Raw genomic sequence first — 72089 nt, 5'->3', positions numbered from 1 at the left:
TGAATCACACAAGGTTTAAGTCCTCTTTTAGCGCGGACGGAGGTCCTTAAACTCATTTGGAGTCAACATTGACTTACCTATTTTATTTCACCAATCCTAAACTATGTTTTGACTTGATTCCCATACCTTGGGACACGTAGGCAGCTTAAGGCACTCTTTAAGTTTAGTTATGTCCCTCATTACAGTGATCATTCCTCTACGGGGACTATCACTCATCATTCAATCTCCATCTCACCATATATCATCTCCATCACCACCTTCCACACAATGACTAAAAACCTGCAAACATGTACCCCCTATTTGATCATTGCACAATCTTATAAATGCAAATGGAATTTAACACAGAATATATGTAACTATACTTGGTGCGGGCACCTTGGGGTTCCTAACACCTTCCTCAAGCAAAAATAAACCCCTGAATCCCATCTTTAGTGAAGCTGGCCGCGAGTCATCTAAAACCCCAAATTCAATCCAAATTCTTCCCAATCTTTGGTGTCCTAACACACCAAAACTCAATGTTAGGTTGCGACTCCTCAAAATCTCTGAATTTAGCTATATCAATTCAATTCATATTCTAAATCACATCCATTACAGATAAATGCCAGCACACGACAGCTAACCTCCAACCTGGGGGATGAGCTCGAGTAGGTTTTTCTCCTTATACCCCTTAGAAAGGGGCCAAGAGGGAAAAATTGGATCACGATAATGTGTTAGGAGAGCAGGAAAGTAAGGAAAAGGACAAACATGGACAAAATAAGAGGGGAGAAGGATTACTGAGATGATGTATAGCACCTGGCTTAATATAATGATGTCGCAAGGAACCATCTAAAGCAGTGGAGAAGTATACTTGCCAGCTAAGATGATTCAAATTGAGGGATCAAAATCCTCTCTGGCACAACATTGTATCTGTTGTAGTTGGTGAGTTTTGTTTGGGATACATATTACCAAAATGTTGGGATGTTGGCCTTACATCCCAACATTTTCCTAATGTACATCCCAACTTTCTCCTAACATGCATCCCAACACTTTCCTAGTATATATCCCAACACTTCTCTAACATGTATCCCAATTTTTTCCTAATATGTGTTCCAAAAAAACTCACCTGTTGCAACTGATTCACTATTGCACCGAAGTGGATTTAGTTCCCAAATTGAGTAGTCCTGATAAACGTGCGGCAGCCCAAAAATAGGACACTTGTAGAAGATGATGTCATGAAAAGAAGCGTATCAAATACGCCTCTTGTGATACCTTTCGATTATAAAGTCACGGGTGATCAAGTTCGAGCACAGATCCGAGGGATACCAGATAATTAATATATAAACAAACAGGATTACAAAAAGAATTAAGAAATAAATAATAAAGACTGAAAAGAATTCTAATTATTAAATCCTCAAAATTTATAAATTAATATGATCCAAACTTTCCAAAACCTCAAATACGTATAACTCGGAGGTAAAATCTAAATAGAAAGTAAAGAACTGAAATGAAATCCGAAGCTAAAAACATGGAAGGAAATCCTATGTAGTTGGACGAGTGAGTGATTGTCTCTGCTCAGTACGATCAAGCTCTATGCCTGGAACTGACGAACACCTGAAAAATAAAAGTGGGTTAGACCCACGAGCAAGTTGTACTCTACTACAATCCATACAGAAACCCAATACGCAGATACATCCTAGATAACTCAGCAATAACTAAAATAGTCCATATATGTATAAGAACACACTGTAGGACGTTCACTAGCCCATAGATCTGTCTCAACCTAAGTAGAGATAACATACAAATCGCATATAACGTGGGCATGTATAGCTAGACCTACCAGGAGCAGGTGTCTATGTCCAGTCATCCATCCTAGGCGATATACGCACCCTAACCATAATCCTGAGACTCAAGCTCATATTACGGTACCATAATCATATGTATACAAAGTCCATAAAAGCCTAATATAAAAATATCATCTATCTAATATAGTAGGCTGACATATACATAAAAATCCATCCAAAAATCAGAGTATGTCATTCAATTGTTTGTTGGCCTGACATGAGTATAAGTATGACTTAACGTTTATAGTTAATCCATTCCTTATTCCAAAATAGATAGGACTTAGTGTTTTGAACTACTCCATCCTTAGTATGCCACCGTCCCATACCGGTGCATACAATCTACCAAACTGTCCAAATAATTGATGCAGTAAATAATAAATTAAACATCAATTAATCCAATCTAAGCATAATAATTTTTAGATAATCAACTATGCTTAATACACTACTAAAACATGATTAACACTATCAAATCATGCAGAGAAACAAAATTGCTAAATACAGTGAGCAATTTAAATTAACTATTCAACACTCAACATGCAGGTTTACTGTTTAACTTTATGTTGTTACATTCCTTAGCATATTAATGTAATCATGCTTCCCAGTATTTTATATGCCCATAATAGTTATTTACATCATTTACAGTAAATGAAACAACTTAGAAAATACCCCAACTGGCCAAACCAAACCCAAACCACGAAAAATAGAACAAAAGAAGAAGAAGCCGCCTCCTTAAACAAGGGAGCCGGCTCTCCCCTTAATGGAGCCGTCTCTACCCCTTATGGAGCCGGCTCTCCCCTTGTGAGAGCCGGCTCTCTCATCCCTAGAGTTAGCTCCCTCCTTTGGAGAGCCGGCTCTCTCCCTCCAAGAGCCGTAAATCAATTTTGTTCATCTTCTTCGCCTCCGACGATGTGCAGAATCCTCTGTACTGTTTTATTAAGATTCCTAAGGTTTAATCTATGTCCCAAATTAATTATAAGAAGTTATCATGCATCACCGACATGAATTAAAACAAGTTTATAATTAACGAAAACAAGATTTAATCAAGAACATCTATCAACCATAAAACAGTTTAATTCAACGTAGTTAAATTCAATTCAAGCATACTTAATAGATCAATTTTAACGTCAATTTAAATCCTAGATACTACATAGGCATGCCCAGAACATAGGTCTAAGGGAAGGAGTTAGAATATAAACTTGCCTTCGGTTTCAGTTTTGAAACCTTAAACCGTCTTCTCTAGTAATTCCGACTACCTTAGTTGTTTTCACCAACCTCTATTGCTCCTGGTTCAACCCACAAGCAAGCTTCAATTACCCCTCCTTGGTTTAGCCCTTGTCCCTAGCCAAACCCTAACTTTCCTCTCTCTGTTCGTGAAACTGAATAGGGTTTTCTTAACCCTAGGTAGACTTATACAATTATATTTATATGCTAATTAACTTTACCCTAATTCTAATCTTATGAGGAGACGGAACCGAAAACTGAAATAAAAAATAACAGTCGACAATTTTATATATATAAAACCCTAAATAAAACATTTAATTCAACCCTTACGATAAACAAATAAAACAATTTAATCCCACAAAACACTTAATTGAATTTCTACATAAGCACACGTTAATGAAAACAAATAAAACAATTAAATAATTAAACAAAACAATTACCCAAATAAGCACATAATGCAATTAAATAATTAAACCATTAAACAAATAAACACATAAACAAATAATCAAATAAAAATGCAATAAAACAGTTACCCAAATAAGCACATAAGGCAATTAAATAATTAAACCATTAAACAAATAATCAAATAAAAATGCAATAAACAGTTAATTAAAATACCTAGACTATCATTTTAAAGTTAGGGATATTACATTCTTCCCTCCTAACAAAAGGAATTCCGTCCTCAGAATTCGCTCTTACCTTTTTCTAATATTTCAGGAAATTACGAGCGAATGACATCCTCCCGTTCCCAAGTAGACTCAGCGTCATTGTGGTGACTCCAATGAACACGCACTAAAGGGATAACCTTATTATGAAGATTTTAATCCCGACGGTCGACAATACGACACGGTGGCTCCAGATATGTTGCATCTGGCTGTAACTCAATCTCCCCAACATTGATATGTTGATACCGATCCTCATCTCGCAGAAATTTTCTTAACATGGAAATATGGAATACATTGTGCACGCGATCCAAATGATCCAGAAGTGCCAACCGATAAGTTACAGCGCCAACTTGATTCGTAATCATGAATGGACCGTCAAACCGTGATAACAACTTCCCTTTCTTCCCAAAGCACATTACTCCTTTCATAGGAGACACTTTGAGTAGAACTTGATCTCCAACCTGAAACTCTAATGCACGAGTACGACGATCAGCATAACTCTTCTGCCTACTCTGGGCAGTACGCATGTGATCCCTAATAAGAGCAATCTTTTTAGAAGTATCTATAATGAACTCAAGACCCAAAAACCTGCTCTCTCCAACCTCCATCCAATAAATAGGAGATCGACATGGTCGGCCATATAATGCCACAAACGATGCTATAACAATAGTCTTCTGGAAGCTATTATTGTACACAAACCCCACAAGTGGCAAATAATCCTCCTAATGGCCATTGAAGTCAAGAACACAAGAATGGAGCATATCCTCCATTATTTGATTAACCTTCTCGATCTAACCATCTGTCTGAGGATGATAAGCAGTACTAAGATGCAATTTTGGTACCCAAAGCCTGCTGAAAACTCTTCTAAAATCCTGACATAAAGCTCGAATCCCTGTCCGATGTAATAGATAACTAAATGCCATGTAACTTTACAATCTCTGTAATGTAAAGTCATGTTAACTGCTTCGAAGTGAAATCAATGCGAATAGGCAATAAATGAGCTGATTTAGTCAACCTATCCACGGTGACCCAAATGGAATTGTGATCCTTAAATGAATTAGGCAATCCCTCCACAAAATCCATAGAAATGCTCTCCTATTTCCACTCTGGTATAGGTAGTAGCTGTAGAGCTCCTGGTGGCCGCTAATGATCAATCTTGACCATCTGAAAAGTACTACACAGAGAAACAAAAATAACAATGTCCTTTTTTATACCTACCCACCAAAATTGTCTCTTCATATCCTTATAAATCTTGTCTCCTCCTGGATGAACAGAAAACTCAGAGTGATGAGTCTTAGTCATCACATCCTTCCTCAAATTATCTGCAGAAGGTACTACTAAACGTCCCTTGTACCTCAAACCTCCATCAGTCCCAACATAATAAAATGGAACCTCTCCAAAAGCTATCTCTGCAACTTTGTCAATGCATTACTGATCCATGAGTTGGGCAGTCAAAACTTTATGAATGATAGAATGTGTAACTACCATGCAAGCCATAAAAGCATCAGACAATTCATCAATTGTCTTTAAAACATTCCATTCAGTGGTGAATAAAGTAGAAAGACTCGTATAGGGTCGACGACTGAGTGCATCTACCACTACATTCGCTTACCCTAGATAATACAGTATAGAGAAATGATAGTCCTTCATAAACTCCAACCATCGACGCTGTCTCATATTCAGCTCCCGTTGAGTGAACAAATACTGCAGACTCTTGTGATCACTAAATAATCTAAAAGACTCTCCCAACAGATAATGCCTCCAAATGCATAAGACAAAGACCACAACTGCCAACTCCAAATCATGTGTTGGATAACTAAGCTCATGAGACTTAAGCTTACAAGATCCATACGAAATTGGTCATTCCTCCTACATCAAAACACACCCAAGACCTTGCAAAAAAGCATCTGTGTAGACAAGATACTCTATCACACTTTGTGGAGTAAATAGAACCGATGTAGAAGTCAACTTGCTCTTTAGTTCCTCAAAAGCTTTCTGATAGTGTTCATCCCATACGAACTGTACACCCTTTTTAGACAAATGAATGAGTGGTCCTACTATCTTCAAGAACCCTTGTATGAACCTACGATAATATCCTGCCAATCCGAGGAAACTCTAAATCTCGGTAGGTGATGTAGGTTATCCCCACTCGACCATTGCTGAAACCTAGGCTAGATCTACCGCTATTCCCCTTTCTGACACTACATGCCCCAGAAATTTCACTTCCAGCTGCCAAAATTCACACTCCTCGAACTTGGCATACAATTGATGTTCACGAAGTGTCTGCAACACTATACGAAGATGTCTAGCATGATCGTGCTCCAACTTGAATAAATTAAAATATTATCTATAAAAACGAAGACAAATTGATCTAAGTAAGCCCTGAAGACTTTGCTCATTAAATCCATGAAGACTGCTGATGCGTTAGTCAATCCGAAAGGCATGACACGAAACTTATAAGAACCATATCTAGTGAGAAACGCTGCCCTAGGAACATCCTACTCCCTAACCCGAAGTTGATGATATCCAGAACGAAGATCAATCTTAGAGAAGTATGTAGCTCCCTTCAACTGATCAAAAAGATCATCAATTATGGGCAAAGGGTACTTGTTCTGAATAGTCACCTTATTCAACTCTCTGTAATCTATACACAGGCGAAGTAAACCATCATTCTTCTTTACAAACAAAACCGGTGCTCCTCAGGGTAAAGTACTCTTAGGAATAAAACCCTAGCTGAGTAATTGCTAAATCTGATCCCTAAGCTCTCGCATTTCCACTGGTGCCATTGATAAGCGCCGAATATTGCATATTCAAGCGCCCTTAGTTGCATTAGTTAAGTCTATTATTTGATTATTTTATGTAGATTATCTTCATTTGCATGTTTTTATTTATTTTCAGGTTCATTAGCCAAAAAGGAGCAAAAATGATGTTTTGTTCAATCTTTGAATAACAATGTGCCCAAGGCTAAAGTTCTGGCAGCAGTGGAGTTTTACTTTGCTCGCCAGACCTAACAAACTTGAGAACTGGACTTCCGTTAAAACATGGCGTGTTTATAGCTTTAAATTAGCTTTCCAAATCTTTAAATGGTTCATCATTTGGAGTTCGGAGCAGAAAGTTATGGCTATTTTACCAAAGTAGTGCAAAGTAGGTCAAGAGAAAGGAGCAAGCTGATGGAACTTCGAGCGCTCGAACTTTGGGCAGAATGCTCTCCGGGATCCATCACTTCAGCCCACTTGCTCCTTGATTCCCTCATTTCTGATTTCCATCTTTATGGGTTGGTTGGAGATGTCTTTTGGTGGGAGTTGAGCCTTATTTGGTAGGGTTTGGTAGAGAGGATGTCTATAAAGGAGGGGGAACCACACATATCATAAATCATATCTCATCTTGTAAGATTTCTAGAGAGAGAAGGAGGAGGAAAAGATTAAGTTCTTGAAGCTACAACAAAGGAGCTGGAAAATGGAGGGATCTTCCAAGCTTCTTCCTTCTTCTAAGGCTCCCATGGGTAACTAAACCTCCATCTAGGGAGGTGATGAGGCCCCTCCCTTATAAGCATGTTCTAATTTAGGCTATATTTTGGGGATTACAATGTATATTCTATGGTCTTTTCATAACCAAGAGCACTTCAATTGTTGTAATGAATGTTGATATATGTATGGATGATTTCTGTAAGTTTATTATCTTGTTTTAGATGATGTCTTATTTTAATCATATTACTTGAGTTTTCATGGTGAGAATGGAGACAAGGTTATGAAATTGTTTAATGGCATGTTGATAAGTACTTTGATAAATCATTACTTAGGTGAAACCTTTGATGGTTTATGCTTATTTCTTACCTTCATGTGCTTCATCATTTTATCTAGGGCTTGATAATCTTTCATTCAAGTAAATATGGTTAAGCTACACCTTAGTTAGGTAGTCTAAACATGTTAACCCTTGATGGATCATGCTTGCTTGAGATTTAATGTGCATCTTGTTGATTATATGGCAACTATGTGTTACTATATATTCCTTGACCATCATATATTGTTTTCCCCCAATTTAGCTCTAATCTAGCATGTGTATAGGGATGGAGGCGGATTCACTTCCCTAGTCCTCTTTACTTGTATTTCATCTCCTTTAAACTCTTGCAAACTTTTATTTTATGCACCTTAATTTCATAGCTTAAGTGACAACCAACAAATCCTCTATGAACACCCCGTATCATTCTAAAAGGACTCTAGACACTTAGGTTGCCATAGATTAGCGCAGTCCCAGTGGTTTGACTTACCCGACCAATAGCCCTATTTTACAATGATTCGTGCTATTGCGAAGGTTGATTTATTATAGATCGAATTCTCAACCGATCAATTATTGGCGCCGTTGCTGGGGACTGCAAAGGGTTTAGCAACCGAAGTTTTAGGGTTAATTTTAGTTTAATTGTTAATAACGTGAATTTTAAATATTTCTTGTGTAGTTTGACCATCTTGTGTTGTAAGTGAGATTCTAGGGACTCGTAGCTTGCCGAGGGAAAGCTAGCTAATTTGTAAGTCTAGAGGACCCCAGGTAAGTCTTTTGACCTTCTAGTTTCAAATTTGTAATATATCGTGCATGTGTTAAATTTAGTGATAGTTAAATTGTGAGCCCTTGTCGATGCTAATTTATTGTATATTTTCAATTGCAAGCATCGGTCCTTGTTGTGGCCAATTTTATTTCTATCTTGATAATTGAGGAAAAAGGGAACATCGTATGTGGAGTTGTGGAAGATGAATTGTTGTGATGATTGTGTTGCGAATTGTTGATGTTTGGCCGTAGATCACTTTCCCTACCCACAATTGACTCGCCAATTGATATAAATTCACTTGAAAGAACTCTTAGACGAAACCTTAGGGAATCCTCTCATATAAGAGAACTTGAAACTGAATTTAACACACTGGCGAATAATGAAGAAAATCTTGGGAATCAAGGGGTTAATAATGATAGGGCCGAAATTCCAAATGTAAAGCCAATGACTCTCAGAAACCATTTCATCCCTACTACCTATGCTTCACCTTAATGCATAGTGATGCCAAACATCGATGCGGGTCAATATGAGATCAAATCAAGTACCATTCAAATGCTTCCATCTTTCCATGGCCTTGATAATGAAGATCTGTATAAGCATCTTGATGAATTCCTTGAAATCTGTTCAACCATCTGGTTGAGTGGTTTCCCTGAGAATGCACTCCATCTGCATCTTTTCCCATTTTCTTTAAAAGATAGGTCAAAGTATTGGTTGAACTCACTCACTCCAAATTCCATCACTTTTTGGGCTCAATTACAGCAAGAATTCCTTAAGAAGTATTATTCGGTGAGTAAAACCAACCAAATGAGGCATTCCATTCTTAGCTTTTCTCAAACGGATGGAGAATAACTCTACGAGATTTGGTAAAGGTTACAAGATCTTCTTAGAAAATGTCCGTATCATTTGATTCCAAAATGGCAATTAGTGTAAGCTTTCTATGCTGGCTTGACCGAACCCCATAGATTCATGGTTGACTCTTCTTGTGGTGGGATGTTCATGTCCAAGAATGCGGATGAGGCTTGGACCCTACTAGAGAATTTAAGCGAAAATTCACTTCAACATAATTCTCGTAGGGCTCCGACCTCAACCAATGCAAAGAACACCAACCATTGTCAACCAAAATCAATAAGGGAGGAACCATCTCAAGTGGATGCTATAGCTCATAAATTCTATCAAATGATGGCACCATATCTCTTTCTTTCATTATCTCAAAATTCGGCAAGTTCGGTATACTCATTATGTACTAGTCCATTCCATCTCATGGAAGATTGCCCCACACTGGAGCAATTTCCCAATCCAAATCCAGAGCAAGCGAATGCCATGTTCTCAAGGCCCGGGAATAATCCATATTCCAACACTTATAATCCGGGTTGGAGAGATCATCCGAATTTTTCGTGACAGCAACAAGCCCCACAAAATTCCCAATTCCAAAATCAAGGGCATCAAAATCAGCCCCCTCCTCAATTTTAAAATAGGCAATTTCCAACCTCTTCAAGCTACCGTCCTTCGTATAATCCAAATGTCTCTAATCAACCTCCGATGTACCCAACTGATGAAATTGTGGCTGCAAAGAAGCAAATGATGGAGTTATTAAACAAGCATATTATGGATTCCAACAAGCAACTCTTGACATCTTTGCAGCCTACTCTTCAAATGGTTCACTCTCATACTCAATCCATAGCTAAGCTCGAAAATCAAGTAGGTTAAATAGCTAACTCTGTGAACCAATTGCTTCAAAAGGACAAAGGTAAGCTTCCCGCTCAACCATTTAAAAATCCCAGAGGGATGCATGCGATTGATGAAACCCCTCCATCGAGTGGGCCGAGTCATGAGCATGTTCAAGCAATCACCACCCTTAGGAGTGGTAGAGTGGTTGACAACAAGGTTGATGGAGACAAAAATGAAAAAGGACCTCCTTTGAAAAATCCAAATTCAAGCTCTTCCAATCAAATTCCAAGCTCTTCTTGTCCAAATACCATTCACGGAAATCCCACACATGTTAACCCAAATGTGGAAATTACTTATGAGCCAAAAGCTCCGTTTCCTCAACGTCTTCAAGAGTCAACACATATTGGGAACAAGAATTATAAAATTCAAGACATGTGGGAAGTTTTCAAGCAAGTGAAGATTAACTTGCCCCTTTTAGATGCTATCAAGCAAATCCTTCCCTATGTAAAATTTCTCAAAGACTTGTGCACTCAAAAGCGCACTTCTAAAAATCATTTGCCAAAGAAAGTGAGTTTAACTGAAAATGTTAGTGCTATCATTCAGCACAGCACTCCTCCAAAGTATAAGGATCCGGGTGCCCCCACAATCTCTTGTGTCATTGGTGACAACAAAATCAAGAGGGCCCTCCTTGACTTAGGAGCTAGTGTGAATTTAATTCCATACTCAGTTTACTTACAGCTTGGCCTTGGAGATTTAAAGCCGACTTCCGTGGTTTTGCAACTTGCCGATAGATCGGTCAAGCATCCACGAGGCATTCTTGAGGATGTTATCATCCAAGTGGACAAATTCTACTTCTCGATAGACTTTGTGGTTCTTGACGCGGAACCAGTCCACGATCCAAAAAAGCACATTCCCGTGATCCTTGGTAGGCCATTCTTAGCTACGGCTAATGCATCAATTAATTGCCGAACCGGGTGATGGACATTGCTTTTGGAAACTTGCAAGTCAAACTCCATATCTTTCATGCAACTCAACATCCTTCCAATAAGGATGATTGTTTCCTTGTTGATGTCATTGATGAAGTGGTCGAAGAATCTCTCCCCTTCATTCTAAGTAAGGACCCTCTTGAAACTTGCATGTCTCATTTCAACTTCTCAAACTTTGACATTGATCAATCTATCCAAAAAGTTAATTCTCTGCTTGATGTTGCTGCTATCATGGACATTCCCCCTTGGAAAATTCCAAAAGAGCCATTTCCTCAGCTCTCCACCACTCCTCCAATTTCATCTCTGAAATCTCCACCACTACTTGAGCTTAAGCCGCTCCCGGCCCATCTCAAGTATGTATTCCTTGGTTCAAATCAAACTCTCCCGGTCATCATTGCATCGGACCTTCTAAAGAACCAAGAAACCAACCTTTTAGTGGTGCTACAAGAGCACAAAGAAGCTATTGGTTGGGCAGTGGCTGACTTGAAAGGAATTGACCCCTCCATTTGTATGCACCGCATTCATATGGAGAAGGACACAAAGCCTACTAGAGAGGTTCAGCGCCGGTTAAATCCTAACATGAAAGAAGTGGTAATGAAAGAAGTAATAAAATTGCTAGATGCGGGAATCATCTACCCCATCTCTGATAGCAAGTGGGTAAGCCCCACACAAGTTGTTCCCAAGAAATCTGGTCTCACCGTTGTTGAAAATTCAGCGGGTGAGCTCGTACCACAACGAACCACCACTGGGTGGCGTGTGTGTATTGATTACCAGAAGCTCAATTCGTCAACTAGGAAAGATCATTTTCCACTACCATTTATTGATTAAATCCTAGAAAGGCTAGCCGGCCAAAGCTACTATTCTTTTCTTGATGGTTATTCCGGCTATAACCAAGTGGCAATCGCCCCCCAAGATCAAGAGAAAACAACATTCACATGTCCCTTTGGAACTTTTGCATATCGACGCATGCCTTTTGGGCTATGCAATGCTCCGGCAACGTTTCAAAGATGTATGATGTCCATATTTTCCGATATGGTTGAAAAATTCTTGGAAGTTTTCATGGACGATTTTTCTCTGTCTTTGGCTCCTCCTTTGATTCTTGTCTCAAAAATTTATCTCTTGTGCTCCAAAGATGCAAGGAGACAAATCTAATTCTAAGCTGGGAGAAAAGCCATTTCATAGTCCAAGAAGGCATTGCTCTAGGACATGTCATCTCTAAACGGGGAATCGAGGTCGACAAGGCCAAAGTTGAGTTAATCTATAATCTTCCTCCTCCGAATTCCGTCCGTCAAATCCGTTCTTTTCTTGGCCATGCCGGATTTTATCGTCGCTTCATCAAAGACTTTAGCAAAATCTCACAGCCCTTGTGTAATCTCTTAGCCAAGGATGTTCCATTCGATTTTGATGAAGCTTGTATGGAAGCTTTCATTAAACTTCGCACTTTCCTCTCATCTGCCCCAATAATGAAACCGCCTAATTGGTCTCTTCCTTTTGAGATCATGTGTAATGCGTCCGACTATGCATTAGGCGCGGTTTTGGGCCAACGTGTGGACAAGCTCCCATACGTCATTTATTACGCTAGTCGAACTCTTTCTGATGCTCAATTAAATTACACCACTACTGAAAAAGAGTTGCTAGCTGTAGTTTATGCCTTGGACAAATTCCGCTCCGATCTTCTAGGTTCCAAGGTCATAGTTTTCTCGGATCATGCCGCCCTTTGGCACTTGTTATCAAAGAAAAAGACCAAACCCCACTTGATTCGATGGATACTCTTACTTCAAGAGTTTGACATTGAAATCCGGGACAAAAAAGGGGAAGACAGTGTTGTCGCCGATCATCTCTCTCGCTTACTCATTGAAAAATCTTCCAATTTCGCCGCTGTCCGTGATTCCTTTCTAGATGAGCAACTCTTCCAGAATTCTCATGCAAATCTTCCATGGTTTGTGGATATTGTCAACTACCTTACGGTAGGTAAAATTCCAACTCATTGGTCCAAACAAGAGAAGGACCGGTTCTTCTCCCAAGTCAAGCATTTCTTTTGGGAAGATCCGGAACTATTCAAATACTGCCCGGACCAAATCATCCGGCGATGCATTCTTGAAACTGAGACCACAAGCATCCTCAATTTCTCTCATACTCTTGCCTGTGGAGACCATTTCAGTGCTAAAAAGACCGCTCACAAAGTTCTTCAAAGCGGATTCTATTGGCCCTCCTTGTTTTGAGATGCATACAATTTCTGTAAATCATGTGAAAGATGCCAAAGGCTCGGATCCATGTCCCAAAGAGACATGATGCCCCTCATTTCCATCTTAATAATTGAAATTTTTGATGTGTGGGGAATCGACTTCATGGGACCATTTTCATCTTCTTATGGCTATGAGTACATCCTTGTAGCGGTGGACTACGTTCCCAAATGGGTGGAAGCCGCGGCCACCAGAACCAGTGATCATAAAGTCGTGATCGAGTTCATTCAATCTAACATCTTTAGTCATTTTGGTACACCCGAGCAATCATCAGCGATGGCAGATCATATTTCAAAAATTGTTATCTTAAATCCGTCCTTTCTAAGTATTCTGTCATTCATAAGGTTGCTACACCTTACCATCCTCAAACGAGTGGTCAAGTAAAGGTTTCTAACCGGTAGATTAAGCACATTTTGGAAAAAATGGTTCAACCGGATTGCAAAGATTGGTCACTAAGACTAGACGATGCACTTTGGGCTTACCGGACGGCTTATAAAACACCCATTGGCATGTCGCCATATCGACTTGTCTTTGGCAAAGCGTGTCATCTTCCGGTAGAATTAGAGTACCGTGCTTTTTAGGCCATAAAAAGGCTAAATTTTGATCTCAAACAGGCCGGCTCTAATCGTGCTTTGCAACTAAATGAACTTGAGGAAATCCGAAATGATGCATATGAAAGTGCAAAAATCTATAAGGCAAAGACTAAAGCTTTTCATGACAAGCACATTGTCAGCAAGTTTTTTGCCCTAGGACAAAAGGTTTGGCTTTTCAATTCCCGCTTGAAACTCTTTCCCGGTAAACTCCGGTCCAGATGGGATGGTCCATACATCGTCACTACTGCCTTCCCTCATAGAGCAATCGAACTCCAAGATCCTGCAAAAGGATCGCTCTTCAAAGTTAATGGCCAACGGCTTAAACCTTGCATTGACGGCATAGTCCCAACCCGAAAAATTGAGAAAGTCCTCTTAACAGACCTAATTTACGAGGATGCTCTAGTTTCGTCTAACTATCGACTTTAAATTTAGCAAAGCAAGGGAAGCAATTCTTTCTATTTCCTGGCTTCTTTACTTTTCAAATTGCTCGTGCCTTGAATTTTCTGGGAAATGGTTAAGAAAAGCCAAAACTTTAACCTTATCTGGAACTATCTTAAATTGTGTTCTCGCAATTCAGACTGGTTTTCTTAGACCTTCTCAACCCTTGTTTTCATTCCCGGATGTTTCCATCTCTTTCCAGCCATTTCATCAGATCTTTGGAATGCTACACATGTGTGTAGCCTCTTAATTTTAATGCATTGTTGGATCATGGTTCCTCAATTTCCATCCATGTATTGGAGTGATGTTGCAAAGTTTGAAAATTTTCCCCAATTTCCATCCATGCATTGAAGAGATGTTGAACAATTTGTAATTTCAGTCATTTCACCCAGGCTTTTGCTCACTGGTCCAATTTCGAGCACTTGAAGTCCAAGCTTCGAGCACTCGGAGCTTTCATTTTTCGTTCAAACAGCTACTGCCTCAAGTTCGAGCGCTCGAAGACACACTTCGAGCACTCGAAAGCCCATCCATGCCCACTGTCCAAACTTCGAGCGCTCGAAACTTACTGCCCAAACTTCGAGCGCTCGAAGGACTAACTTCGAGCGCTTGAACTCCCTCCCTCCTTTTTAATCTTGACTTTCTCTCTCCCGCGTTTTTCAGTTCTCTCAACCCACGACCTCACTCCTCCATTTCCTTCTTCCTCTCCTCCATTACTTCCCTCCCACCCCCACACTCCTTCCATCACCCCACGACCTCAACCCTTCCAACTTCCTCTCTTTCTCCATTACCTCCTAACCCATCCCACTACTCTCATTCATGCACCAACCACTCATGTCTTCCTACCTTTTCCCCTCCCTTCCATAATTCCTCTACCCATTTCACTCATCTTATTCCTGCACATCCATCCCTATAAATACCCATTACCCCCACTATTCCTCCTCATTCCATCCGTACTTCTCTTCATTCCTCTTTCAAGGTATGTCTCTTCACTCTTTCTCTTCATTCTTTTTGTTCCATTTATGTTTCATTTGAGGTGTATGGGCATCAAATCCTTGGAGTTTGGTTGTGATTGTTGCTATGCTTTAAGATAGAGAGCATTATGTCTGAAAATTTATGGGTTTCTTCATCAATTCCTCTCATTCTCACATTCTCTCTTTCTTGGTGCATGCCAGGTGCTCGCTGAAATTCCCAAACCACGTCTGCCTCTCCAAATGTCTCGTGTCGGCCCTTCTCGTTATCCTAGACCCTCTGAGGATGTCCCCGTCGTTTCTTATGAGTAGCCCCAAGCCCCTTGGCTCGACAAAAAGCTTAATTATGAGCTTCTCATCCCGCTCACAGGTGTTTTTAACACTCTTCCCACCACTTCATGGGCTGCCGTGGAATTAGTCAACCGGCGCCTTCAGCACATTTGCCAACCCGTTGCAAAGGTCACCTACCCCCGTGTGGTGTGACTCTTCTACCATAATCTCAATTGCCCTGAAGAGCCGCCTGTCTCTCTCACCACATCCATTGATGGCATCCCTTTTTCCTTCACTCTTGCTGATATGGTGGCAGTCTTCGGCTGTCTTCTGGAGTGTCCCGATGACATTGTCAATCATGAGAATCTTCCTTTATATAAGGAGCCGGATACTTTAACTGTGGAGCAGGTTGTCGCTCCCATTTGCAACGTGGATGACCCTCATCGACCCCGGAGCTTTACCCTCAAATCCACTCTTTCGGAGCGAGTTTGGTTCCTAAACTCCGTTTTCAAGCATAATGTTTATCCCTTGGAGCACAGCACCTAGCTCCGGGGCCTGATGTTGCAAGCCTTGTATGCCATGGACCAAGGTAAATGGTTCTCTGTCCCGGAGCTCATTTGGGACACATTTATGCGGTTCTGGGATGAGTGTATCAATACACGGTAGTAGCGTCTTAAAAATCGGCCTTTGCCATTACCATTCTTCATTATCAAGCTCTTGAAGCATAAAGGCTTCATTGTTCCTCCTCATGAACCGAGAGGCAAAAAGATTCAGACTTTTACTCTTCACCAGTGGACCAATGTTCTCGGCACCCTCGGCTCGCTGCTCCTCCATTTCCCCGCTCTCCATCTTCTCTTTTTCTGAGGATGATCCCATGGCGGAGGACCCTGAATGGGACGAGCCTCCTGTTGATCTTCCGCCGGACCAGGCCTTCATCCGAGCTAGTCTTGCCGGTATTCATGAGCGGATGGATCGTTTTGAGATTTCTTTGGCAGACTACACTTGGACTTTGCGTGAGGACTACTTCCATGTCGAAGAAGACAGTCGTCTTGCTGCAGATGACCGACGTGTTGTGGCGGAGGATCGTCACGTGGCACAGGAGGAACGGCGTGAGACTCAATCTCTCCTCAATGCCATCTTCGCCCGTTTTCCCCCGGCCCCGTAGATAGTTGCCAGTGTTGGACTTTATCTTTTTGTTTCGCATGTGTATATTTCTCCTTTCTGTTTTTGTTTTACTTTTAAACTTTAGCACTGTGCTATGCACGAGTTGCTCTGGTTAGACATGATTGACTTTCAGTTCCTTTTGTAATCGTGTCTACTTCATTTTGAATGCAAATTCTTTAGCTTTTCTGTTATCTTCTGTTCAACATTTTTCCTTCCATGTTTCACTAATTATTACTATTTTTGTAGTTGTCTCTGCCTTTTCTTCGTGTCCTATTTCAGGCGGCACATTTCAAGTTTAGGGGCCTCTCTTTGTTCGATTTTGCTTGGGCATTTTCCTCCCCTCACCATGCACTTTCCTCCTACTGGGTATTTTTGTTCCTCTTATTCTCTGTCATTTTTTTTTTCTTTCTTTTTCTTTTCATCGCTTTTAGTTGTGTCCCAAATTGAGGACAATGTGTCATTCAAGTTTGGGGGTGCAATATTGCATTTTTGGTTCCACATTTTTGCTAAACAATGATAGTATAATTTGAAACTTGTCGGAGATGAAGCATTTGTTTAATACCTTGTATATAGAAACAATTGTGAAGTTTTAAAAATAAAGAAAAATGTGAATTCGAAATGATCATGTGGATGCAATTTAGTCTTTATAAATGTTTCAATTAAATTCTCAATGGATCTTATACTCTTTTATGCTTCACAATGCACAGATGCACATTGGAAACTTAATCGTGAGGCATGTAACTTGATTAACCTTGATCTTGACCTAGTTAATCTGAATTGATGAACCTAATAGATGGATACCTTTGGCATGATAAATAAATAAAATAAAATAAAATGAAAAAGAAAATAATGACCAGTTTGAGTTTGTAGCCTTTCCAACTTGAGTTATTAAGCCCTAGGAGTGTCTCTACACTCAACACCCTAAAGTCATCTGGTTTGGGAGTTGTTGGCCTAACGCTTGCTACATGGGTTGGTTAGAAAGCTTAAAAGACTTAGACATTGCATGTTTATTCAAAAAAATATGTATATATATTGTAATAAACATGGTTCGTTAGAGTTCGTAGCCTTGCCAATTCGAGCTATTAAGCCCTAGGAGTGTCTCTACACTCAGCACCCTAAAACCATCTGGTTTGGGAGTTGTTGGCCTAACGCTTGCTGCATGGGTTGGTTAGAAAGCTTAAAGGATTTCAACATTGCACAACCATTTTATGTATCATTTTTGAGTTAAGAAATTGTCAACAAGCAGTAAAAGTTGTTTTGTAAATAAATTCATGCCTTAGGGACTTCATTTAAAAGGGAATTCAATGATTTGAAAACTTGTGTCTTGAAATTGGAAAAAGAAAGTAAAAGCCGCATGTTGAGAATCCAATCCACTTTCACTGAAGTTAGAGTTGATTTCCATTCAAGAGATGACAATTGAGTTATTTATATAGACTAGGATGTTGATGCATGTGTATTGAAATGTGTTTAGCCAATTTTTGTATCAATGCTTCATATATGTATGGTAGTCTATTTAATGACCCCGTCTCAAGTCCTTTGTTTGTTTCGAGTTACATTTGAGCTATGTATATATTTCATTTTGCCATGGTTGATATTTTTGTGGTAGTATTCCCATTGTTGTCATTTCATTGAGTTTTTCATTTTGGTTTTGCTAAGGGACTAGCAAAATGTAAGTTTGGGGGTGTGATAAGCGCCGAATATTGCATATTCAAACACCTTTAGTTGCATTAGTTAAGTCTATTATTTGATTATTTTATGTAGATTATCTTCATTTGCATGTTTTATTTATTTTCAGGTTCATTGGCCAAAAAGGAGCAAAAATGATGTTTTGTTCAATCTTTGAATAACAATGTGACCAAGGCTAAAGTTCTGGTAGCAGTGGAGTTTTACTTTGCTCACCATTTTTGACCTAACAAACTCAAGAACTGGACTTCCATTAGAACATGGCGTGTTTAGAGCTTTGAATTAGCTTTCCAAATCTTTAAACGGTTCATCATTTGGAGTTTAGAGCAGAAAGTTATGGCTATTTTACCAAAGTAGTGCAAAGTAGGTCAAGAGAAAGGAGCAAGCTAATGGAACTTCAAGCGCTCGAAGGGCTTACTTCGAGCACTTGAACTTTGGGCAGAATGCTCTCCAGGATCCATCACTTCAGCCCACTTGCTTCTTGATTCCCTCATTTCTGATTTCTATCTTTATGGGTTGGTTGGAGATGTCTTTTGGTAGGAGTTGAGCCTTGTTTAGTAGGGTTTGGTGGATAGGATGTCTACAAAGGAGGGGGAACCACACATATCATAAATCATATCTCATCTTGTAAGATTTCTAGAGAGAGAAGGAGGAGGAAAAGATTGAGTTTTTGAAGCTACAACAAAGGAGCTGGAAAATGGAAGGATCTTCCAAGCTTCTTCCTTCTTCTAAGGCTCCCATGGGTAACTAAACCTCCATCTAGGTAGGTGATGAGGCCCCTCCCTTGTAAGATGTTCTAATTTAGGCTATATTTTGGGGATTACAATGTATATTCTATGGTCTTTTCATAACCAAGAGCACTTCAATTGTTGTAATGAATGTTGATATATATATGGATGATTTCTATAAGTTTATTATCTTGTTTTAGATGATGTCTTATATTAACCATATTGCTTGAGTTTTCATGGTGAGAATGGAGACAAGGTTATGAAATTGTTTAATGGCATGTTGATAAGTACTTTGATAGATCATTGCTTAGGTGAAACCTTTGATGGTTTATGCTTATTTCTTACCTTCATGTGCTTCATCATTTTATCTAGGGCTTGATAATCTTTCATTCAAGTAAATATGGTTAAGCTACACCTTAGTTAGGTAGTCTAAATATGTTAACCTTTGATGGATCATGCTTGCTTGAGATTTAATATGCATCTTGTTGATTATATGGCAACTATGTGTTGCTATATATTCCTTGACCATCATATATTGTTTTCCCCCAATTTAGCTCTAATCTAGCATGTGTATAGGGATGGAGGTGATTTTACTTCCCTAGTCCTCTTTACTTGTATTTCATCTCCTTTAAACTCTTGCAAACTTTTATTTTATGCACCTTAATTTCATAGCTTAAGTGACAACCAACAAATCCTCTATGAACACCCCGTATCATTCTAAAAAGACTCTAGACACTTAGGTTGCCATAGATTAGCGCAGTCCCAGTGGTTCGACTTACCCGACCAATAGCCCTATTTTACAATGATTCGTGCTATTACGAAGGTTGATTTATTATAGATCGAATTCTCAACCGATCAGCCATCCTATATGCTGCTCTAGCAATAGGCGTAGTGCCTGGAGCTAAATCAATCATAAAGTCTATTTCTCGACTAAGTGGCAACCTTGGAATCTCTTGAAAAATATCTGAAAATTCTTGTACAATTGGTATGCTATCCAATGACACAGTAATCTCCTCCTCTGTTTTTTCCTTCACATGGAACAAATAAATGCTAGTGACCCTGTTAGAACGTGGCATGGCGATGACGTACATATCCTGACCAGGGATGGTAAAAACAAAAGACCTATCAAAACAATTAACTTGGGCATGGTAGTGAGATAACCAATCCATCCCAAGTATCACATCATAAGTGTGCATGTCCAGGACCAATAAATTGGCTAGAAATCTGAGTCTACCAATATCTAGTGTCACAGGCCCATCACTTTCATGTAAAATGGCAGTATTGCCTAAAGGTGTAGAAATACCATAAGGTCTATCGTATACCAGCATCGTTATCCCAGACAATGCAACAAAAGATTTAGACATGAATGAATGTGTAGCACTCGTATCAAATAAAATATGACCATGTGAACCATGAATAAGAAACATACCCTCAACAGCCTGAGGTGCCTGAACAGCCTATGGCATGGGGTTATAGACCCTACCATAATGCAACTGTTGTGGTGCCTATCCCTGAGGCTATGGCGGTGCTGGTAAAGCCAGACATATCTATCCCTGAATCGGTGGAATCTATGGAGCGGGTAAAGGTACCGGTGCCCGTCTGTCCCTGCTGCACATGTTATCCCTATCCGTATCTTCTTTAGGACACTGCCTGAAAGTATGACCAAACTCTCCACAAGTATAGCAACTACCCTAGAAAGTGATAAACTGTCTTCTCTATAATCTATCTTACAGAATTAATTCCCACAAGTTTCTTGTATAAACTCATTGGTAATCGTCCTATCTCAACACAACGTCCCTATCAACAAAGATTTGGTTGCTTGTCCAAATTATCACTCCACTGAGACACCCTTTATTATTGCAACAATCCTATTCCAAAATAGTTTAATAAAATCATTTATGAATATATTACTAAAATGTTATCATAAAACACAATAGAGATAGGCAAAAACCTCTAATTCATTGCATTAAGAACTTCTTTAAATCATACACTTCCAAAAGAATAATCGTCATATATTCTTTAAAATAATAGTAGTGTATGTAATTTAAACAGTAATATTCTTTAAATAATACTTCCACTCGTACTAGTAATGAAAATCATATTACTCTTAAAAGAGCATTCATTCTTGAACTTCGGTACCCTCCATCTTGGATGCTCCGGTATCTCGTCCATCCGGATCTTCTTCGGGGTCCTCCTCTCCACTTGGCTTAGCTTCGAGCACCACCGAAGTTGTGTTGGGTCCACAGTATGGTGGCCAATCTCGCTCACCAAAAATCTTCCATGGCTTATACTTTGAAACAACACCTATTGGAAACAATTCCTTGGTCTCCAATGCTGCCTTCTTGATCCATCTTCACAGGGGAATCGTCAGAGTATTCTTTTTCCTGCTTTGGTCCTTCTTTTGCTTTCATCGCAGACCACATCTTTTTCTTAGTGCCAAATATTCTAAAATTACAGAATAAACTTGACATTAGTACATTCTAAGCGAACCGTAAAGGAATACAATGAATCATAAACTTAAGCTCTAAACAAGAGAATACGCTATGCGGAAGTTTTAATACGAAATACCCTAGAGACACTGAACCTGGAGTGCTCTGATACCAACTATGATACCCCTCGATTCTAGAGCCACGGGTGATCAAGTCCGAGCACAGATCCGAGGGATACCAGACAATTAATATGTAAACAAGCAGGATTACAAAAAGAATTAAGAAATAAATAATAAAGGCTAAAAATAATTATAATTATTAAATCCTTAAAAGTTATAAATTAATATAATCCAAACTTTCCAAAACCTCCAATACGTATAACTTGGGAATCCATCTAGCGAACCCCTAATAAAATCCAAATAGAAAGTAAAGAACTGAAATAAAATCCGAAGCTAAAAACATGGTAGGAAATCCTACGTAGTCGGAGGAGTGAGTGACTATCTCCGCTCAGCAAGATCAAGCTCTAAGTCTGGAACTGACGAACACTTGAAAAATAAAAGTGGGTCAAACCCACAAGCAAGTTCTACTCTACTACAATCCATACAGAAACCCAATACGCAGATACATCTTAAATAACTCAGCAATAACTAAAATAGTCCATCTATGTATAAGTACACACTATAGGACACTCACTAGCCCATAGGTCTGTCTCAGCCTGAGTAGAGATAACATGCAAATCGCACATAACGTGGGCATGTATACCTAGACCTACCAGGGGACCAGGTGTATATGTCCAGTTATCCATCCTAGGCGATATATGTACCCTTTCCATGATCTTAAGACTCAAGCTCATATCACGGTACCATAATCATATGTATATAAAGTCCGTAAAAGCCTAATATAAAAATATCATCCATCTGATACTATGGCCTGACATATGTATAAAAATCCATCCAAAAATTAGAGTATGTCATTCAATTGTTTATTGACCTGACATGGGTATAAGTAGGACTTAACTTTTATAGATAATCCATTCCTTTTTCCAGAATATGTAGGACTTAGTGTTTTGAACTAATCCATCCCTAGTATGCCACCGTCCCATACCGGTGCGTACAATCTACCAAATAGTCCAAATAATTGATGCAGTAAATAATAAATTAAACATCAATTAATCTAATCTAAGCATAATAATTTTTAGATAATCAACTATGCTTAATACACTGCTGAAACATGATTAACACTATCAAATCATGCAGAGAAATAAAATTGCTAAATACTAGTGAGTAATTTAAATTAACTATTCAACACTCAATATGCAGGTTTACTGTTTAACTTCATGTTGTTACATTCCTTAGTATATTAATGTAATCATGCTTCCCAATATTTTTTTGTCCATAATAGTTATTTACATCATTTACAGTAACTGAAACAACTTAGAAAATACCCTAACTGGCCAAACCAAACCCAAACCAAGAAAAATAGAACAAAAGAAGAAGGAGCCGCCTCCCTAAACAAGGGAGCCTGCTCTACCCCTTGTGGAGCTATGTCTCTCATCCCTAGAGCCGGCTCCTTCCTTTGGAGAGCTGGCTCTCTCCCTCTGAGAGCCGTAAATCAATTCTGTTCATCTTCTTCGCCTCCGGCGATGTGCATAACCTTCTATACTGTTTTATTAAGATTCCTAGGGTTCAATATATGTCCCAAATTAATTATAAGAAGTTATCATGCATCACCGACATGAATTAAAACAAGTTTATAATCAATGAAAACAAGATTTAATTAAGAACATCTATCAACCAAAAAATAGTTTAATTCAACGCAGTTAAATTCAATTCAAGCATACTTAATAGATCAATTTTAACGTCAATTTAAATCTTGGAGATTACCTAGGCATGCATAAAACACAGGATTGGTAAGTGTTGCTAACTCATTGAAGGAATGTCTTGTTTTGAAAAATGATTATCTTGAAATTGAAATGAAAGCTGAAAAAGATAAACTGAAAGGATTCAATATAAGTTAAAATAGTTTGAATAAGATAATCAACATGGATAAGGATGTAAAAGATAAGACTGGGTTAGGATTTGTTAAAGGATCTTTTAGTGGTCAGGGTAAAACAATTTTTGTTAAACCTGCTAATATGCCTAAACCTTATTTGTCTGGTTCATTGCATTCTGATATGTCTTACATGCCTAAATTGTTGCATTGCACTTTCTGTGGTAAGACTAAACATAAATATCACTCATGTTTTCAAAGGAAAAAGGAAAAATCTTCGAAAATTCATTCTCATAATTGTCAAGCTAAGAAAAAGGTGTTTACTAAAAAGAAAAAGAATTTTGTGCTACCTAAGTTTTCTAAAGCTATAAATTTCCCTAAGAAAAAGGTAAAGAATGAGAGAGAATTTCATGAAGTAAGAGTATAGACAGTGTGGGTCAAAAAATCTGATTTGATCAATTATGTACCTATTAAGTCCTTGGAACAAGTTTCCAAGAGGACTTTACCTTCAAACTGAGCCCTACAAATTTCAGTGATCATGACTTATGTTTAAAAGAAAATTTAGTTGTCATTGGATCACTTGTTAGGGTTTGGTTAGGGTTTAAGGTTCTGATCATAATCTTCTTGATATGCATGTGAAAATTCTTTTGAAGAATTTATTATCTATCTTTGAATGCAAATTGAAACACATGATAATTTGAATAAAAATAGATTATTGGTCTGTAATCTATACAGTGAAAGATGATTTGCATTGTTTAGGGGATTTTTAGATTTGAATCTCTTAAGTTCATATACTTTTGTGCACTAATCCATCTATGAAAAATTTAGTTGAAAAACTTTTGATCTGTTGACTAGGGTTTATTGTTCACAAAAGTTATAAAGGTTATTGCTTAAAAAATAGGAGCTAAAAACAAAATAAAAAGATTGGAAAAAAAATATTCAGCTTGAAAAGAAAAGAAGAAGAAAAAGCTGAATAAGTTACTAAGGAAAAGGCTACCTATTGAGATTTGATCGAAAGCTCCCATTAAACTGTGAATTGAAGCGAAAAGTGGAAATAAGTTGAGTTGGGGAATTACTGACTACTCTTTAGAGTGAAAGCCGCCCTGCTTAGAAAAAAAAAAAATTGCTTAAAAAAATTTTATCTTGATGTTTTTCGATCAACAAGGTTTAGACAATGATCTGTTGAAATTCAACTAAAGATGGATTAGATTGGATTTCACACACACATGAACTTGCTAGACTAATTTCTAAATTTTTTAGTAAAATTTGCAAGTTTAATTTCATGCTGCGATTACTTTCTGAGATTTGAATTTATTTGAAGAGTCTGTGGAGTCAAATATTTGTTCTCTGAGATATTTTTAAAATTCTCTAAAAGGGTTTTCAATCGTGTGTTGACCGGTTGATTTTATTGATTGGTGATTTATTGGTTTTTTTAAATAAATAAATAATTTGAAAAGTTTGAAAAATTCAAAAAGATTTTGATTTTTAGGTTTTTAGAATTTTATTTGTAGATTTGTTTTTAATCACCAATGTGTTAGAACAATTTTTGGGTAAATGAAATTTTGTATAAAAAAAAAAAAAAAAAAAAAAAAAAAAAAAAAAAAAACTCCGGTTCAAGATGTCCACTGGCTCAAAGCCAAAGTGTATTGTTAGTCTGGAACCTATTCCAATGTTTGAGAACAAGTTCAAGGCTTCGGGAAAAGGCTTTTAAGGCCTGGCATGTGCACGCTAAAGGGAACTTGGCTATTTCACTTGTGTTGTGAATTTTGCCTTCTTCTTCCTCACATTTCACAACTCTCATATACCCACATATCTATACATTATCTATATATTTTGGTCATCATTCCATAACATATTCATTGCAAATTGAAGAACAATTACCTGATGGTGAAGATTGACTTGAAAAATGGGTTTGTTGAAGTTGGAGTGTGGGTTTGAACAACTTAGAGGATTGGTTAATTATTTCAATTCTCAGAGTGGTTGAAGCTTTGAATTGTGCTTGGGATCATATTCTTACATTGTTGTTGAGTTTTTGGGAGGATTGGAGATCATATCAAGCTTTCTCTATAAACACCTTTGGGGTTGCACACCAGGTGTTTGAGAAAATTCCTGAAAGAGTTTGTAAGCTTCAAAACCAAAAACTGTGTGAATCAAATGGCTCCTAAAATCACCAAAGAGGCTAAAGGCAAAGGGATTGCACATCCACAGCCTCCCAAGAGGCCTAGAACAACCATTGACATTCAAGAATCTCAAGGAGGTTTGAATGTTTCCATAAGAAAGGCATCAACTCCTAGATCAACCAATTCGTCTTCTCGAGAGATACCATCTGGGTATCCATCTGTGTCATCAACAGGAAAGGTTGAATTCGAACAAAGTCACTTCTACAATGAACATGCTTGGAATGCCTATATTGACTACTAATGGCTGACCTTAGAGATCTCAAACTTGAGGTAAAACAGATGAGAGGTCAACAGTTAGAGGTTCTTACTGAGGATGTTTATCGGCCTGCTCCTCCAGATCTGTCGATGAGAACTGACAATGAGGATGACTATTCCGATGGGGATGAGGATGAGGAAGATGAGGAGACTGTAGAGGATAGTGGAGACGACTGAAGCTAATATTTGTTTTATGACATAGTGGTTGATAATGATGTTGACTTTTGTGTTTATCATGCATTATGACATCTTACACTTTCTCACATGGTCATTTTGTTTTAGATATTCCTGGAATATGCTTTTAATGACTTAAATATGCTTTGTTTTGAAATTTTCCTTATATCTTTGTCCTACTATTCATTTCCTATTCTTTGACAATTTCTTACAAAAAGGGGGAGATAGTGCAATATAAAGGGGGAGAGATGGTAGCTTTCTTTGTTCATTTTTCTGGATATATTCTTAAGGGGGAGTTCTTATAAATTTTTATTTATTAAACTTTACTGGTAGTTGTTGCTTGGTAATGTGTAGGAATTCAGGTCAGGTCAAGTCATATATCCAAGAAGAGCAGAGATATTTCGTCTGTTACCTTTAAACAAATTTGTAATTTACTTTTCTGCTTTTGGTAGATTATTCAAATTGTTTTTAGGGTTTTACGAAATTACCAAAGGGGGAAATTTTGAGATATTATTTTATATTTGGCAATTATCGTAAACAAAACAAGTCCATGTCGAGTTGTAATTCAAGTTACTTATAATGCAAGTTATCAAAATCGGCGGAGACTATAGATTTGGAAGGTTGTTCAAAGATGCTATAACTGTGATCATCACAGAAAAGGAAGAATACCATGTTAGGAAGAAATCCAAAAAGGTTAGGACACATCCATATTTGGTAAGTTTCAGAATATACCAAAAACAGTGCCTAGAACCTTAGGAATTAAGTCTGGAAAATTTGAACATGTTCATGATTCTTGGAACAGGTTCAAGTAATTAGAATTTTGCCTAGAAATCATTCTGCCATCCTTGAACCTGTTCCCAATTCTTTGAATAGGTTCAAGTCTTCAACATTGGCCTCGAAATACAGTCTCCCATCCTTGAACCGGTTCCCAATTCTTTGAACAGGTTCAAGAATCCTAATAGCCTATGGAAAGTTTAGTTTCCTGTTTCAGATTTCTCTCCTAGTTGGCCTAGAATTGTACTAAATCGTATGCACGAATTTTATATTATTTTTCGAGGGATTAGGTCATTCTAAACTCTATATAAACCATGTCATCTACATTGGTTTATTAACGGCTTTTACATTATTAGTCAGATATTATTCAAAGCCTTAAGAAGATTATTTGTGCAGAAAATCAGAGTTGATTTTTCTAATATCTTTCTAGAACACATACACATAAATATAGTTTAGAGTTGTGGTGTTCGAATCTTGATCATGATCATACAGTCGTATTAACATCGATCAGACGAAGCAGATCTTCTTCTACATCATTCAGACGATTGGAGAACAGAAGTAAACGCAGTCACACTTTGAAAGGGTTGGAGCATTCGTGGAGTGCTATCTGATCTACCTGTTGTTCTTCTACAAATATCAAGTGTAAGCCTGAGGTCAAGTTGCTGTTGGACGGGGAGTCGCAAAGCCAGAGGATCGTCAGCGGTTGGTGTGGTGTAGAACGATTGGGTGTGAGCCAAAGTCAAAGTTCGGTATACTTTGTTTCAAACATAGTGGATTGGTTTACTTTGGACTGCATAAGTCCACGAGGTTTTTCCCATAACAGTTGACATATTTTATCAACTGGGATTTTCTCGTTAAAATCCTGGTGTCATCTCTAAGTTTATACTTTGCTTTATTTTATCTGCATGTAATTAACTGTTTAATTGCTAAAATAAAGTAAGTTAAAAAAACACAAGATCTGGTTTTACAAAATCTAAAACTTTCTAAAGTTTTTTCCGTTGTGTACCACTCACAAAATGAATTACCCAACTCCAAAAAATGTTGTTGCCCAATTAAACTGTATATAAAACAAAAGAAAAAAACACCGCAAATTCAGTCTATTGAACCAATTTCGAGGATCCACCAAGATGGTTCTCATTACAATCAAGAGACGGGTAAAACCCATCATAAATTCAACAATACCACTGACTCGTTGAAATTCCAGTAGTCCAGGACCAACAAATCGACAACCACAAAGGCAAACCTTCTAAAAGAACCCCAAATCATCTTACTAACCTTTCCTCTTAGAGAAGTAGAACCAACAGTAGAAAACCAAGTAACCAGCTACTCAAAAGATTGTGTCCTCGGCATATTCCAAACAATCAAATTATCAAACCAGGACCATGCAGCTTGGGCATAAAAACATTAGACAAATAGATGGTTCCTCGAGTCATCTCCATTAAAACAGAAATGGGAAATAGATGGGACACACACACTGTTGGGATTTATATGCCCTGGCATAGCAAATTCCTATCTGGATTGTAGTGACATATGTTCCTGACATATCTGAAATATTTATGATTTATATAATTAGTGAATTCAATGTATTATGTTTCGATTCACTATGAAATTGATAGTGTCCATTTAATTACAAGAAATATTTATATATATGTATGTGATGACAATCAATGCATGATATATAAATAGTAATTATAAATTGTTCATAGTCGGTAATTATGGATGGACTCATAATTAATTAAGACTTGAACTGGATCCGCGTTAGGTTGAGATATATTGCGAGAGCCGTCGTATGCAATTACTCCCTATCACCGTCATGGCATTTGACTCTTAAGCATGAGAAAAAGTATAGACTCTTTTATTAATTAATAAGTACTTTGATTTGTTCGGCGGATTCTTCGGGATCCTTAGACCGACACTTTGGGTAGTTATGTAATTAATAGTTAGAGGGTTATATTTTCAATATTTGCATCATTGCTACTTGTATTTATTTTGTATTGATTATGGTTGATCACAAAGTAAATTCGAAGGCCTTCGTGTGTTTTTAGACAAAATGATTTATTATATATTTATTTATTTAAATTATTATTTTTGTCAAACAAATGTTTTATTGTGATCGAGCCAGAAATAATCAAAGGTACCAAAATAAATATATTAATTAAGTAGTCGGATTGATGGCTATATTTATCCGATAACTAATTATGCATAGAGGGGTCAAAGTGCAATATTGACTTAGAGGTTATTTATTATTTAATTGGAGTTCAATTAATTTCTTTTAGTGGAGTAGAAATTAATTTATGAATTAATTGAATTGGGTCCATGGACCGGGCCAATTATTAATTCATTGTAGCCAATAAAATAATAGGCCCAATGGATTCTCACTCATAGCCCAACTTGATATTGGAATCATATTAGATTTGAGACATATGAATTAGAGATGGAGAAAGATTTGTTGTTTCCTTTTCTTTATTTTTATGTTGCCTATAAATATACATGGTCTATGTATATTTTAAGTGGTGATTTTTATTAGAAGGAAAAAGGAATAAATTTTCTCTCTCTAGAAAATTAGGGTTTATGTTCTCATCTAATGGAGGCTCCCACAAGCCTAGTTTTCCAAGGTAATTCATGGAGGCTTATGAGTGATTCCTAAAGGCAAAATAATTACCAAGAAGATGGAGATCCAAGGAGAAGGCATCTTGCTAAGGGATCTACAATAATTGAGAACATTCACTTTAGAGGAAAGTTTTAAAGGTTTACTCAGACCTTTGATGTAAGTATTCAATCCATTAATTGAATGATACATCATATTTTTATTTTTGCATAAAACTTGTCTCTATGTGATGAATCAAGATCTATGAATCAAAATCCCTCGAAAAGTTATTAAAACTTGCACGTTTCCCAACAGTGGTATCAGAGCACATGGTTTGATTCATTACTAGAGAACATGTGTTTATAAAAATCATATTCATGGATCCAAATTATATATACATATATAAAATTATTGATATATGTTGATGTATGATTTATTATGTTGATATATATTAATACATGTTGATGTATGTATAATTGTGAATAGATGATGATGTGTGTTTGGGCCATGGATGAAGCTTATAGGTATATAGAATGTAATTTTATTTTTGGATGAATGTAATTAAGGCTTTGTTTTAGCCGTTTGAAAATTCAATGATGTAATTTAATTTTTTTCATTGTATTTCAAATTGTAAGTATTTATTAAAGCCATGTAATATTTATCAAAGGATGCTATGAAGCTTCAAGAGGGTCCGAAAGGGTTAAATTATGCTTCAGTAATTTTCTGGAATTTTTCTGAATTTTTCGAGAATTTTTTGAGGCTAAATTTAATTTTCTGGGATTTTTCCGGATTTTTTGGAATTTTTTCGGCGTTTTTCCGGTGGCCGGAGCTTCGCCGGCGGCGAGAAGGGGCGTCGGAGGTGGCCCGGATCAGGTGTGGCTTCACCTGCAGCATGCCCCAGGCGCGTGTAAGCGCGTGTGGGGCCCTCCAATCGCGTTCCAAGCAGTGTTTTGCTTCTCCTAGCGCGTATCAACCTCCTGCGGGTGTTTGCAAGCTGATGGAAGATCCTCGCGCAATACTTAGAGCAATTAAATGTTAAAAGCTGAATCCATTGGCCATTTAATTTGCTTTATCTGTCATTTATTGTTGTATGTGATGCATGAAATAATTAATTGCTAATTATTATTGTTCATGCATTGGATCCATGATTTTTAATTAAATGGCTTGATTTATATTAATTAAATTATGAAGATAAATTGGATTAAATTGCTAATTAATTTGAGGGCATTTATTGGGAAACAGAAAAATTATTTTTAAAGTGTGCTTCAAATTAAATATTAGTGAATCGTTTAAAGTCCAAATATTTTCTAAATTTAATTGGATTAAAATCAAGACGTTTTGCATGCATTATATCATGTAAATGAATAAAATGAAAACCCTAATTATGAATGATTAAAAATTGAGTGGGAGCGGGGATTTTTATACATTGCCCCATGGCCTTTGTTATTAACACCATTGTAATTAGATCTTCAAAAATAAGGCCCCACGCATGATTTGAAGAGTCTTAATATTACAAGAATGGTTGTCTCATGAAAATACAAATATTAAATGTTCATTGTAATTAGATCTTTAAAAATAAGGCCCTACGCATGATTTAAAGAGTCTAGATTATAATGACAACATATTTAATGTTTAATTTTTCGTTAGAGTTTTAATAACGTTATACACTCAATCTAAAATTAATAGTGTTAGCTCCCAACGAAGTGGTCTATACTAGGTGATTTTAGAAAGGCTAAATTAAATCGGGAATCATTTCATATGATAGACAAGGCATTGTCTTAAGAGATATGGAAATGATGGGATTTGCCCGCCAATAGCAATAATGAACTTCGCCAACCGAATAAGTTATTGGCGTATTGGTTATTCGATTTTTCATGCAGTGGTTAAGGGACCCACATATTATTATTTTAATGGAAGTGCTCGCTTAATAGCAAATGAATCTCAATAATAGTAATAATGAACTCCTCCAACAGGATAAGTTATTGACATATTGATTAGTTGATTTATTATGCTACAGAGTTGAGGGACCCGCATTAATTAAAAGGGATTATTCACCAATAATGATAATGATCTCTTGTTCGATTGAGATTTATTGTATTATGTGGTTAACAAGCTCATTTTAATTTTAAATATGCATGACATTATTAATAGTTCACCTTGCATATTGTATGAATGCATTTATATTCAGATGAATTATGTTTAATCCATTTTATCTGCTTGCTTACATATTCTATGATATTGGACCTTATTTATAATGACTGGAAAATGAACTTAGATATTTTATTCACAACGTAAGGGTACAAAATGTGTTTATTACTCCTATACCTATCTCTTTTACTTTGAGATACCAAATTTGACATTAATGCTTTTAATAAATTAGATAAGGCAAATGATATGACTTGGTGCAATATTCTAGAGTTTAACTCGAATATACTCCAAAGCTAACATTTGTATTATTTTATTTTCTTCAAGCATCATATTAAATGTCAATGAGATATTTTGGTGAGATTAGATAGAGCATATGCCTAAGTACTGTGTCAAATTTAAATACATCAAGATAGCCTCATGAACTCCAGTTTGAAATCAAATTTTGGAAAATGATTGTTTATTATTTAAAAATTAGCTGGAAATCAATAAGGCTGACTTGGGTGGTAAGTTTCAAGTTGACATGATTATTGCCTTGTTACCAAACTCGTTCGACTCTGTTAGAGTGAACTAAATAAAGAATCAGTTTGAGTTCACACTCGCTGATATTCTTCTAGAATTGGTAACAGATGAAGGGATAATCAAAAATATGGGCGTTCCTATCAATCTAACCTAGTCTATAACATCTTCTTCTAGGCCCAAGTGGACAGGTAAAGTAAAGAAGAAGGATGATAATAGGACTAGACTAGCACAAAATATGGGTATTCAAAAAAAAGTTAAAGGGAATAAGGCAGTGTATGTTGAGGGCAAAGAAAACTGTTTCTTTTGTCGCTAACTAAAACACTAAAGGACGAACTGTTTAAGCAATGACGTGGCATAGGAAAATATATATTTAATCATTGAGCCATGTTATGTGGTTGCGTCTATTAATTCCTGATGGATAGATTCTGGAGCCACTAAACATGTTTGCAATTTATTATAAGGATTTCAGGAATCCAGAAGCCTTGATGATATGGATATATATTTATATTTTGACGTAATGCCAAGGTTGTAGTTAAGTCAGTGGGAGTATTACATCTGAAATTAGAGAGTATGAGGATATTAGTATTAGAGAACTATCTTTATGCACAAAAGTGAAACGCAATCTCATTCTTATTTCACTTTTGGTTTATAAAAACTGTGTTGTTATTTTGTAAAACTGGTTTTATAAAATTGAATAGATATGCGATTGCTTCTGGTGCGTTGAAAGATGGTTAATATACTATAATCACAAACTCTTAAGATTTGCAGGATGTAGAAACTAATGTTGCATCTTCTAGATTGAATGTTAAGAGAAAATTTGTTATTCCTGACTCATTGTATTTTTAATGTCTATTTTTGGGTTGTTATTAATCAAAATAAGATTCAAAGATTGGTCAAAGAAGGTTAATTACCTAGTGAGGCAGGGGAGCCTAAACCAAACTTGTGAACCCTTTTTTGAAGGATAGATAACTCTTAGGGCTTAATCAGCCAGATGAAATAGACATAAAGGACAATTGGAGTCGGTACACACTGACACGTGTGGTCTTATGAACATCCAAGCAAGATTACTCACGTTTTGGATAAGTTTATCTGATGCAACACAAGTCTTAAACTCTTGGTATTTTCTGAGAAGGTTAAGACTGATGTGGAACACATATTAGGTAAACTTGTCAAGACACTTCGATCTGATCGAGGATATGAGTATTTCTTGGGATAGTGCAAAGACTATATGGTCAATGAGGGTATTATGTACCAGTTTTCCGCAATTGACGCTAAATGTATTTAGGTGTCAAATAGGAATAACAAAATTCCACTTAACATGGGTAGATCTATGATCAGCTATGCTACATTATCTCTTTCATTTAAGAGTTTAGCGTTAATGACATCGATGCGCATTATGAACTGCATTCCATCTTAGTCTGTCTCAAGGATACCGTTGAGCTGTGTTTTTTTACTAAATATTAGTTTGAATCATATGCACATATGGGGTAGTCTTGCACATGTGCGCTTGATATGGACAAGTAAGTTGGCAGCAGATCATAGGCATGCTAGATTTGATAGCTACTCTAAATGTCACTAGGATGGATTATTTTATGATCTCAAAGATAAAAGTTGATTGTTTTTACTCACTGTTTATCTATAGGAGAATCATATTATAAATCACATACCTAGTAGCATAATGTTAGATAATTTGGTATGAGTACCAGATGTACCACATGTGAACACACTTATTATAGAGATTGAGAATAATATATGAATTCCCTATTGATGCGTTAGCATCATCTACTACACAGATTCTTGCATCGGTACATTGATGTAGTGGGAGGATTATCATCCAATTCGACAGAATCATGTTTTTAGGTGAGACCATTATGGACATCCCTGTTAAACATGAGTTGGACCCAGTAAGCTACACGGAAGCGTGAACCGATGTGGATACAGATCGTTTTAGTGAGTTACTATGAAATCAGAGTTGGAATCTATGTATTCTAATAAATTCTGGGATCTTGTAGAACTTTCTAGTAGGGTGATTCCTATGGAAGGCAAGTTAATCTACAAAGAGATACCAGAAGATTTCTTAGTGAATAAATCATGAGTGTACAAGGGAATGTCATTATTTTTCTAATTCTATATATATTGATGACATCCTACTCATTTAGAATGATGTGGAAGTTTTGTCATCAATAAAGAGGTAGTTGTTCAATTATTTTTAAATGAAGGATTTTCAAAATGTAAGCTAGATTCCTAGGATCAAGCTTTTGTAAGATCAGGTTAAAAGGAAAATAGGCTTATCTTAATAATCCTACATTGATAAAGTTTTGACCAGGTTTGGTATGCATAACTCAAAGAATGAGTTCTTGCTTTATTGATATGGATGGCTCTCTCTAGTAAGTAGTTTTTCAAGACTATCAAAGGAGATTGAGCAAATGAGACTGGAACAATATGTTTCGGCATATGAGAGTCTCATATATGCCATGGTCTATACCAAACAGGACATCCGCTACATAGTAGGGATAGTCAGTAGAGATCAGTCCAATACTGGACTTGACAACTGGTCTATTGTGAAAAATATCATTAAGTACCTAAGGAGAACCAATGATATCATATTCATTTATGGATGTGACGATATGGTCCTAGTCAGGTATGCTAGTTCTGATTTTCAATCAGAAGTAGATACTATGAGGTTCATGACTCAGTGTAAGTTCACTTAATGGAAGGGAGATCAGTTGGTAGATTGTTAAGCAGATTTCAACTGCTGACTCAAACCTGTAGGTGGAATATATTGCAGCCTTAAAGGCGGCAAAGGAAGCCTATTAGTTTGATCTCACTGATTTAGAGGTTGTGGAGTATACTAGCCTGCCTATTGAGCTATGTTGTGACAATAGTGCAGAAGTAGTCCAAACCAATGACCCAAGGTTCCATAGAGGAACAAGATACACTGAGAGGAAGTATCATGTTCTACATGATATTGTCCGGCAAGAAAATGCACTTGTAGTTAGAACATTGCATTGGAACACAACTTTGTTGATCCATTATCAAAGGTGTCATTGATCAATAATTTTGATCATCATCTGGATAACATTGGAGTTAGGTGCAATTTGAATTGGCTATGAGGGCAAGAGGGAGCTGTTGGGATTTATATGCCCTGGCATAGCAAATTCCTATCTGGATTGTAGTGACATATGTTCCTGACATATCTGAAATATTTATGATTTATATAATTAGTGAATTCAATGTATTATGTTTCGATTCACTATGAAATTGATAGTGTCCATTTAATTATAAGAAATATTTATATATATGTATGTGATGACAATCAATGCATGATATATAAATAGTAATTATAAATTGTTCATAGTCGGTAATTATGGATGGACTCATAATTAATTAAGACTTGAACTGGATCCGCATTAGGTTGAGATATATTGCGAGAGCCGTCGTATGCAATTACTCCCTATCACCGTCATGGCATTTAACTCTTAAGCATGAGAAAAGTATCGACTCTTTTATTAATTAATAATTACTTTGATTTGCTCGGCGGATTCTTCGGGATCCTTAGACCGACACTTTGGATAGTTATGTAATTAATAGTTAGAGGGTTATATTTTCAATATTTGCATCATTGCTACTTGTATTTATTTTGTATTGATTATGGTTGATCACAAAGTAAATTCGAAGGCCTTCGTGTGTTTTTAGACAAAATGATTTATTATATATTTATTTATTTAAATTATTATTTTTGTCAAACAAATGTTTTATTGTGATCGAGCCAGAAATAATCAAAGGTACCAAAATAAATATATTAATTAAGTAGTCGGATTGATGGCTATATTTATCCGATAACTAATTATGCATAGAGGGGTCAAAGTGCAATATTGACTTAGAGGTTATTTATTATTTAATTGGAGTTCAATTAATTTCTTTTAGTGGAGTAGAAATTAATTTATGAATTAATTGAATTGGGTCCATGGACCGGGCCAATTATTAATTCATTGTAGCCAATAAAATAATAGGCCCAATGGATTCTCACTCATAGCCCAACTTGATATTGGAATCATATTAGATTTGAGACATATGAATTAGAGATGGAGAAGGATTTGTTGTTTCCTTTTCTTTATTTTTATGTTGCCTATAAATATACATGGTCTATGTATATTTTAGGTGGTGATTTTTATGAGAAGGAAAAAGGAATAAATTTTCTCTCTCTAGAAAATTAGGGTTTATGTTCTCATCTAATGGAGGCTCCCACAAGCCTAGTTTTCCAAGGTAATTCATGGAGGCTTATGAGTGATTCCTAAAGACAAAATAATTACCAAGAAGATGGAGATCCAAGGAGAAGGCATATTGCTAAGGGATCTACAATAAGTGAGAACATTCACTTTAGAGGAAAGTTTTAAAGGTTTACTCAGACCTTTGATGTAAGTATTCAGTCCATTAATTGAATGATACATCATATTTTTATTTTTGCATAAAACTTGTCTCTATGTGATGAATCAAGATCTATGAATCAAAATCTCTCGAAAAGTTATTAAAACTTGCACGTTTCCCAACACACACCCCTTCTCATAAGATTGCAAAATGTAGGCAATCAGTCGTGAACGATTAAACAAGAAGTAAAACATGATATTGGCCTACCTTTTCTCCAAACCATAGCCCAATGGACCTTAGGATTGTGCACTCTGCATTAATCTCAAGCCCTCTAATAAAATGAGAACCTCCCACCATCCCACGATAGGTTATCATTACATGAACTATACATGGGAATAGTGGACAGAAAATGTTGAAAATTCTGAAGTTGAACAGAATTTAAAATATGGTTTAGAGTTTTCGCTAAATCTAACCAATTTAGGGTATGCCTTGGGTCATTTGCTTCTAGCTTTTCAGCCTCTCTCTTGTACTCTATTTTATCATATGGTTTTTAATAAAATCACCAAATTCAATTATATATATATATATTAGGCAAACCCAACTTTCACACGGAAGAAACTGTGAGATATAAAATTGTAATATTGGCAAATTGCGGAGTCAAAACTTAATGATTGAGTTGTAATCTTTGTTTATCTTAAGTCTCGATTTTTTGGAGTTGAAGCATAAGTGCCTCTTACTATTGCATCCATTGAGAACATCATATAGTACAGGTAAGTGTGTGAGGAACACTTGGTGTGAATATTTTTAAGGTTAGGTATGAGAACTCAGGTTTAAATTGTCATTCAGCGAAGTCCAACCGGTTACACGGAAACACCTCTGAGGAAAAGCTAAGAGCTTGAGCCGAAAATTATCAAACCAGGACAATATAGCTTGGGCATAAAAACATTGGACAAACAGGTGGTTCCTCGAGTCATCTCCATTAAAACGGAAATGGGAAACAGATGGGACACACACTTAAAGATTAAACAGGAAGTAAAATTAACATGATATTGGCCTACCTTTTACTCCAAACCATAACCCAATGGACCTTAGGATTGTGCAATCTACAATTATCTCAAGCCCTCTTATAAAATCAGAACCTCTCTCCATCCCACAATAGGTTATAATTACATGAACCATACGTGGGAATAGTGGACAGAAAATGTTGAAAATTATGAAGTTGAACAGAATTTAAAATATGGTTTAGAGCTTTCGCTAAATCTAACCAATTTAGGGTATGCCTCTAGTCATTTGCTTTTAGCTTTTCAGCCTTTCTCTTGTCCTCTATTATATCATATGGTTTTTAATAAAATCACCAAATTCAATAAACTATATATATATATATTAGGCAAACCCAACTTTCACGCTGAAGAAACTGTGAGATATAAAATTGTGATATTGGCAAATTGCGGAGTTAAAACTTAATGATCGAGTTGTATTCTTTGTTTATCTTAAGTCTCGATTTTTTGGAGTTGAAGCGTAAGTGCCTCTTACTGTTGCATCCATTGAGAACATCATGTAGTATAGGTTACTGTGTGAGGAACACTTGTGTGAATATTTTTAAGGTTAGGTATGAGAACTTAGGTTTGAATTGTCATTCAACAAAGTCCAACAGGTTGCACTTCATGTTAGAACCGGTTGTATTTTCTCAACAAAATCCAACCGGTGGCACTTTCTGATGAGAAACATGTCTCAGCAAAAATCCAACGGGTTGCACTATCAAGTCCAACCGGTTGCAATTTTTTGGAGGTGCGAAATCAGATTTTGGTAACTTTTCAGTTTCCTATTTGTACCCAAACTTGTAGGGCAGTCCTTACACTATTTTAAAAGCTTTTTTCACTCATTATAACGGCTTTCTACTATATATATAACATCTTTCTAAAACTCTAGTGAGAGATTTTTGTGGTTTCAATTGGAAAATCAAAGTTTTCATCTTGTACTCATCATTAAAGCTTTTTAAGAAGATTTTCAGAGAAATCTGATTGTTTGCTTTTATGAGCACATACTTAAACACAAGAGTGATTAGGGTGATATTCTTATATTGATCAACAGGGAATCTTTAGAGTTTACATCATATTACAAGTTGATCAAAGTAGCAGAATTTCTTTCCAACTTCAGAAAATCAGTTCTTGAAAAAAAAGGAGGAGAAGATCACACTTTGAAGGGATCAAGAGGCTCGTGGATTATTGGTTAATCTACCAACAATCCTTCTATAGAAATCAAGAGTAATTATGAGGTTGGGATCGAGCTGTTGAACGGGGGAGTCGCAAAGTCAGGATTGTAAACAATTGTTTTTTGATAGAGTGATAGGGTATGAGCCTGAGTCAGAGTCGACTAGTACTTTGCTACATACATAGTGACCTTTTTGCTCAAGATAACATAGTCAATCATGGTTTCCTCGCTAAAAATCCAATGTCATCTCTCAAACTCTACTTTACTTGCTTTCATTATTTTTGTGATTGTGGATGTTTAATTGATCATAATTGTGGGTAAGTTAATCAAACATGCATGAAAATTGGACAAGTTGACATATTCACCCCCCTTTAGGTCATTTAGAGTGTTAATCACGACTTAATTAACTAACAGCTTATGCGCTGTGTTACTCACATAAACGAGTAGGAAGAACAAGCAAAGTTCACCCTTAGACACACACACACAGTTACACTTAGCCTTCGTCACTTACAAAACAAAATATTACTGACTTGCATTTCAGAGGCAAAAAACTGAACTCCTGAAACTAGGCCACATCAGGAAGAGTGCCATAAGCCCTGCGAAATTGTCCACTGGCATAGAGATAATAGTTTCTTTGCATTTCCTACGCGAGCCCGCTTTGTGAGGTTGTTGTAGTCATTGGCCTCAATTACATCCAAAGTCTGCCGATATAGAAACAATGATGCCAACACCGGCCATCTATTCGCTGAGTTCAACTCTGCAATTCCCTTCTCAGCCTCATCATAGAACATTCTAGCTCAGATTATTTGTCCTTTCATGAAACTCCGCCACTTATCAGTAACTTCCCCCCTAAATATATCATCATCTGAAAGGCCACCGCGTGCAAGCTCATCTTGTGGAAGATACACTCTTCCCCTCCTAGCACTAGGAAGAACAAATGAAGGATGTATCTTAGTCCAGACACAACATATTTGAAAGCATTTTAATCTGAAAGTTTGTAGCCATAAATATTTTCCAAAATCATTATCAAAGGTGAAATGTTGAGGGTAATCCCTCACGATGGATTTTCCATTGTTTGATGAACAATTAACTTAACAAAGAAACGCAGTCATCTCATAAATTGAAGCCGAAAAAACAAAAAAATAAATAAATAAAATAAAAATTGATAACCAACAAGAGATCAAAATAAATATCATAATTTTATATATATGTATATATTAAATTGAACATGTACGTTTTACTAGTAGTAAGTATACGCGGACATATATATAATCTTCTTGTGGAAGTGTGGTATGACATTAGCAAATATGTTCTTGACAGTTTAGTTAATAAAAACCTCGGCATTATAAGAATCTTACTCTTCTCCCATGTCTCTAAGTATGTTAGTGAGCTGATTACCCAGCGCTAGGGCTACCACAGCATTATATACACTCTCTATTGAGGCAATGGATTCCGGTGCAATCCCAATCACTGGAACACTTATTATTCCCACTGTTCCGGCAACTAAGTAGCAATAGAGATAGAGCTCATCAAAGTTTTTGTATCTCGTCTTTGTTAAGTCGAACCTCATTCCTTCTATCATGTCCTTGAAGAGCTGACCGCAGAGAACGTACACATATTTGTTACAAAGATAAATAAATAAATAAATAACTTGGCAAAGCATAGGAAGACAAAGTAAAATACATTTACCAATATGCCTATATACACATATATACATGTACATAAAGTTACTCAGATAGTTGAAATTCAAAGGGGTTAATTAATCAGCATTTTACTCTACAATAATATATACCTGTATATCAATAGGGTATTTTGAGACAGTATCAGATAAGGCAGCATCATATATATCAGAGGGATGACCTTCGAAAACCTCAGTTAGCCTTTCCTCCCATCTGTCGAGAGCTTTGGGTGTGACATATGAAGCGCAAGGTCCATCCACAATTTCGTCAGTCCTTCTGCACCACACTGCAGGATAGAGTGCATTGTTCAATTAGAGAAATAGTCATTCATAAACTAACAGGCCAATGGCCTAGCGATACCAGGCTCCTACTTCTCAAAAAAAGGTCGGGGGTTTGAGTCTCGGTGGAAACATTTGTGTGATGAGTACCATCTAAGAAAAAATAAATAAAATAAAAAAAATAGTCATTCATAATCTATAGTGATCTTGTTAAGTGCTAACATCACAATGATAAAATAATACGTGTTTATCTCTATGGCCTCCGGCATGATGATAGAATGACATGAACTTAATATATATATATATATATATATATATATATATATATATATATATATATTTTCCTCGAGCAGGCAAGAAGCCAAGAGGGGTCGTTATTGTAGACTGCAGGGTAGAAGAAGAAGCACCATCCGGAGGGCGTGATGTTAAGAAGTTCTAGGCCATGCTTGGATTGCATTTCAGAGAACTATTCTTGAGAACAGTTCTCAAGAATAGTTTTCAGAGAACAGTTTTCAATTTTTTCAGATTTCAAACCTGCTTGGTTAAGAGAATTTACAAAACAGTTTCCGGAAAACAAAAACTCATAAAACTATTTGGTTGTATGAGTTTTTGAAAATAGTTTTCTGAACTAAGAAAATAAATAAAAATATTATTGTACCTCATTTTTTTATTTCTTTAATTTATGATATTAACTATTAATGTAAATAAGTGTTGGAGGTAAATTCATTTTAGCTAGTATTCTTAACTTAAAAACAGTTACACAAATACATATATCAAATTTAATTACAATCCTCTTTCTGCATAACTCCAAAATGGAGGTTCTGTTTGGTGCTTGGGAGCAAGCTAGCATCCAAAGATCTCTGTGAAGTCATTGAAGTGTCCTTTTGGAGTTATGCAGAAAGAGGATTTTGGAGTCCAAGTTTTGAAGTTTTGGTTAGTGCTACTGTGCAAGCTAGTGTTGAAGACATTGTTGTTTCATGTTGAATTATATTATCCTTCAGATAAGGACTTTTGTTTGTATAGTTGTATTTTGTTTCCCCTTCATAGGACTCCATGTACATTCTTCCTAAATTTAAATACAATAAAAGAGTTACATCAAACATTATAAATTAAACATAATAAAAGGTACACCAAAACAAAGTTTTCATAACATAAAACATAATAAATTGTCCCCCACACGAATATAACATAAAGTCACATGCATTGGAAAAAAAAAAAAAAAAAAAAAAAAAAAAGGCATAAGGAAATTGTTCAATAACACATAAAACCAAATATGTGTTTCAAGTCACATGCAACCAAAAACTAAACCCTGCATTCAATAACTACCCAAGTCAGTCCAAGCTCTTCAACCAAGCAAACTTCAAGTCAGTCCAAGCTCTTTAACCAAGCAAACTTCCTAGAAATACTCATCTTAATGAACAATTCTCTATAGTGCAATTCCTTGAACTTTTCAGTTGCCTTCAAATATGTGTCATCATCTATCTCGTCAAGACCCTCAAGGCATTCAATACAATTACTTAGAGAGTATGCATCTGGGCTTGTTGCCTTTTGAGTATGTTTCATTTTCTTATACGTCTCCGCCTTAGCTAATGAAGCTTCAGTCCTTGCTTTGGAAGCTTCAACAATACAAGCAAGAGTATCGCTAATGGAATCTTTTTTACTCTCTTTTTTTGCACGACGATTAGAGGATGTGGATTTACGACGATGAGGGTTATTGTCTTCAACTAGAATATTATCTTAATCATCTTGACCTTCAGCAGTTGAACTAACATGGACACCTATATTCATAAATTGATCCTCCTGCTCTCGTTCTTCGTCTGTATTAGGTGGATCTTGAGTGGATGCATAGTGAAGTTGCCCAGTAGCAATCGACGTATTAAAAAGAACTCTCAAAAGTTTGTAATTTTCACAACCTTTTTTGCGAAAATACTTAGCATTGGGATGAGCCTGAAAATATATATATATATATATATATATATATATATATATATATAAAGATTGTTAGGAATAACCATGTTAAAAAATTAAACTAACTATTGTAAATAATTAATTAAATACATATTTTACCCGCAAATATGTTTGCCAAGTTTCTTCATCAGCAGTCACAGTGTTTGTTTCCGCATCCCAACCAAACCCAGTTGTCTCGTTTAGAAGAGTTGAAAACTCACGATGCTTTGTACGTAATCGATTAAATTTTGCCTTTAGTTGTTTCACATTATAAGCGTGATTAGTCTTATTTTTGAACTCCTCCGTAATCTTTTTCCAACACTTGAAAGTAAATATCCCAGATGGCATGTTCCCCTTGTTAACCTCCTCAACCATTATATCAACAAAACATCTCTCTAATTGTGTAGACCACAGAGCTGACTCCTCAACATCAGCAATTTGAGATGCCATCCTTTATTTGTGCATTAGGCAAAGAATTACAAGCAATAAAAGATTTTCACACAACTCAAATATGTATAATACCCATAAAGTTAATCCACCTCTGAACATAATTTCTAATCCAAATTGATAATGCTAATCCAATAGTTAAGAATCAAACAAGCTTTAAATATTTAGAAACACTAGTAAAATATTTAGAAGTTGTACACATACCATTCTAGTCACTAATTTAATTATGGCCTCAGTTTCACACATGTATGATGAGATTCGACCACAATGATGCTGGGAGGTCGGCCTGCTCTACCCAATCTTCATGTACAGTATAGCTCTATATAAATTATTGCATAACAATAATTAGGGTGATGAAGAGTTGAATTGGCAGCTTCAATAAAAGTTACCTTCAAGCACCTTTTTGGATTTTATATTATGCATGTTAATTGAAACAATGAAATCCATGGAGAGACTCTTGACAAGAACTCTGAGCTTGACTATGAATTAAATTTACAACAAACCAATTTCAAACAGAAGTTGGTCATGAAACTAGTACTACTGTAATTGAATTTTATGTTTGCAGTCATTTCAAGTTCTCAGTTGCAATTTTCTCTATAAAGCATAACGGAGACAGGCACATCAAGATATTCCTAACAAGGGTCTACAAACAAAAATGAAGAGTTGGCTACTGGTTCATGTGTGATAACTAGTAAACAGTGATATCAACTTAGAGAAATAAATAGTTCAGGTTAAGCTAATTCAAATTGAAGCACAATCTACTTTCTACTTTACATATATGATCACAACAACATCATATAAATTATAAATAAATTTAATCCATTGATCACAAATAGAGAATTAAATAACACTAAAACAAACAAACAAATTCCTTTAGATACCTTTCGATCACTTTATGATAAACAAATTAAGACGATTATCAATGGATATTCACATGAAATTACACCAAACTGTAGTACAGAATCATCCCCAAGGCCCAAAGATCTTGATCACGACATAGCAGAATTATACACATGTTACATCATGCTAAACAATATAGGGAGGAAAAAAAAAAAAAAAAGAAGGGAAAATGTTAAAATGGATGTCCTCATTTAATAGACTTGAAGAAAACCATGTAAACCCCCCCTTATGACGAACCAAAGTTCATCATTCTTAAGCTCTCTCAAGCTCATAACCTCCAAAAAAAAGAAATTGTTCACTTGTGTTGAAACATTCTAGCCACACTACATCTTGCACATAATTCACAAGAAAAGAAAGAATTGCTTTCACACCCTACCATCTGAGAGACCGGAACACAAAATAAGAATGAATATTTATTTAAATGGGAGTTTGTATTTCATCCAAAAAAAAGACAAAAACAGAGACCTATATATATATATATATATATATATATATATATATATATAGTTCAATTTTAATATGATAGTACTTGCATATCTTATATATATATAGTTCAATTCAAACCCAGTAAAATATGTTATACAGAAAAAAAAAATTAAAAAATCAGTAAGAATCAAACACAAATCACAATTAAATATGCCCACTACACAATTTCATTCTGCTATTGCAGAGACAGAGCACCCTTCACCATCACATGTTATATGATTCACGGTCCTTTCACAAAGTAACAGAAATTGCAATGTCAAAGAAGAAATTACAACCGCATAGATGCAATAACGCAAATCACAATTAAATATGGACCTCAACATAGAATCTGAAAATTGCATTTTGGAATTCGGATTGTTCTCCCATAGGGACTGTTTGTTTGAGGGAGTGGAAATTGAGGCAAAGGGGACCATATATATATATATGTAGACTAATTTATACATACACATATCAAATCCTTAAATTGAAAACCAAATCCCTAAACTGAAAACTCTAAATCTCTAAACTGAAAATCAAATCCACAGCAAACTCACACAACCAACAAAATACATAATCAAATCTTGATATCATACTCATCCAACCAACCAAATCTATAACCAAATCCACAAAGAAAACAAAATCCATAACCACAAAAACTTGCTACAGAAAAAAGGAGTGTGATTTGTAGACTAATTTATACATACACATATGATCTTGCAGAGAGAAGCGGTGGAGAGGAGGGAGAAGCCGTAGAGAGGAGAGAGAAGCGGAGAAGTCGTAGAGAGGAGAGAGAAGAGAGGTGTTGCAGAGCCCATTTTGGAAGAGGCGTAAAAGGTCTGCTATGACCGAGAGCCGCTTCCCTTTTTTTTTTTTTTTTAAGTGCACAGTGTTCTCCGCATGTTTTCAGAAACTCCCAAAACAACATTTTGTTGTTTTCACAAAAATGATACTCATTGAACTCAGTTTTATGAAAACAATTTTCATAAAACAGGTTCCAAGTAGACTAAAAATTTGAAGAACAGTTTTTTGTATCTCCCAAAACATAATTCTTAAACAACATATTGGGACCCATTTTAATTAAGACAGTATAGTATAACAGGTGTAAATTGATTTGATGTATTACTGACCGCTATTTATTTGTGCATTTAACATTACACCATATTCAATTCTAATTTAGCCATCTCTCATATTTGGTTTCTTTTCTTATACGCATATATTATATATATATATATATATACATATTTATATATTGTTTATATATATATATGATTGAGAGCTCTAAAAGAGAGAACGAATGGTGTTATATTTACCAGTAACAAGTTTAGCTAATTATGTTTAATTTGGTATTATATCATTTTAATAGAACAATGTTATGCCTGTCCAACTTGCAAAAGCGACTTCCAGACGGGTATCCATCAGGGGCGCAAATCCTCTACTGTGGATTCCCATGCAGTCTCCTGCAATGAGTTCTTATATGGTTTATATATATTTGGTTACGTCATTCATTACCATTTGACAATTGAAACCGTGTTTGACAATTACACCACCATTTATAACATTTCACCACCAGTTGTAAGTAACATCACATGATCCTAAAAGTAACATCATAGGAGTCTAAAAGTAACATCATCATTTTTGTGCATACCTTAATTTAAGGGTGAGGAGACTTATAAATTGTGGTGAAATATTACTTATAAATAGTGGTGTAATTGTCAAACATTGAGTTACGTTTGTATGTGACATTACTTATCTTGCATTATGTGTATACTTTATTTTGAGAGTAAAGGTACTTATAAATGGTGGTGAAGAAGGATTTTAATTTTTTGTAATTGGTGCACCCAAACGTTACCTCAAGAGCTATTAAATAAAGAATGATGTAGCAAAATATAAGCCACTTAAAACTCACTACAGGGGACCGCATAGAATTCTCACAGCAGAAGATTTGTGCCCATTTATCAAAACCACATTTCAATTCCCGAACACCGATTATCGATTGGAAAAAAAACTCCACTTCAATTGCTGCATGACGTGACAAATCTAATGAAACAAAAAAAAAATTATGAGTTTCATTTATGGTTCGCTGTATCGAATGACATCGTAACTGTGAATCATAGTATCATTATAAACATTTGCTTTGGTCTTTGTATATGCATTTGCTCCAATCTCATAAAACAATCACGAACGCAACAAGCTAGTTTAATGTAGTAAAAGATTAAATAAACATACCACTTAATGCGTAAAAAGCCCTTCTCACATCCGTTGTCATGAATGATATTCCTGAAATTTTCAACTGAAAAAGTTCAATTTCATCCACATATGATGTGTTATAATATTCTATAAGTATATATAATATATATAGTATGCATTATTAAATGGGCAATTATGGAAGATTAATTTTTTTAATTAAATATTTAAATATAAAATAAATTAGAAGATGAAGCTATGAAAGTAACATATATAATAATATTATTTTTGCAAAATACTTTTCTACTACTACCTGCCATTAGAATTATATTTTTGTTTATAATAATGAAAAAAATATTTTTGTTTATAATAATGAAAAAAAATGTCATTGTGAACTTGAGCCGAGTGATCATTTGTATATAGTTTGGACATGTTGAGATATTTTCATATTGTTTGCGTGATTGTTGGTTGTGGCCAATGTATTATTTAAGGTTTTTTCTAGACCTATGGCCAATCAAAGTCATTGGTGTCGGATATATTATGGAGTTGACATCATATTTCACACTTCTGGTAAACGTAGAGTAGCGTCTTACACCCATTGATCAAGAATTTAAAGTAAACTCACCCATTGATCAAGAATTTAAAGTAAACTCTTGTATGTATTATTTAGAAAAAAAAATTATTTAAAGAAAGTGATAGTGTGTGAGACAAAGTTTAAAAAGAAAATGATAAAAGTGGAGAGTGTGGGAGAAGAATGCACACCAAAAAGAAAAAACTCTTCAAAAAATATGTATGGCAGATATAGGTCTACCCGTTTTTTTAAAGTGTAGAACCAACATCCAGTGTCATGATCTAGGATTGTGAAATGTTGAAACCAGAAAAGTGTTCGAGAGATGATCCATGTGTGTTTAAAATAATGAAATTTTTTTACTGCTTGAGTCAAGTTTTTATTTTTTTTAGATTGACGATAGTGGTGTTGAGCTTCTTAGAGCACCCAATAATTTATTATCAAACACGTGTAGTCCTCCGTCCCATATATATGCACCTGTCAATTACCAAAAAAATTCTTTGAAAGTGTCCCAAAAAGATTCGACAACCTGACCTCCAAAATCTTAGGTAGGAGTCTTTGGTGCTAGACTATCCCTTGCCGTTGGGTCTACTATACCTACCTAAACAATTCTCCGCACGTATTATGAAGTGTGTTAAAGAAATATTTTGTAAAAGTATCAGCTGGTGAAACGGGATTCGGATCTTTCCTATTTCTTCACATGACCTCTGCAACTCATTAGTATATCACAATATATACAACACACTACATCTATTAATATACAATACTATTGTAATCACCATGTAACACTCATGTAAAAATTTTCACTGTGTTTCAACCCGTCTACCATTAGATAAAATGAAATGATCTTGATTTGTGTTTGTACACACAAATTTTGTAAGTCTGCAATAGAAACAAAATATGGAGCAAAATAGAATTTTATTAATTTATGAATGTGGAGTACAGTCCTTTGTAATATCTTTTACAAAAAAAATGGTCCTCTGATTCGATCTCCTTGTTTTTGGTTGGTTGGATCCAAGGGCTGCACGAGCTTGTTCTTGAATCACTGTGGAATTTGATGAAGAACGGCACGTTGTTGGATGTGCTTGATGTTCTTCGTTTTTGGGTTTCGATTCTGAATTTGTGTCTGAATTCTGAGTCTCTGGATTTCTGAGTCTCTGAACTTCTGAATTTGTGTCTGAATTTGTAGACTTCTGAATTCTGAATCATCCCCCTTTTTCTTCCTCCAGGCCTCTATTTATAGGCTTCTTAGATTAATAGGATGATGACACGTGTCATCTCCGGATAAGGATAAAACTATAACTGGGCCGGGCCGGTTATATTGTGATAATTATCCTTAAATATAATTATTCAAAATATATTTTATTAGGAATAATTATCGTTTCAATTAATTATCTGGGCTGGGCTAATTAAATAATTTAAGTGAACCAAGCCTGGTAAATTAAATAATTTAGTTAAACATTAGGCCTATATTTAATGGTTTCATTCGTTAAAACCAAAGCCCACTAAATTTTAGTATCTACAAATTGCCCCCACTTCAAGTCCCAATTTTGACAAGACTCGTCTCTTTTTCCAAGTGGGACTTGAAGTTTCCTTTTTTTTTTTTTTTTTTTTTTCCATCTTAATTGTACTTTCCTATTTAAATTGAATTGTCAAAATCCCAAAAATCTTTGAAGACTTGTCAGATCACAAATAATTGGTACGTGTGTTTCTTCTTCTTCTTCTTCTTCTTTTTTTTTTTTTTTTTTTTCACACATGTAGGAGAACGATTTTTTTTTTTTTTTCTCTCTCCACGCATGTAGGAGAATTTTTTTTTTTTTTTTTTTTTTTTTTTTTCTCTCCACGCATGTAGGAGCACGAATTTTTTTTTTTTTGTTTTGTTTTTTTTTTTTTTTTCCTCTCTCTCCACGCATGTAGGAGAACAATTTTTTTTTTTCTCTCTCCACGCATGCAGGAGAACATTTTTTTTTTTTTTTTCTCTCTCCACGCACGCTGGAGAACTTTTTTTTTTTTTTTTTTTTGCAGGGCTTGATTGGATATAACAACTTGATTTGTGTCAACCGTAGCAGAAATTGAATCATCCTTCTAGACAACACCGATTTGAGCTTTGTAATCCATCATGGTGGTGTTCAAGTGTTTCGCAAAGCAAAACCTGACTATCTTAGAGAGCAAAAATAGTCAACGAGTCCAAGGAACGACATTAAGTGTATATGACTCACTTTTTGGTCGCAATGCTATTCAAGTGCCTGATTCTAACAATAAACATTGTTTATCTCATTGGACATGCACGGCCACATGCGAACTCACCGACTTTGGTCCTGATCAGATTAATGAAGAATCTATTATCTCTAAAGCCTTGATACTAAATTCTTCAGTTCATGAGAGAGTTGTTGAAGAAAACCAATTTTCACTATTGGGTCTTAATGTTCAGGCGAAGGAAATATCAAGGAGTATTCCCTATAAACTTCCTGCTGAATTGCTATACACCGAACTATATTGGGAGTGGTTAGAAGATGTCTTGGCGCGTTTCCACGACTTTCTATCAAAACAACAACTATATAGTGCTTTATTCGCCTCCCTATTTTCCTATGATCATCATGAAGATGTATTCAAAGCATTCCTTGAATGTTGGTGCCCATCCACTAATACACTTCATTATTCTATTGGCAAGCTATCAATTTCTCTTCGAGATCTATATATGCTAGGTGGTCTCCCTCACCAAGGAACAATTTATGGTGAAGTTATTCCTTGTGTAGATGAACTATCAAGAGCTGGCAACAACAAAAATTCTATCCCTTTTAGTTGTCAACACCTATTTTTGGCCTTCCACAGACTTTCCAAGAAGTATAAAGGAGATCAGAATGTGAAGATATCTGACTGGATTAATTTCTGGTTTAAAGGTGCATCAAGACATGCCAAACCTTCAAAGAAATCAACAAAAAAATAAAGTTCACCGCCCTATAAGGACTCAAAATCCGTCTGGTGTGATCCCTCCTGTCCGGTCGATGTCCACCAAAGAGAAAGAAGTATTTATCAACCTTGGTGTAGATGAAACATCGAGAGACACCACTTATCTAGCTGCTTTTTTAGCATGTTGGCTCTGCAAATTTGCCTTACCTGCACACCCTGGCAACATAATTCGTCCTGGGACTTTCAAGGTCGCAAGCATGTTAGCAGTTGGCTGCAACATTTGTCTTTCCATCCCGGTTCTGGCCAGTATTTACAGAGGCTTGAACGAGATTGTTTCCTCACCAGATCCTGGAAGCTGCTCTGCGATATTTCCTATTCACTATGTATTCGGATGGTTGAGTGAATATTTCAGAACTAATTTCACCATTCCTAATACCAACTATTGGCCTCGAATGACATTATATGCAGGCGAAGGAGGAGCAAGATACTTTGACCATTTTGAAGCCCAAAATTTATTCAGATCATGTAAAGGAATAAACTTAACTCGAATGGCTAAAAGATCTTCAAAAGAGCGACTTATTGTAGATAGTGGCGAGATGATAAAGGCTGACTTTGACACCCTAATCAATCTTCGATCATGTTATTTGACATTGCGCCAAAATGACTGTCTTATCATTGAGCCATATAGTCCACACAGATTTAGCCGACAATTTGGGTACCATCAAGATATTCCTGGAAAATTAAAAAATGACTTTCGTACTTGCACCTTAGAGGAATTTTTAAAGCATTGGAACTCATCCGTTCATTATTCTTCTGGTTGTGATGCGTTGCTTCCTTCAACCTTAAGCCACCAAAAATCCTCAGTTACCAGAGCATATGCCAAATGGTGGTCCAGCGTATATATTGATCCATTTACACAGAAAAAAACTACCTCAAAGCAATCTAAACGCACGATTTCCCCACCAGAGAAACCAACTAAAATTAGGAAGGTTTTAATTAAGGGGCTGAAGTCAAATCTCCCATCTAAGCCAGTGCCAAAGTTAACCATCAAATCTCATAATGATTGTGACGTTGTTGGAGGATCTAGTAGCCATCACCAAACACCAGAAGATGTCCCACCACTAATCAATAACCGTCGCCGTTGTCAGTTGTCAATGGAGTTAGATGAGGATGTGAAAGCTTATGATGAGGATCGTAACTGGAAGCATGTCACCGACAAAGTGAGACTTGATTCAGTACAGGAATGTGTTGCCACTTCTCTTGATCAATTTTTTACTGGGGTACCTAGCAGTTCACAACCTATACAGGTAACTGTTATTTTATATATATATATATATATATATATATATATATATATATATATATATTTTTTTTTTTTTTTTGTACTGCAAATTACCATTATTTATTATTATTATTTTTTTAATAGATAAAAGACAGCAAGGGATTTCTTGGGGAAGATGTCGTCATTGTTGCTAACCCAACATGTAGTGAAGAATCTATTTATGGACCGTCTGCCTTAGAGTTGGCCACTGCGATAAGGAAAAGGTACAGAGATTTCACTACAAAGAAGCAGAGTTAGTCAACACTCGGATGTTTTGGGGGTTGCTAAAGTGACTAGTCAAGCTATGGAGGTGGTTGAAAATATTGTTAAAGATCATGTAGTTATCCCTTCTTTGATTTTAAGATAACAGGGTCCACCCTTGCATCGTGTTGCCCCTTCTGAAATGTCAATTTTCAATGCGGAAGAGATCGTTCTTGATGTTCATCGTCGTGCTGCTTTATTCTTTATTGATTTCATAAAGAATATCATACGCGATACTCCTGCCGATAAAATACCGTCTCGAGCACCTAAACTTCAAACACTTTATGAAGGACTCGCAAAACTCCCTGGAGACCATTCAGCTTTGAAGAGGCGAATTGACTCATATACCAATAATGCGGCCAATTATATTGCTACATCTTCTTCATATGCCTGTATGATGACTTCAGACTCTCAATCCCAACGATTGGCCAGTATTGATGCACAGCTCACCAACGCTAGGTTTATAGAAGATGATGGTGCTAAGCGTATAGAATCACTTCAATCTAGTTTGAGTGAAGCTGAATTTAAAGAAGCTAGATTAGTGAAAGAATTGCAAGAAGCCAGGGAAGAGACTCAAGGGCTTAAAGTCCTCATATCGACAACGGGTGCACAGTTATCTCAGAAGAAGGAAGCCATCACCAAACTTTGGGAAGATCGAAAATCAATAGAAGAAGCTAACGTCATCTCGAATCGCGATCTTGAAGTAGTGAAGCAACTGGAAGAGATATTATGGCAAGAACGTGACGAAATTATCGCTATGGAATTTTAGTATTGATCATCATTTTTTTCCAAAAAAAGTTGTAACTTTGAATTTTAGCAATAAAACAAATGATTTATTATCTCCATTTTATTTATAAAGATGTTATCATTATTTATTTGTTTCACCGTTCACAGTTTATACTCTTGCGGGCTAGGAGTTTATAAAGATTTTTTTTTTTTTTTTTTTTTTTTTTTTTTTTTTTTTTTTTTTGCAATCACAGTTTTAACTCATGTAGGCCAGGAGCATAGTGCAGTTTAAGCTCGTACGATCAGGAGCATTGCCTTTATGGGTAGTAGCGCTTCAGGAATTTGCTATTAATGGGCCCCACTCTTACTCCGTCTTCATCAATAATGAGATATGCGCCGTTAGTATAAACTTCGTGAACAACATACGGTCCATCCCATTTGGATACAAATTTATTTCCCTTGCGATTTATGACAATCGGTCTACGAACAGCTAATACTAAGTCTCGAACTTGAAATGACCGAGGTCAAACTCTCTTATTGAACGCTTTAGAAAGTCGAGCTTGATAACACTCTAGCTGTTGTTGAGCTTCTAATCTCTTTCCATCCAATGCTTCCAGTTCTTGAAGACGTAAGATGACATTTTCTTCACTTGTAAGACCTTCTTGTATGGCTATCCTTAATGAAGGGATTTGTTGTTCCAATGGAAGAACTGCTTCTACGCTATAGACCAGAGAATATGGAGTTGCTTGAGTAGGTGTCCGATGCATAGTGCGGTATGCCCATAATGCTTCTTCCATTCCCTCATGCCAATCTCGCTTTGTTTGGTTAACTACTTTCTTCAATAGCTCACATAGAGTCTTATTGAATGCTTCTGCGAGACCATTTGCAGGGGCATTGTACATGGAGGATTTACGTTGTTTGAATCCAAATTTCTCACAAAGGTCAGTTACCCAACTGTTTTTAAAATTCGTCCCGTTATCAGTGATGATGTATCGAGGGACACCATATCGATAAATAATGTTAGAATTGATGAAGTCAACCACTGTTTCCTTTTTCACATGTTTATAGGGTGCAGCTTCCGCCCATTTCGAAAAATAATCAGTTGCAGCCAAGATATACAAGTGGCCTTTTGAAGACTTTTCTAAAGGACCAACTACATCTAATCCCCATGCATCGAACGGCCATAACGTCACAGTAGGGTGTAATGGTTCCGGTGGTTGGTGTATGAAGTTGGCATAGAATTGACAGGCTTGACACCTTTTTGCATACTCCAAGCAATCTTTGACCATGGTGGGCCAATAATAACCCATTCTTTTGACGCGAAAGTGCAGCTTTGGACCAGATTGATGAGCTCCACAAATCCCAGAATGTGCCTCCTTCATTGCATGCGTTGCTTCATCATTTCCAAGGCAGCGAAGGAAAAGGCCCTCATAGGAACGCCTATACAATGTATCGTTGTAATAGATGAAACGAGGTGCTCGCCTTCGTATTTCAGTCTTATGGCGTAGGTCTTCGGGAAGCTTTCCATGTTCTAGATAATCAATGATAGGGATTCTCCAGTCTTCTTCCTCTTGTGTCCAACAAGAAACCACATTACTTTCTTCAAATTTATCCTCCAAGACTTGTGGCAAGACCCATCTTTGACATACAGGAACATCAACCAGGTCTTCATCAGTTAACGCCAATGTTGTAGCCAAATTTGCCAAAGCATCAGCTATCCGATTTTCTTTTCTTAGAATGTGCTCTAGTATGACGCTATCAAACCGTTCCAACAAATGAGAGGCGTAACGATGGTACGGTACGAGATCATCTTTCTTAACCTCATATTCTTTAAGAAGTTGGTTGATCACCAACTTAGAGTCTCCATATATTTCGAGGTCCGTGATGTTCATCTCATTCGCCATTTGAAGGCCGATAATCAAGGCTTGATACTCAGCTACATTATTTGAGCAGTTTTCAGCAAATGCAAAAGAGTATGGAATGACATGTCTCTACACCTGCTCCAGCCCCATCTGATCGTGCTGCCCTATCGAAAAACATCATCCATGGAGGGAGGATGTCCACAAGGAAGACTTCTTCATCAGGAAAATCTTCAGAAATTTCCCAATCGGCTGGAATAGGATGGTCAGCTAAGAAATCAGCTAAGACTTGTCCTTTTACTGCTTTTTGTGGCACATAAATAATTTCAAATTCATTGAACAAAATTGACCACCTCGCCAATCGTTTGGAAAGGACCGGTTTAGACATGACATATTTGAGAGGATCTGCCCTTGCAACAAGATGTATCGTATGTACCAAGAAATAATGCCTCAATTTCTTAGAAGCGAAGACAAGTGCGAGGCATGTTTTTTCAATTGGAGGATAATTTCGCTCCGTCGGGGTGAGTCTGCGACTTAAATAATACAATGCCTTCTCTTTATGTTCTTCATTATTCTGAGCAAGTAAGGCACCCAACGATTCTTCTTGCGCAGCAATGTAAAGTATGAGTGGCTTTTCAAGTACCGGTGCTCCCAATACCGGAGAATTGAGAAGGTACTTTTTGATGCTATCAAAAGCATTTTGGCATGATTGGTCCCAATTAAATGGAACATCTTTTTTTAGGAGTCGGTTAAAAGGCTGACAACAACCCGCTAAATTTGAGATGAACCGACGAATGAACGCAAGTTAACCTTGTAAACTTCTAAGTTCACGTAAATTCTTTGGTGGCGGCATCTTTTGAATGGCCTCAATTTTATTAGGATCAATCTCAATACCACGATGACGTACGACGTATCCCAGGAATTTCCCTGAAGTCACACCAAATGCACATTTAAGGGGATTCATCTTAAGTTGATATTTTCGAAGGCGATTAAAGACAGTACGTAAATCCTGTAAATGATTTCTTCGTTCTTTTGTCTTAACCACCAAGTCATCAACATAACATTCAACAATCTTATGGAGTATGTCGTCGAAGATCCTTTGCATAGTGCGCTGGTATGTTGCTCCCGCATTTTTTAGTCCAAAGGGTATAACTTTGTAACAATATATGCCTTTAGGAGTGCGAAAGGCAGTTAACTCCTCGTCCCTCGGAGTCATTCTTATCTGATTGTACCCAGAGTAACAATCCATAAAAGAGAGAGCTTCATGTCCAGTGGTTGCATCTACAGTGAGCTCAGGGATGGGAAGAGGAAAATCATCTTTTGGGCATGCCTCATTCAAATCACGAAAGTCCACACAGATTCGAATCTGTCCATTTTTCTTCTTCACTGGAACAATGCTCGAAATCCATGTTGGATATTTGACCTCACGGACAAACCCTACTTCAATCAATTTGTTGAGTTCTTCCTTTATCCTTGGAACTAGTTCTGGACGGAAGAAACGTTGAGACTGCTTAATCGAACGTGTTCCACGTTTGACAGCGAGATTGTGCACTGCAATTTTAGGATCAAGACTAGGCATCTCTTTGTATGTCCAAGCAAAGACATCCTTGTACTCAGATAATAATTGAAACTAATCATTTTCTTCTGAGGGGTTTAGGAATGCACTAACAAAAATTGGTTTGGGTTGATCGTCAGTTCCTAAGTTGATTTCTTTGAGTTGATCAACAGTAGCCTGCCCCCCGTCTTCTAGTGTTGGTGGAGCTTTCTCGATATCATCTGGTTGTTCACAGTCAGGTTCCTCTTCAACAGTGATATTGTATGAAGTAACACAAGACGATTCCCTAGTGCCTTCTATTCTATCCACTTCTGCTGATTGATTAGTAAATACAATGGTTCGCCTTCGAGCTTTCAATGTAACATCATTGGTGACATCTATCTCTGTCTTACGTTTCATTCGCGAAGGCACTAGGCTCTGAACCTCACTATTATTCACCACGTCGATGTTAGCTTCTTCTGACTTCATAATCTTGCTGTTTTTTAGTGGTGCATCATGGATAGTACCAATTTGAGAAAATACTGACTTTCGAGATTGAGGTTGTGCAGATTTTCTTCCTTGGTCATGAAAGCTCATTCTGTTAAAAACAGAGTTACGAGGCAAATTGCTGATATGAGAACTTGAAACATTTGATTCTCGGCTTGACAACCTGTTGAATACAGATGTTCGATCGCATGGAGCTCTTATACGATCAAAGACTGATTTTTGATGCCCAGTCTGCTAATCTTGTTCATCCTCAACTTCTTCAAACCCAATGTATGAGGTGCTTGACTTCTTATCCCTCTTTATGTTTTGAATTCGAAGTGGCTCAGAAGCTACGAAACCGAGACCAGACTTAGGTGAAATGATTTGATGCCCTTGATCTTTCAACTTCTTCTGTGTCTCATTGAGGCCGTGCACCTTCTCACCGGTGACCTCAGTATTCAGTTTTCCAAGGCTTGCAGGATTTGTAAAATCATACCCCGACTTAGCCAAGAGTTGGTATGCTTTAGGATCGAATCCTTCGTCGGTCCTTTGTTTTGGAAGTGATAAATGATCAACCATAGATTGAAAAGGCCGCACGAACCCTTTTAACGGAGACTTGGAAGGCGAAGACTTCTGAATCTTAGGGAGAGGAAGAGTTAACTCTCCTTTAAGCTTTTGCATATCTTCTTTTTCCTTGGTTTGTGACATCTTTAATTTAAATTCCTTAGTTTCAATTATCTCGATAATAGGTGCCTGCCCTTCTTGTCGCTGAGATTTTGGAACATACTTTAAAATAGGTTTCGTCCGATGTGCTTTTATCGAGACCCCTCGCATTTTAGCTACCTTTACAATGTCTGTCACTGAAACGTCTAGTGGATCACTTAATGCTTCTTTTGCTTTTGTAGATTGAATCTCTTATGTAGACGGAAGGCTTGGGATGGGCACTTCCGAAGGTGTATCATGATCGATATAGAACTTGGCATCGGCAAAATGAGATTCTGCCTCTGTAAATGGCTTATGATCTGCTACAACCGTTTGTACGCCATTTTTGTAGAATTTGAAGCACTGATGAAAAGTCGATGGAATGACGCCATTACTATGTATCCAAGGCCTTCCCAACAACAAATTGTAGGACGTCTTTGCATCAATCACATGGAATAAGGTTTCTGCTTGGAGCTCGCCAATAGTTAGCTTTGCCCGAATCATGCCGATACCTCTCTGTCCTCCTTGGTTAAAACCTTGAATAATAAGACGGCTATGCGATAACTCGTCAATTATGATGCCAAGATTTTTCATCGTAAATTTTGGCATTAGATTCACCGCCGAGCCACCATCAATAAGAATACAAGTAACTCTTCGTTCTTTTATGTAACCGGAGACGAAGAGAGGACAATTGTGCGGCTTCGAACCCAACTGAAGATCCTCGTCCGTGAAAACAATTGGTGCACAACATGACTCAAATGAACCTCTGACCACTTCATCATCATCAGATTTTTCAATGATGGCTGTATTATGGTTCTCTACAATCTGGACTTCATCTTGATCCTCGTTCTTCTCATCATTAAGGCTTGTTTTCTTAGTTGAAACCATGTCAGTTGTTACAACTTCGTCATTTAGGTATCCTTTTGGAAAGAACTTTTGCAAAGTAATAGGCTTCTGACTCTTTTTGCTTATAGAGGTGTGTTTAGTTGACTGTGTCTTCTTGACCCATTTTCTGTTATGGCCAGACTGTTTATGGTGATATTGGGGTTTCTTATTCCTTTGCCCTCTGTCAGAATAATTAGTCTAAAAAATATCAGCTTGTTGCTTCCGTGGTTTCTTTCTTGTCACCAGAGTCCATCCTTCTTCATCATCTTGAGGAAAAACCCTTCCAAATGTTGAAATGTCAAGTACACTCCCTTGGCCAATATAGATTGGGATTGGTTCCAATGAACCAAACTGGATAGTTGTGCAAGATACCTCCGAAGTTAAAGGTTGAGAACGAGCACTCCCCACGACAGAGGTTGTCAAAGTAGCAGTAATATGATTTGAAGTTACAACTTCGTCTGTATCCAACAAGATTTTTCCTTATTTTGCCAGATTCATCACCACGTCCTTGAAGATAAAACACTTCTCAATTGGATGACTGATAATGCGATGATATTTGTAGTATTTTGGATCGTTGATACGTCCCATCTCTGGAGGACGTTTGCATTCAGGGAGTTCTATAACTTTACTTTCAAGTAAACATTCCAAGATGCCAGGAACATCGGAATCGGGGAAGGGGTATTCTTTCTTCTCTAACTCCTTTAGCGTAGGACGCTGTCTTTCCCTCTCTTGAAACTGGCGAGGCTTTTTATCATCCTTCTTGTCATCTTTAACAGATATCTTGATTGGGGTGGTTGAGATAGCCATTGAATCTTTAGCCGCATTTTTTGATGACTTGTTGCCCTTCTTCCAGTCCTTCTTATCTTTGCGTGGTTCTATAGTCACAGGACTTTTGCCGTCATGGGATTTCATACTGATCTCCATGTCATGGGCACGCGTAGCCAATTCCTCAAATGTGCGAGGTTTTATGCCTTGCAGAATGTAGAGCAGGCCCCAATGCATTCCCTGCATACACATCTCCACAGCGAATACTTTTGACAAACGGTTCTTGCAGTCAAAACTGAGGGCTCTCCACCGATTAATGTAGTCAATTATAGGCTCATCCTTCCATTGTTTCGTGTTAGTCAACTCTATCATACTAACAGTACGACGAGTGCTATAGAACCTGTTCAAGAATTCTCGTTCCATCTGGTCCCAACTATCAATTGATTCTGACTTTAGGTCAGTGTACCACTCGAACGCGTTTCCTTTAAGGGACCGGACAAACTGTTTGACTAGTAAGTCCCCCTCTGTTCCGGCATTGTTACAAGTCTCGACAAAATGGGCAATGTGTTGCTTGGGGTTACCTTTTCCGTCAAATTGCTAAATCTTCGGAGGTTGGTATCCTATATGCATTCTCATACTGTCGATTCTCCTTGTATAGGGCTTTGAGTACATGAGAGTGCTCTGTGAGACACCACCATATTGAGCTCGGATTGTATTCGTTATCATATCTTGCAATTGTTCGACAGATAATGAAGAGACTGAAGAAGAGGTATGATTGGTTTGACCAGTCGCCTGTTCTATCCCCGGCGTCTGGTTTTGACTGGTCGCTTGTTCTGTCACCGGCGTCTGTTTGGGATTCTCCCTGTGAGTACCTTGTGCTGTAGAATTAGGATTCTCCGTTAGTATTGCTGTGGAAGATGTAGGTTTCCCAGACGGTGGTGGTGTGAAAGTTGCACGATTCCTGGATGGCATTGGTGTTTCACCGAAGGTCTGAACTTCCAATTTATTCATTAGTGTAGCGATTTGCAAGTCCTTTTCTTCAATAGTCTTTGTGAGGTTCTCAATGGAATGAGCCATAGTTGCTAGTTGTTCCTCCACCGTAGCAGCTCCAGTCATCATAGCAGCAACCACATCTGAGTATGATAGGCCTTGAGAATCCACGTTCCTTGAAGTGATTGATTGCTCCGAAGTTTGACGTGGTGACTCTGGGGGTGAACCGACACTAGAGTGAGCATCATAGATAGAACGAAGTGAATCTGGTGGTGGAGCCTCCTCTGGAACAATGTCGAAGGTTTTTGACATGTTGAGTTTTCACGTTCGCCGGTGTTGCAGGATTAGTTTTTACCACATCTTACTGAAGTTTGAATGACGCCATCACCTGGGACTTGATACGTGTCACAGTGCCCGTCAAGGTACTTCCATCGCTTAATTTGGTCTTCGTGCCACTTTTCATGGTGGCTTTAGCGTCGACCTTTGCAATAGCGATGTTCTTTTGGGCTTTCTTGTCTGTCTGAATCTTAGGGGGAGCCATAGAATCTGATAGAGAAGAAACTTGATGGTAGGAGAAAGAGATGAGAGGCAAAGGTTATCCCACCGGGTGTGCCACAAATTTGTACACACAAATTTTGTAAGTCTGCAATAGAAACAAAATATGGAGCAAAATAGAATTTTATTAATTTATGAATGTGGAGTACAGTCCTTTGTAATATCTTTTACAAAAAGAATGGTCCTTTGATTCGATCTCCTTGTTTTTGGTTGGTTGGATCCAAGGGCTGCACGAGTTTGTTCTTGAATCACTGTGGAATTTGATGAAGAACGGCACGTTGTTGGATGTGCTTGATGTTCTTCGCTTTTGGGTTTCGATTCTGAATTTGTGTCTGAATTCTGAGTCTCTGGATTTCTGAGTCTCTGAACTTCTGAATTCTGAATTTGTGTCTGAATTTGTAGACTTCTGAATTCTGAATCCTCCCCCTTTTTCTTCCTCCAGGCCTCTATTTATAGGCTTCTTGGATTAATAGGATGATGACACGTGTCATCTCTTGATAAGGATAAAACTATAACTGGGCCGGGCCGGTTATATTGTGATAATTATCCTTAAAGATAATTATTCAAAATATATTTTGTTAGGAATAATTATCGTTTCATTTAATTATCTGTGCTGGGCTAATTAAATAATTTAAGTGGACCAAGCCTGGTAAATTAAATAATTTAGTTAAACATTAGGCCTATATTTAATGGGTCCATTCGTTAAAACCAAAGCCCACTAAATTTTAGTGTCTACAGTGTTTCACCCGTGCACCATTATTGTCTTGCTGGTTAAAGTGTCACGTCAAGGTTTCAGACAATACCTTATTAAGCCGTCTTCTTATCAAAGGTGATTGAATTCACTTTCTTTTTTCTTTCAGAAATAAAAATACATAAAAATAATAAATAAAAAATGACTCGAGTCTGAAATATGTGTATATATAAATATATATGTGTGTGTGTGTGTGTGTATATGTTAGTTTATGACTTAATATTATTATAGGTTGAAAACCAGTTGATTGAACCATTGTTGTAAAAGATCGAGAGAGAGAGAGAGAGAATGTACCAATGTGAAACGTGGAGTCTGTTTGAGCACAGAATTTAGCACAGTGATCATAGGCTTCATTCAAGAGAGACCCATTAATATTGATCATCCCATTGTTTTGAGATGATTTCAAAGGCAGACATCTCCCCTCTCTCTGCTCTTTCATCAGAGCTACTTGCTTCTGTATCGCTTCATTCACTCTCTCCTCCGAAGATCTCCAAGTCTTTGAGTTGGCATAACACAATGCCCCCAACGACCCATTTCGTGTAGCAGAACACGACCTAGGCCTACTCTTTTCACCATTTCTAGCCATCAATGTAAGAGGAGAGCTAACCTTCACTTGGGGACATACCACTGAAACAAGAACACAATACATCTTCTTTTACGAGTTTAGAGAGAGAGAGAGAAAGAAAGAAAGAAAGAGAGAATAGATTTCTCTGCAATGCTTTGAGGTGGCAAATCGTCTCCAGTAAATTATTTAAGTTTCTTACAAGCACAGCTGTATTATTTATAAGCATAGAGGATGGAATCCAGATTGTGTGCGTCCCTCCCTGTATCACTAATACAAGGCTGGTAGTTGTGCATTTATTCTGCACAAAATGGCCTAGCAATATCACACCCTTCACTAATACAAGGCTGGTAGTTGTGTATTTATGTCGCACAAATTGGCCTAGCAGTATCATACCCTTCCTCCTCAAAGGGAAGGTCAGGGGTTCGAATCTCGATGGAGGTAAGATGTGTGCGTAATTGTTTTAACTTCCAAAAAAAAAAAACATAAAATATAAAGGGTGTGTTTAGTAACCCAAAACATTTTTTGCTTTCTGTTGTCAATCCTTGAAAAGAAGAAACAAACACAAAAATCATGTTTAGTAATTTGTTTTTGTTTCCTCTTAATGAAAAACATTTTTCATTTTTATGAAAGAAAGAGAAAACATCAAAATGATGTTTCCTGTGTTTTTTTTACTGTAGTAAAGGAAACATTTTTATCACTGTTTACCTCGTTTTTTACGCAATAACTGACATTACTCTTCCATTAACACACAATCACTGACATTACTCCATTAGTACTTTTATATTCTATATATATACATTATACAAAATCTATTTTTATATTATATATATATATACATTATACAACTGTACGCCCTATATATATATATATATATTTTTTTTTCCTTTTTCTGATTGTTTTACATATATTGGTTGTGGTTTGTTTTCAGATTTTTTGTTAATATATATGTATGTATAAAATCTATTTTTATATTCTATATATATACATTATACAATTGTACACTTATATATATATATATATATATATATATATATATATATATATATATATATATATATCTTTTTAGATTATATCTTTTATTCCGATTGAAAGTTAGATTTTGATAGATGGATGAACATAAATTAAAAAAATTTCCCAAAAAAAAAAAAAAAATTTGTAACAAATGTTTTACTAAACACTGTTTTTTGTTTTTTGTTATTAAAATTGTGGCAATAGCAAAAGTTATTAAACATTATTTTTGCTTTCTGTTTTTACTTCGAAAAACAAAATTATGTTTCTGTTTCTTAGCGAATGCAAAAATAGAAAACGAAAACGTTACTAAACACACCCAAATATATTATACATAATTTTAAAAATATATATATTTATTATTATTATTTTTTGTGATTGCCAAGAAACTCAGCACACATTCCTTTGTAGACTGGAATTCTTACCATTCACTTTGAAAGATAGAAGAGATGTCACTGGGCACAAGACGCTTACTATAATTATTATATAAATAAGGTCATATTGGCACTCTACCTTTTTACTATTACACTTTATTCTTAAAGAAAAAGATACTTTTATCCCTAATTTTATAAATAAATAATTAAAAAAATTTCAAATACCACCATTATAATTTTTAATTAAGAAAAGATATTTCTGTCTCCCTCTTTCCTTAAGTAATATTTTGGTCACTTCATTATCTTTCAATTCTTTCTATACTTTGTATTAATTATCTCTTACTTCTTTATCCTTAGGGTTTAATATTGCTTGTTGTACTTAATAATGAAATATCTCATCTCAGTCGGAGATACCTTCCAAAGCAAATTTTATTGGATTTGGCTTCTGAAAGAAGATATGATATTGATTCAGCCCAAGAAAATCGTAATAGTACTTCCCTTTTTTTGTTCAAACACGCCACAAGCAAATCTTATTGGATTTGGTTTATGAAATAAAATCTGATACTGATTCAGCCGAACAAAATCCTACTAATGGTTCAATTTTTGTGTCCAAACACAGCACCACATGTTCCAACCATAATAAGAACATAATAATGATACCGTTAGTGCGAGTAGTATGGAAAAATTATCGATCAAATCTTCATAAACCATTCAACTCCGCTGATGGTGATAGTAATTTTTATTTTTTATATTGTATGGTTTGAATTTAATTTGAAATTTTTTCTTTTATGTAATTTTAAAAATAAATTTGGAATTTCTTTAATTTTGAAGTTTGCGTTGATGAAAAAAGTACTAACTGTTTTTGATAATAAAATCTCAAAGAGCATGCATTTTGTGAAGAGATAGAGCAAGAGATGAGTATTGTATATTATTATTATTATTATTATTATTATTATTATTATTATTGATTACGTGTTATGATGTTTGAGCTTTTGTAGCTCTAATCTAGTCTTTGTATTATATTGTCTTTTAATAATAAAGTAAATTTCTTTTTCGCAAAAAGAAATATATATATTAGAGTAAGTAAAGAAGGTAAAATAAGAAAGTTGATAGTGCATGCAAGGGAAATTATGGTATTATAAAATAAGAGATGATGTATTAATGAGTTTAAAACCTTTTTATTATTTATTATAAAGAAAAAAGAAAAGTAAAATGCAATGGTAGAAAGTGAAGATCCGAGTTCGAATATGCCCTCCTTGCAAACAAATAGGCAAAAGTGCAAAATGACAATAGACTTTCAGCAAATGAGCAAAATACCCTCAACTAAAAAAGTGAGCAACTCACTCATAGTACTTTCAAAAGTGAGTACTTCACCCCTTGGCAAAGACCTCCGGTCAATTTCTGACCTAACCTTGAGTCACGTGACAAATATTTTTTATATAATGACAAATTGTACCCCTTTCACTATAAGACCCAATTTGCAAGCCCTCTCACACACAGTTCCATCTTCTTTGTGAGAGGCAAGGCTTTGGTGCGGACTTAATGCATGTGCTCACAATTTTCACATCGCCTAGGTGTGGAAGAGTAAAGTGCTATATGTAGGTTTATCATTCTTCTATGATAGAACGCGACAACTCTAATAAAACCATCGTAGGGTGAGAGTCGTTACAATTACACTTTATTCTTAAAGGAAAAGACACTTTTATCTCTAATTTTATAAATAAATAATTATTTGTTTTCTATGTGATATATTTTTGTAATTAGCTAATTTCGGTATCAAAACAAGTCCAATTGAGTTGTACTTCTAAGTTTGAAATTCGAGATCGGTTGCGGAATTGAAGAGTTGTTCATGTTTGATAGCTTGAAGTCTAAGAAAAGGCAAGAACAACACCTTAGGAAGATGAATTAGAAGATTAGGACACTTACATGCATATATGATTTCAAAAACTGCACGTTGCCGAAATTTTTCTAAGTGTTTAAACTTTCAGTTCAGGTTTGGCCAACTTAAACCAGTTCAAGGCAGCTGAACCAGTTCAAGATTTTACACTTCGTTTTTTTAAAAAACAAAAACAATACTGACCAACTTGAACCAGTTCAAGTGTTTTTGCAGATTTAGATAACTTGTTTCTACTCTATTTTAACTTCCTATTTTGTATAGACTTCTTTCCAAAAACCTGTGCACGAAATTAACTTATTTTTCGAGTATAACTAGCGTTTTGAAAGTCTATATAAACATGTTTTCTCATGTAGGTTTGTGTGGTTTTTTGCATTAAAATTCAAATTTTCATTAAAAGCCTTTTTTTGTGAGATTTTCTTTAAGAGCATATATACACACTACATACACATGAGTGAATTTAGGGTGTTGCTCATATTCTGATCATGTTCGAGTCTATTGAAGATTGCATCTACAACGATCAGAGAAAGCAGATCTTATTTCTTTTACATCAAATTCAGATTCAAATAAGAACAATTTCATATCATATTTTGAAGGAATCAAGGCGCTTGTGGAGTGTCGTTAATCTACCAACAATCCTTTTACAAGGTTCGAGGCATAAGTCTGAAGTTAAGAGCTATTGGACGGGAAGTTGCAAAGTCAGAGACATTCAGCGGATTAAGTCTTGGTAGAGTGAAGGGATTTGAATCTAAGTCAAAGTTCGGTGTACTTTGCTTCATACATAGTGGATCTTTTTACCCTTGGGATAATGCACAAAACCTCGAGATTTTTTAATTGGTTTCGTCGCTAAAATTTGGTGTCGCTCTAAACTTTATTTGCTTTTATTTTGTGTGTGATTATTTAATTAATCGGTAATTTTAGTTGAGCAAATTGAATAACTAAACACGTGATTAAATCTTCTCTCCATAAAAACTCAAACTTTCCACAATCTATTCTGCTTCACAACTCACATATACTCCCATGAAAATGTCCCAAAGGAAAGTTAGCACATATACCCCCATGAAAAATGAAAATGAACATGCATGCATTGTTATACACATGAATCATGCTAAGAGGATAAAATGCACTAACATGGATGCATAAAGTGTCAGGAGCCAATCCTAGACACTAAAACCCTACAATGGGTTCTCAAAACCCTAAGGCAACAAAGAAAGAAATAAAAGAAAAAAATATATATTGGGAAAAAGAAAAAGATGACGCGGTCATCACAACATACATCTATGATTTTCAAAACGACACGTTACCAAAAATTTTCTAGTTCTAAAACCTTCAATTCAAGTTTGGCCAACTTGAACCGGTTCAAGATGTTACATTTCATTTAAAAAAACAAAAACAAAAACAATACTGGCCAACTTGAACCAATTCAATTCGGTCCCTAAACCGGTTCAAGTTTCTGCAGATTTATGTAAATTGTTTCCTACTCTATTTTAACTTCCTATTTTGTATAGACTTCTTTCCAAAAACCTGTGCACGAAATTAACTTATTTTCCAAGTATAACTAGGTTTTGAAAGTCTATATAAATGATGAGCGCTGAAAAGTGCGTATTTAAACTCTTTAAGCTTAGGCATTCTAGTACCTTTATCTATCTTACTTTACCGTTTTAGATTAATTTCGTATTATTTCCATTTTCAGGCACTTATCCCAAAAATAAGCTAACTCGGCCAAATAAGAGCTTAATTGAAGCAATTCTGGGATTAAACAAAGAAAGGAGCAAAATGGAGAAAGAAATAAGCAAATGAAGCCAAAGGTGGGAAGCAGCAAAGTTCGATCGATCCAACTTCAAGGTTTGATCGATCGAACATTGATCGATCTCAATATTTCAAGATAGATCCAAACCTTGACCCAAAGCAGAAAGTCCAAAGTTCAATCGATCCAACACCACCCTTCGATCGATCGAACACTTTTGTCCTTATTCAAATGATTGATTTTGTCCACAGCTGTACCACCTACTAACCACTTTTGTCCTTTTTTCCAAAAATATCTCCAAAAATATCTTGGATTTGTCTTTTCCCAAAAAGCTCAACTAATTGGATCGATCCAGCTTCAATTTGATAGATCTCAGCTAAGTTCGATCGATCCAAGTCCAAGGTTCAATCGATCAAACTTCCTCCAGTGCGAAAAAGTTAAATTTCCAACTCATTGAAAGTTGTCCTTTATCCAATCATTGGGGAATGTTGTGTGCACGACCCCAGCTCATTTTAGGTGTCATTTGATTTACCTATATAAGGATTAGGATTGTTTTTTACAAAGGAGAGCCTAATATCATAACATCTCTTGGAGAGCAAACTTAGAAGAGGGGGAGGCTAGAGACACCATTGGAGTTCTTTATCAACAAGAAGCAGATTTCTTCCATGGAGTTAGTCCTTGATGGTTGGAGCAACATCACCATGAGTGGCTAGACATCCTCTTGGGGCTAGAGTTAGCCCCAAGCATGCTTTCTATATCTTAATCTTGTGTATTATTGAGGGATTAGAGTTGTAATTAATGTTTTGACACTTTGATATATATAGATCTTGATTGTTCAATAATTTATGTGGTAAAATGCTTTCAATTGATCATTTTATTCTATTCATATGTCTATGTTTGCTAGAATAAATGTTCATGTGCTTGTCTCTAGATTTTGTGTTATTGATACATGTCTATGTGTATTGATGCTATAGATTTAGAGATTGTCAAAACATAGTGCTTAAAGGAATGCTCTTGTGATTCTCTAGATGGTTCATGCTCATTTCTTGATGGATTGTGCCTTTCCCTTAACTTAATTAGTTTAATTTCATGTCATTAGCTTAATTGTAGTTTAATGGTAGCATAGTGGTTAGATAGGAGGACAATCCATGCTTGTTATTTGATGTTCCATACTTTTGAATGCAATTAGCATAAGTCTCTAATTTTGTGCGTCTGTGGTTGTGAGCTTAATGAAAGGATTAATGACTTGCTAGATATGTTGTGCTTTTCACATGCTATTTAGACAATATATACTTAATTGCTAGATATATTGTGCTTTTCACATGTTGATTAGACAATGTATGCTTAATTGGTCACCCTTGTTATTTAAATTAACCAAATACACACGTACATTAATATTGCAACACACATTTCCCTCATTAGTCACTAGTCAATGGTATAAAATGCATTGCTTGGTGGTGATCTCTAAACCCCAAGACTCTTCTCTCTCTTGCTTACTCTTAATTGTATTCTTTTGTTATCACTTAGTTTAATTTAGTTGCTCTCTAGTCTAATCAACCAACCAACCAATTGTTTGATCATTCGACCTACTAGCCCTAATAGCAATTCCACAACCTCGTTCGACCCTCACAATCCCTTAGGACGATCCCTACTCACCCTAACTATATTTTTAGTGAAGGTAGTAGTGGCTTCTATAAATGTAAAACTTGGCCCTCGCCTTAATGCACACTCTTAAGCTTGTGGTGCAGCGGCACACCATAGTTTTTGGCGCCTTTGCTGGGGATTGATTTGATTAGGCAACGTCATATTTGTGAAATCAATTAGGAATTAGTACTCTTTTGATCATGTCTTTACTTTGTTTTATTTTTCTTTTGGTTACTTATTGTGTTTGTTCATCTTTAATGAGGAGTATTGAGTTAGGATCCAAGCAAAGGAGCATCCAAGCAAAGGAGCTAAGCAAAAAAAAAAAAAAAAAAAAAAATGGAAATATGCTAAAAATTTTAAAAATTGCTAAGCTAAACTTTAAATTTGGAGTTGGAGTGCTATAGGACCTTTGTGAGATCTTTCTAACTCGATCCCTTAATTAAATCGTCGGCCCTCGTGGAGGCTTGTAATTCAATTCTTAGATAAATCGTGAGCCTGCGTGGAGGCAATTTTATTTTTCCTTGCATGTTGTTCAAGCATGGGAATATGGGAACAATGTATGTGGAGGAAGTTTGTTGATTGATTTGTTGTGAAGCTGAAGTGTTTGACATTTTTGCTTGTTGTGTTACATTATGCATGCATGGTCGTAGATCATTAAGACCCACTCTTGTCCCTTTAAATTTTCATCTTGAATCCATTGTTCGAAACCCTAGGGGAAGAGGTAGTTCTAGTCAATCCATTTCATCAATGGAAGAACAAAGTGAGGACCATGTGGAGGACCTTGATCACATAGACCAACAAGGTATCCTCCACCCTAATGTGCATCATGATAACATGCAAGTACCATTAGGCATGCCAAGGCCATTCATTCATCCACCACAACAACAAGGCCAAGTTCCATGTGGAATGCCAAGGCCAATGTATGCACCACAACCTCCCATCATCAATCAAGGAAATCAAAACCAAGTTGTTCATGTTGCACCTCAAGTAGCTAATCCACCTCTTGCTTTACGAGACTATTATGTGCCTAATGAATACAATGCACCCATATGCATTCAATAGCCACCATTTAGAGCACATCATTATGAAATCAAAGCACAAACCATTTAAATGCTTCCTAACTTTCATGGACTTCAAAGTGAAGAACCTTACAAGCATTTGGATGAGTTTCTAGAAGTATGTTCCACCGTAAAATATACGGACATGCCGGAAGAAGTTTTAAGACTCAAACTTTTTCCATTCACCTTAAAAGACAAGGCAAAATATTGGTTTAACAATCTTAGGCCTTTTTCAATCACTTCTTGGGCAAAAATGCAACAAGAGTTTTTGAAGAAGTACTATCCGATTTCTAAGACCAATGCCATGAGAACCTCAATTCGAGAATTTTCACATGGGGATGGAGAAACATTTCATAAGGCATGGGAATGCTTCAATAAATTGCTTAGGAAGTGTTCACATCATGACATGCCCAAATGGCAACTAGTTCAATATTTCTTTGAGAGCTTATCGGACAATTATAAAGGCATGGTTGATGCTTCCATGGGTGGCTCATACATTGATAGGCATGAAGATGATGTGTGGCGTCTCTATGAAAGCATGAGTGAAAACTCTTTGCATAGAATATTATTATCCAAGAATGGTAGAAATTCACAAGGTAGGAAGAGTGTTGGCTTACATCAAGTCAACCATTCAAATGAAATAGCTATCGAAATGAAGTCTTCATCTCAAAGGTTTGATTAATTCTTGATTAACCAAAACTTTGCGAACCAAGTATCTTCCTTCCCTAACCATTCTCATCGTGCATCAAATGAATCATGTATGACTTGTTCTAGTGTTCTTCATTCTACTTCTCATTGTCCTCACGGACAAGTGCAAAATGAACCTAATGAACAAGTCAATGCAGCTTTTGTCAACCAAGGGAATAATCCTTATGGTACTCATTATAATCCAAGTTGGAGGAATCATCCGAATTTCTCTTGGAAAAACCAAGGAGAGGGCTCAAACCCTTTCCAAGGCGGTTTTCAAGGGAAATACATTCCACCTCCACTTCAAAACTAAGGATCCCAAGGTTATAGATATTATCAATCATAAGGGAATCAATTTGCTAATTCTCATTTTTCCAACCAACCTTATTCCCAAGGAAATGTTAGAAGTCCCGTCTTTGAAGAAAAAGTTTTAAATGCTTTGGGCACTCTTGAGGCAAACACACAATTCCTCCATTCTCACTCTCAATCTATTGCGAAGCTAGAAACCTAAGTAAGGCAAATAGCTAGCACCTTAAATGCAAGAGAGAAGGAAAAAATGCCTATGAATGCCCCACCTAAGCAATAATGTGTTGTGGAAACCCATTCCTCATCGGAAGGCCATACCATTGAGCATGTTAATGGGGTGACTACCTTGCGGAGTGGTAGGATTGTGGACAATCAAATTGGAATGTCCAATGAGGAAAGTGAACCGGTGCAACCTCAAGTTGTCACCTGTCCCATTTCACATCCCATTCCTCCTTCATTGCATATATATGATCTTGTGAATGAGAAAGTCTTGAAAAATGTGTTTGAAAAAGAAGTTTTGAAAAATGATGTTGAAAAAGTTTTGCTGAAAAATGATTTGAAACAAAGTGATTTGAAAACTTCTTATGTTGAAGATAATTCAAAGAAAAATTCTAAAAAAGTTTTTGAACCAAAAGTCCCATTTCCGGATGCCTTAAAAGGATCCATTTCAAAAGACAAGCAAAAGGCAAAAACCAATGAAATCATAAAAATGTTTAGGCAAGTGAAAGTCAATCTTCCACTTTTGGATGCAATCAAACAAATTCCGGCTTATGCCAAATTCTTGAAAGACTTGTGCACCTAAAAGCGGAAGAATAAAAGCCAAACACCATGAAAAGTGGTTTTGACCGAGCAAGTGAGCTCAATTTTGCAACATAACACTCTTCCAAAGTTTAAGGACCCCGGTTCACCCACTACATCATGCATCATTGGTGATTATATCATTAATGGGCATTTCTTGACTTAGGAGCAAGTGTTAACCTTCTTCCATATTCGGTTTATGTCAAATTGGGCTTAGGTGAATTAAAATCGACGTCGGTAGTTTTGCAACTTGCCGACCGATCTATCAAGAAGCCTAGGGGTATAATTGAGGATGTTTTGATTAAAATTGATAAATTCTTCTTCCCGGTTGATTTCGTTGTCATTGACCGTTATCCTTAGCCGTCCTTTCTTGGCAACCGCGAATGCCAGCATCAATTGTAGGACGGGGATAATGAAGATCTCGTTTGGCCACATGAAGGTGAAGTTGAATATCTTTAATCCCACACCCAATTCATTTGAAAAATATGAAGGAGAGGTCAATGTTGTGGAAAAATGTCATGACCTTCCATGTCAAGGAAGTGAACTTTTGTGTAAGACCAAAACTTCAAAGGGATCATCTTCAACTTTGCATTGTCAAAACGTTGTTTCAAATTCTTGCTTTGAAAGGGCATGGAAGCCCAAAAGTTGTGATTGCATGGACAAAGGATCAAAAGTTTCTTTTGAGCTTAATCCAACAAGTTCTTCAAAGAACCATTTGTTGGGTGGAGTTCAAAGCATTTATCACCCCAACAAGGAGGGGATGCATAACAAGATCTTTGATCTGGGCTAAAAGAGCCCAATGTCTTGCTAGAGACGTTAGAGACTAGCAAAAGCATTTCGTAGGATGTCAAAACCCTATTCCTCCCTCATTTTTATCTTAAATTTCATTTCTTGCGAAGTCTAGAGACTTGTTTTTGGTTCATATGCATTGATAGGAACTGTGATTAGGATTGCATGCAATTTTATGTTGTGATTGAGCATTTTGCATAAGTTCGATCGATCGAACTTCCACCTGCATCCAACACTTAGAAAAAATTTCAACATGCATCCACCTGCATCCAAATCACCTCTCTGTCCCATCGTTCGAATTTATTTTCAGATCAATCAGAGGAACTTAGATCGATCCAACTTCAAGGTTCGATCGATCTCGCGTTTCAACACTTAGACAAATTTT

At 36.4% G+C, this 72089-nt stretch overlaps 1 long non-coding RNA gene and 1 pseudogene across 1 annotated transcript; both read right to left on the bottom strand.

Moving 5' to 3' along the window:
- Window positions 1–38954: 38954 nt before the first annotated feature.
- LOC132295693 (phytoene synthase 2, chloroplastic-like) lies at window positions 38955–61483 on the bottom strand (annotated as a pseudogene).
- LOC132295699 (uncharacterized) lies at window positions 41705–45383 on the bottom strand. The gene is made up of 2 exons (XR_009478560.1): window positions 42646–45383; window positions 41705–42525 (listed from the first exon to the last, which is right to left on the bottom strand). It is a non-coding gene; the product is annotated as an uncharacterized LOC132295699 (long non-coding RNA).
- Window positions 61484–72089: the final 10606 nt, after the last annotated feature.

The sequence above is a fragment of the Cornus florida genome, unplaced genomic scaffold (assembly GCF_030987335.1).
Source record: "Cornus florida cultivar Cherokee Brave unplaced genomic scaffold, ASM3098733v1 CherokeeBrave_3.0.0_Hap2_Chr01, whole genome shotgun sequence".
NCBI classification, from domain to species: Eukaryota; Viridiplantae; Streptophyta; class Magnoliopsida; order Cornales; family Cornaceae; genus Cornus; species Cornus florida.
The sequence above is the reverse complement of the archived record's forward strand: the minus strand, read 5'-3'. Positions and strand labels throughout refer to the sequence as shown.